At 47.4% G+C, this 70,568-nt stretch overlaps 5 protein-coding genes across 5 annotated transcripts in view; 1 reads left to right on the top strand and 4 right to left on the bottom strand.

Moving 5' to 3' along the window:
• Positions 1 to 4,031, bottom strand: part of LOC144163409 (uncharacterized) — an 8,641-nt gene extending 4,610 nt beyond the window's left edge. Inside the window, exon 1 of the mRNA XM_077694388.1 lies at positions 3,284 to 4,031. Coding sequence (XP_077550514.1) covers positions 3,284 to 3,751 — 468 coding nt within the window. The 5' untranslated portion in view covers positions 3,752 to 4,031. The remainder of the gene's footprint in view (positions 1 to 3,283) is intronic.
• Positions 4,032 to 14,232: 10,201 nt separating this feature from the next.
• On the bottom strand, positions 14,233 to 42,790 carry Bap55 (Brahma associated protein 55kD). Its single transcript, XM_077694387.1, has 13 exons — positions 42,644 to 42,790; positions 40,103 to 40,179; positions 34,558 to 34,738; positions 32,588 to 32,688; positions 31,506 to 31,698; positions 29,601 to 29,707; positions 27,045 to 27,134; positions 23,413 to 23,474; positions 22,883 to 22,997; positions 21,817 to 21,897; positions 18,835 to 18,930; positions 16,988 to 17,074; positions 14,233 to 14,436 (listed from the first exon to the last, which is right to left on the bottom strand). The coding sequence occupies exons 1-13, from the start codon at positions 42,666 to 42,668 to the stop codon at positions 14,356 to 14,358; spliced, it is 1,296 nt and encodes a 431-aa protein (XP_077550513.1). The 5' UTR covers positions 42,669 to 42,790; the 3' UTR covers positions 14,233 to 14,355.
• Positions 42,791 to 43,005: 215 nt separating this feature from the next.
• On the top strand, positions 43,006 to 44,241 carry LOC144163406 (uncharacterized). The gene has a single exon (XM_077694386.1). It carries the CDS (start codon positions 43,126 to 43,128, stop codon positions 43,960 to 43,962), a length of 837 nt encoding a protein of 278 aa, XP_077550512.1. The 5' UTR covers positions 43,006 to 43,125; the 3' UTR covers positions 43,963 to 44,241.
• Positions 44,242 to 48,371: 4,130 nt separating this feature from the next.
• Positions 48,372 to 67,883, bottom strand: LOC144161822 (acetylcholinesterase-like). The gene is made up of 7 exons (XM_077692417.1): positions 67,662 to 67,883; positions 66,675 to 66,920; positions 57,661 to 57,986; positions 56,439 to 56,658; positions 51,938 to 52,177; positions 50,779 to 51,023; positions 48,372 to 48,882 (listed from the first exon to the last, which is right to left on the bottom strand). The coding sequence occupies exons 1-7, from the start codon at positions 67,881 to 67,883 to the stop codon at positions 48,732 to 48,734; spliced, it is 1,650 nt and encodes a 549-aa protein (XP_077548543.1). The 3' UTR covers positions 48,372 to 48,731.
• Positions 67,884 to 68,678: 795 nt separating this feature from the next.
• On the bottom strand, positions 68,679 to 69,461 carry LOC144163405 (uncharacterized). Its single transcript, XM_077694385.1, has 2 exons — positions 69,373 to 69,461; positions 68,679 to 68,979 (listed from the first exon to the last, which is right to left on the bottom strand). The coding sequence occupies exons 1-2, from the start codon at positions 69,423 to 69,425 to the stop codon at positions 68,685 to 68,687; spliced, it is 348 nt and encodes a 115-aa protein (XP_077550511.1). The 5' UTR covers positions 69,426 to 69,461; the 3' UTR covers positions 68,679 to 68,684.
• Positions 69,462 to 70,568: the final 1,107 nt, after the last annotated feature.

The raw sequence follows: 70,568 nt of genomic DNA, 5'->3' as shown, positions 1-70,568 counted from the left end.
TAACGTCAAGTGGACGGCAAAAATACTATTCCTTGGACTCCCCCCACTTGGCTAAATCGTCGCTTCACTGTACATTTCAAAATCATCACGCGACTTCAACTTTGTACGCAACAGCTGTCATCTGTTAAACGAAGTGCATGGCTTGTGTTAAACATCGTATTCCAATTCCCCTTTCTGCGTATTTCGTGCCCCACATTCGCTTCTCAAGCTCTGAAGTGTTGTTAAAATTTTGAATCATAACTACAAACATTAAAGTTTTCCTAATGGGCAATATTTTTATACAGACGGACTAAAAAGAAAATAAAAGGACTCGCGAAAGAGTGCACATGAAACGGAATTCGTCGATCTCGCTTTACCCAGAGTTGATAAAGAGGCCTTAGCCAGATTTCATCTAAAGATGAGGGACTTAACCCACAATCGGGGGCCTTAAAACTGTTGCGACTTGAATGTAATGTCCGCAAGCTTGAACGAATGTTCAAGGTGTGCAAGTGCTTACAATGGTCAGTCACGGTGCATATATTTAGCGCTTGATTTCTTTCTTGATGTTGTGGCGCAAATTAATAGAGCTACCGCTGTATTCTACAATGCCGAGCTGATTAAAAAGTTTCATGCTATTTGAAAGACACAGCGCGTGACGCTGCCGACGTTCGGGGCGTTCGCGCTGGTGCGGCGGGTTTAGGAAGATCATGGCGGACAGCGCTAGCAGACGACGCGAGGTGAGCGGGGTGGAGAAGAGGAACCTGTCACTACGTGGCTAAGTCAGGGGGATGAAACAACTCCGCTGTTTTTCTGTCCCGTGACTGCAGCGATCCTAACGTTTGGGGGCTGTACTACATACGAGCACAAATGAACGTTGTTGTTGAATTTTATACTAATTACCAGGTTACTTATTAATTGCGATGTTTTCAATATGCAAGTGAACTTAAAAAAAAGTTGCAGTTAGAGATAGCGAAAATACGAGCGCCACCCCGAGTGGAAAACGGGAACCGCGCCTTTCTACTTCGCACCGCTGAAAAGGGGCGTTTCTTGTCGCGCCCACAGGTATGCTACGATCCACGGTGTTCCGAGGGCCGTTTCTACTACCCTAACGTTCGTTTCATTGAAACAGACGCATGAATGGATTCGCGCCGTCATCACAGATCGTGCTGTACTGAATGGTGTCAAAATTCTTTACGCCAGGCCGCATAACATTCTTTTGGATTCCGGCGGACGAAAGGTACGATCTGCATGCTGCTCGTTTTGCTTGTCTACGCTTACACGAGATAGCAGGATGCGCTTGCAGCAGTACCTTTATAATTTAAGTGAGCATACACGTGCACTATTTGTTTATTACATTCTGATTTTCTTCTTTGACTTTTAATTACACATGAAATGCGCGGCAGAGCATCTGGTAATTAATCCAATGCCTACATTAGCTACACACGGTTGTTTGTACGTGCGTTATTGATTTAATGCGTTTCGATCGTGCGTTTTGCATTTTAGCGCAAGTGAATGCACAGTATGCAGGAAAATGTGTATGAGGCAACATATAAAATAAGTAATGGAACAGTGTGAGCCTATCCGTACTCTTTTTATTAGATTTTGATTGCCTGCGTTGTTGTTGTTATTATAATATTATATTATTGTGAATATTATAATTATTGTCAGTATTGTTGTTATCGTTATTATTATCAGCCTATTTATGTCTACAGCTGCATGAAGGCATCTCCCTAAACTTAACGCTCAAAGGGTGGGTCCGTAGGTTCATATCGTGTTGTTATTACTATTTTAACTAAGTAGTGACTACATAAATGATTTTATTGCGTTTCAATTGTGCAGTCTGCAATTTCTCTTCATGTGAATCAACGGAATATAGCAGAATGAATTTGTAGCAATAAATATACAAACTAAGCAAGTACTGTATATGTTTATAATAAAATCATAACTATAATTCCGCCACTTATAATTTATATCTTTACGCTTCAGTTCCGTGGTTCGAGTTTCAGCTTTAAGTAGAAGAACGATATATTCACAAAAACGCAGTTACAGCTATAAGCCGATAAATAATTAGACAATGCAGGCTTAACATTTGCTGGTAATTTATTAGAGGCTCTTAAATAAGGTTTTGATAACCGGTTTACTGCAGGGCCCGAGAAATACCTGAGGAATACATAGTACGCGAAAGTATATATGCACGAATAATTGCTTAGCGATTGTGGTGTGGGATGGCTGCTTTTGTCTGCAGAAATGTATTTTGGATTAGGAGGAAAGGTGGGTCGTTCTCACCGAACATTATGGTCGCACAAATAGAAAAACGTATTTGCGTCTCTTAATATTAAGGCTCATTTTAATTTAAAATTTGTCTTTACGATTGGTGTTGTCACAAGTCGTCTTTGTAGCCAAAATCAATTTAAGAAAGAAAGATTCCGAATATATCATATCACGTTTATTTCAAATACACATGCCAGTTTTCACTCAAAACTATGTGCGCTTGAAAGCAGCATTAAACTAGTATTCATTCTAACCCAAATATACAAACGTGCTTGCTGATGTTCCAGATCTCGCGTTTGGCTCCAGTGTGCGAGAAGGCAGGTCCTGGCTCATTCAGTACCTGGACAGATCTACAGCAGCTACCGGCTGTGTCCTGCCCATTTCACCAGCAGAGATTACGCGGACCTTGGACAGACAAGACACTGGGGACATAATGCACTGGCTGGATACCTAGTTATTAGCATGCGGCCATGTGCCATACACTTTTGTTTGCGACTAAAAGCGGAAAATATCCAACTGTTGTTTTTACTGTATGAATGGTACATGTAGGCAATAAAAATTAAAATAACTGTACTCTTTATTCTTGTCTAGATTTTGTGTACTAATAAACCAATAAGTGGTGCAAAAAGAAGTGGATGCGCAAAACTTCATCATTCAGGACAAAACAATTGCTCTTTTGATAATGTGCCGGGTTGCGCAACAGGAACAAGGTCGTGCGCTGGCCATCTGAATATATTCCACTCGCTCAATTTACCTTGCATGTGCGTCCCAAATGAATTTTGCGCTAAATTTCCACCCCCTCCCCCCCCCCCCCCCCCCGCTCGGCTTTTCAGTCCTCATTAAGATGGCGTCTCCCAGTGCATGTCTGCAACGCGCCGCCATGTTTTTAGTACCGCCCCCAAACACGAGGGGTTTGTCCGGCGCTGCGAGCGAATATCGCGTCCCATGCAAGGTATAGGAAGTTTCACTCCCCTGGCTAAGTGTCGATGAAGGGATTTTAGTTCATACCACTATCGCACCGGGCCTCACTTACCTCGACAGAAAGCACCGTCGGCGTCGTCCCACCCGGGGTAGCACCTTGAACCACGCGGCGAGCCACTCGAAACCTCTCGAAACGCCTGGGCGACACCGGGCGGTGCAGCGGCTCGTCTTGCGACGTCGTCGAACCGGTGGCCTCAGGTGAGTGGCGCTCGCCATCGCGCGAACTGGCTGTTCGCTTGTCACAGCCGTGGCAGCAGCACGTGGTCTGCTGCCGGACATCATCAGCACGGCGTCTGCGTCGTCTGTGGTGGTGGTGATCGTGGCTGCAACGCGTCGGTTTGGCACACGCCACCAGCAGGGCAGCTAGGAGGATTATCACCAGGATGAGCACGGCCCCGAGCCACACGAGAGAGACAGTGCCCAGGGAACAGAGCGACGGGTCTTCGAGGGACGGGCCGAGGCTGGCAGGAGACGCAGCCGCTGTCGTCGTTGTGGTTGTGGACGGGTCCGAAGTTGTCATGACATGCGACGGATATGCGTAGTTCACTCGCCGGACCAGCGGCACGCGTCGGATGTGCAGGCCATGCTTAGCGAAAGTGTAGCGCACTCGCTCGACGTCGGAGCGGGGTGCTAGTGCGCATGCGCAGACAGCTGCTTTCGACAAATCATCCTGCTGCGACGCTGGAATATGCGCCTGTTCTACGGGTGTTACGATACTGGCACTACACCGAGTGATATCTGAGTGATGGCGTAGACCGAGACGAGACGTATCTCGCCCGATCAGTGACCGCGGTTTGACATCGACTTCCAGAAGAGGACGTGGTTTCTTCGTTGTTTGTTCAATCTTGTTTTTTTTTTTTTTTTTTTTTTACTGCTGAGCTGGAAGCTTATCTTGTGTGGTTGTCAACGGTTGATTGCCTTTATTTGCGCTCCCTTTTTTGATGGCAGTGCTCATATGGAACAAGACGAATTTCCGTTATTTCATTTGGCGAACGCAGTGACCCTTCTCGAACCTCAGGAGCAAACACACCTTTACTGGCATCTCAGAAATCAGGGATCTCTGATTTCTGTTTAGATTTAAAATGACCAGCATTGAAGTATTTTGCCCTTTTCCAGAACTCACTGTTCTACTTATTTCTTTCTCTATGGTTCTGCCCCCCTACGCTACTAAGGCCGAACTTGACGTATTGCCACTAGCGCGTGTCCAGGAAACAATGACCATTTATAGAGGCACCGGCGCCGCGCACAATTACCACTGATTCCAGTAACCCACACCAGAGATTAAATTTCTATGTTTTCGTGCTGTTTTTGGTAGCAGTTAAGACTGCTGTTACATGAACAAATGATAACGCGTGCACATGATAATAAGCTGCACGAGCAAGCGTAACTCACGAATCGGCGGGAAACGCGAAAAGAACCTCGTTTTCGGAGTTAGATTAGAGACACTACGTCAACAAGCTGAATGACATTTCACATGGGTTATATACTACTTTTAGAAGCGCACAGTGGAATTAAAATGCACTAAAACGAGTTACGGATAAATTTCGAAACCACGCCGCCTTCCATCAAATACTCTGATACATTCATGCTTGTAAATTGTGAAACTGGCTTCGAAACTGCGATGCTAATGGACAGGTCAAGCGAATATATGACATAAATGTGCATCCATGCGTAAGGGCCAGAATTATGGACAGTCTTTGCGAGAACCAAGCTTTCCCACTGCGTTTCTGTCTTGTTCAATCAGCCTTGTCGTTCCCATGCAATACAAAATGTATTCAAGCTATGCGTATTCCTGACTGACATCCATTAATTAATCAATCATCTTCTACCACATTTCAGCAAACGCTTCGATATTTGAAATGAAGCAAAGTGCGTGCTACAGCGCCTCAAAGTCGGCTTTGTGCACAGTACGGAAGCCGCGCGGAGAAGCCAGACACTAAAAGGCAAGTATGGATACGCGTGTGGGTGAAGTCCAACATGTGTTCCATATGGAGCGAAGCCACGTTTTTTAAAAGACGATAGCCGTCCTTGGGCTACTTAAACCCGGAAATTTTGGTCGATGGGTCCGTCCGTCCGTCCGCCCTTTGATTCAGCGCCCGGCCAAAACTTAACAGAATCCCGAAAAGAAAAGTTTATTAAGTCAATCCTTTTCCGAGCTACTATAATCGATAAACACATTTAAATTTGTTGAGCAAGAAAATATATCGTCCATTCTCGACGCAAAACGTAATGCAGTCAAACCCGGTTATAGCGAACTGCAATATGCGCCACGATATCCAATAGTTCGGAATAGCCGAACCCGCCTGTAACGAATTTTTTGTTACGAGTTCGCAATGCGCGGGACCCCCTCCTCCCCACCCCCCTCCTCCTGCCATCCCCGCATGCAGAAACGAACACAATAAAGTATGCCATTACCGTACACAAAACTCTCTATTCATTTACTTTCCGCTGTAACTACCTATTTTCCCGAAAGCGGTGATTCTTGTTTTCACTTTCGTTTTGGCGGCGTCAACTAGCACAGCATTCTCTACATGAGACATCATTTGCATCAGTTGCAGTCCGTGTCCTTCAATATCGAAGCAATATTGGTAGAGCACATTGACTGCCGAAAGCGCTTCATTAAGCATCGGACGGCTTTCACTCGCGATATCCCCCGCCTCTTCGGTGCCTCCAGCAGCGCCAGCACCCATGACATCGGTGACGGTGTTGGCTGGTTGGTTGGTTGGTTGGTTGCCTCCCACCATGGCACATACCCACGCGGGGGATTGGCCAAGAAGTTCTGTGCCTATTGAGGATGTGAGCTATATTATTTTAGATCCCAAAATTTAGAAAAGGAAATACCCAACAGAATTTTTTAAATATGTATAATATGAAAGTAGATTCAGGAAGAAAAATGAGCTATGTGTGAATGTTTAGCGTCCGAGGGGCTCACAGGGAAGGCAACGTCGTCGTCGACACTCAGGCAATCCTCGAAGGGCACTCCCTTCAGCACATCGGGAACGTTGGCGAGCTGTTCTCATAGCTCATCGATGCTTCCATCTTGGTCCGGACTGCCGGGAGTCCCAATCTTGGTCCGAAGTGCCGGGAGTCACGTCGCTCCATGGGAGTCTCAACATCTCCATCGCAGCCAATCAACATCTCAATCGCCACTCCGAGACCATGCATTTTGGCGGCAATGCTAGGCGCGCCGAGTTCGATATATCAGATGTGAACTTCGTTATAAAGAATATGTTTCGCGTGTATTTTCGTAACTGATATTTCTTTGTTCGATATATAGCATAATTCGCTCTATCCGGGTTCGTTATAATCGGGTTCGACTGTACATGCGGTACTTGCAATGCTCTTTTAATTAAAAATACATGGCTGCCTGATTTCAAATAACAAAATTATCTGACGATTAGATACTTTCCATATGCGAAATTTGAACCCGGCGCGAACTGCAGTCTTCTCGGTAACGGCGCATAGCTGCTGCACCTCAGAAAGTGATCGCGCTGTCACCAGATGCACGTCGGCGCGCGCTATCTGGCAGTAGAGTTTCCCGGTTCTCCACTCTGGTATAACTCTCTGGTTTTAGCATACCGCGCGTTCCGTCTGTACCGTGCGTGCCGGGACCCGATCGGGCATGTGGGCACTCGTTCCGGTAAGGTGGCTCCGGGCCGCCCCTCCTCTCCACGTGCGCGCTTTCGTTCCGGTGAGGTGCGGCACTCCTCGCCGTGCCCGCGCGCGCATGCGTACCGGGACCCGACGGTACCCGGTACGCGACCGGTAGGCGTGCGCAGGGGGCAGAAATTTCTGGTTTTGCGCATGCGCAGGCGTACCGGGTGGCGTATTTCCAAACGCTTCACTGCACAGAGCACCCACGTGACATATCTGTTCGCGCGATGGAGAACAGCAATTCAACGTTGTCATTGGCTGCGCCCCAAACCTAAGGCGACCTAGAACATACCAGATCACCATTATTAACAAAAACAACACGTAGATTTGAGTTTAGAAAAGAACATTAAATTTAGGAAAAAAAAAAGCAATGAGTAAAAAAAAGAAAAAAAGAAACTGAGACAGCGATCGAAGTGTTTGGAAACACGCCGCCAGACTGGTCCTCCGCTCTGCTATGTATCTCTGTCGCTGCCGCCGAGCATGTTGTTGTAAATCGTGTTTGAACCTCCCGCGGAAACATCACGTGGTTCGGATGAGCCACGCAACGAAGAGGACGTTGAATGACCGATGTACGTGCAGCACGCAGCGCGTGTTGGGCTTTCTGTGAACTTGCAAGAACAAGGCGATTGCTTTCATGGGTGCCCTGTTTTGCGTCTCCAGCTGGCACCACTAGACGCCAGGGCGTCCAAGGTGCGGTTTTCCCACGCGTCCTGTGCAGCCACAGCTAAAGTCCCTTGAGCGGCGTAGATGAAGGGACTTCAGCCACAGCATGCCGCCCTCCCCCTCACACTTACGCCGTCCTTTTTCCCCTCGCTCCTACTCGCTCTATCTCGTCTACATTTGATGTCTTCTTCGTTCACCCGATTACATCGCGGGGCGCCGCCGCCGCGACACCACAGGAGCGGGCGCTAGCTTGTGCTCTAAAACATATGCGTTGAAAACAATGTTTTAGATGCGAAGGCATCTCATTCACTCGCCTTGTCCCTGCATCCGGCGTCGTCGTCGGCATAGAGTTTGTCGTCGGCGTCCATCCCTCCCCCATTCTCCTCGCCGCGCCAGCTGCGCTCTCCGCCACTCACCCCTCTCCTTTCCGATAGCGAACACTCTCTCGCGAGGGGCATTGGATTGGATTCGATTGGATTGGCTTGGATTGGAATTGGACTGGATTGGATTAAAGTGGATTGTGTTGCGTCATAGCCGCGGCAGACGCACTGGCGCCGGCGTGTCCCCTCACCGATCGTTGTGCGCGCTATCAAACGCGGTGCCCGCTCCGCTCCATCGTTCCAGCGCCGTTCCTCCGCTGTCCGACGCTGCAACGTGAACCCCCTATGCGTCGCATCTACACAGGGGTTCCCGCGAGGGGAGGTGGGAGTTTTTTGACAAGAAAAGAGAAAAAGCGCTTGCACCTGAGTTTGCCCCCTCGTGGCAGTATTCCAAGGAGTCCAGCAGCAACATGCCACCCAACAGACGGCGCGTGGGTAGTGGAGCGCGGGAAAATTGAATTGAGCATAGGTCCACGGTGTTGTTCATCGGGGGAGGAGACGGGAGGGGAAGAGCGTGAAAGGGAGAGCAAAGATGCATTTACATGGCAGAAGCAGCCGGAGACCATCGTCTTTCGCCTACATTTGCAACGAAGCGAGCGAACATGCGGCATATTGTTTATTATTGCAGTCAAAAGTTGGCAAAAAGTAGAAAGTTGGCAAGAGCTTCGCGGAGGGTTTTGCAGACCCTTTGAGATCCAGGGATCTGCATTTGAGGACAACTGCTTCAGATTTCTGCACGCCTGGCTCCACCTGCCCTGAGTACCAATAAGAGAAGTATTGTTTTCCTCACTACCTCCCTTATTTTGCACATTCAAGAGGTGTTCACCGAAAGGGCGCGTTAACACACGCACGCGTCTACACGGCAGGTTGCTGGAAAAGTGCTTGAAACGTGTTTCTCCTAATCCTTGGCTTGCATTGCAACCATGAAGCGTTATTTTTGTATTTTGAAACACTTGACTTTGACCGCTGAATAAAATGATGTGTCTGTATTTAATTATCCCTCTCACTAACCCAACTGCCATTCTGCATGTCAATACCCACAGTTGATAACATACACACACATCATTTTATTTGCCACGTATGGATATTATCGGTTAATGCTTGTCCTATCCCTCTCAGCTAGGTGCCGACATTTGCACAGTTCCTCCTCTGTTTTCTTGTTAAGTTGCATGTGACATTCACCTAACAGTATTCCCTACCCCAGCGCAGGGAGCGTGACATTTTATTCCCAGATAGGTAAAATCCTCGTACTTCCTGTATACACCAAGTGCCCTCCCCAGGTTCACTTGGAACACTCTCGTATTTTTTTAACTGCCAAAAGAACTACCCGTGATTTTTTTTAAACCGTAAAATGTTCTGTTGGCTCAATCGTACTTATTCTTCTCTTAAAAAGGGGTGGTTTGTAATCTTTTCGGTTGGTTCAGGGGCGGGGGCGCAATATCAATGCATTTAATTAACATTCTGCATTGCACCAAGAGTGGCGGGCTTGTGCTTATCTTGTTAACTCTATGCCTATCTCAGAATGAAATGCCATGTAGACAACAGGAGGCAGCGACGGCGGCATTACCTCTATAGTTCTTCTTGCCATGGAACCCTTGTGGTAGACCTCCAGTATCTAGCTCACCTTTTACGTCACGAGACTAAATTGAATAAAAGCTTCTATTTCACTGGTGACTAGGTGCAACGGTGCAACAGACCTAAATGTTCGTTCTCTAGTCGGTAGCCAAGCCGAGCATGGGCTTGCACAGCCTCCTAGCCGATCAGCGTCATAGATTGAGGTTAGGTTTTTAACGAAACGTTCTTAGGGTACTAGCTCACTATGTCTTGGCTGTGGTGGCTTGGTGGTCCTCATACCGATGAAACACGCGTCAGCTGGAGTGCGAAACGGTGTGGGCTGGGTGAGAGGTGAGGAGGTTGGAAAGTTAAGAGGAGGTCAACCTCGCTTTAGGCGACGTCAGACATGTCACCGAGGTCAGTCACACCCGACGCTAGGTTTGCTTTCGTTAGAGCATGCAAATCTGCATTTAAGCAGGCGAGGCTCATTATGCAAGGCGGAAGGTCAAGACGTGATAAGTACTTTGATGGCGACAGTTGCTTGATGAACTGAATGAGTGTGGATCTCGCCAATCCAAAAATAGTTTGCCAATTGCTAAGAAATTGTGTCGGAGATGTGCAACGTCTTCGAGCTGTGCACGGCTGCTCAACAAGATGAAAGTGAAATGCACAATGGCAAGCAGCAACATGCAGCAGTACACAGCCCAAGGAAGTTCCACATCTAAGTCACAATGTTGTGCAATTTAACCTCGAAGCAATTTCTGTCAACCCAAACTCAAACTTTTGCTTTTAAATCTATGAGCAAGTGGTCGGACATTCGGATTGTATTCCGATATGAGTGAGTACGCCACACGCAGTTGCTGGAAGGCAACAGTGCCATTTTTATGCTGGCACGCTGTTTCACTGCCTAGCTAAGTGTGCTTGTCAAGCTCCTACAACGCAGCAATAATATAATCTTTTATTCTTCGCCACATATAATGATGCCATGCAGACAAGAGTCCACTAAAAGTTTGCCTGGTCAAACATTATTTGAATGTACAGTGAAACATGTTTTGGAAAGTGCATGGGTTCCTTATTCACAATTGTGAACACAAGGACCTGTGCACAATAATTGTGATCAAGAAATCCCTACAGGATTTAAAGGGGTCCTGAAATGCCTTCCGCCGATGCATGGATGTACATGTAACCAAATAAAGCAATGTATTAGCAATCTCCTCCTGCAAGAATTTTGTTAAAGCGATGAGTATTAGCTGAGAAATCGTAAATCAAAAACCGCGAATTACCGTCGCGCCGTATTTCCTCCTCCTTTCAACTGTTTCTTCGCTGTTGGCCGCCCCTCCCATGATGCTCCGCTCCTCAGCGGTGACGTACTTCCGCTATTGCGCTCCCACAGACTGCCGTCTGCTACGGGCCAGCTCTTTCGGCTTTTTCATCTCTGTAGACACCATGGAGACAGGCTGGAAAAGCGAACGAATGACCTGGCCGCATGTGTGCGGCCTGGCCTTGCCCTTTCGCGGTGTACGTAGCTGCAGGGCTGCAGTTGGTATCGGCGGCGAACTCGCAGCCGCGTGGGGAGAATCGTGCGCTCGTTCCCTTTGGTGCACCGCGCACTGTTTATCCAAAAAGCGCGGTCTCAGATGTGGCCCCGCTGGTGCCGGGTGTTATTTTGCGGTGGTTGTAATTCCTACTACCGGCGGCATGTGAAAAAAGACATTTTCAACCGACACAGAAACCGTGCACAAAACGCGCCGGATCGGATCGCTTTATCAGCGGCGATGAACGTGAAGGCGAAGAGCAAACCAACGCTGCACTCGATCAGCGAGAACCCGTGTTCTGACAAGCTGCACCCATGTGTTGCATTCAACACTGACGGGAAAGCGTTTGTTTGCACTTGTTTGGATAGTCGTAAAATGTCCAAACACTCCGGCACTCCGCTAGCAGATCAGCCGGCGAGACATTTCGGAAAACATTTGACAGATGGCGCCGTATGCATTAGTGTGTCGCTACGCAAAACTGATGAGACGCTCTACTAAAACTCCCATCGCGGTGTCACGTAGCGGGACGCAAAAATTTAGCGTTTAGCGTATGCAAAGGCCACAAACGCTGTACTAAAACTCTATTAGCAGCAAAATAGCGTGCGAATGTGAAACCGCTTGCGTTTACAAAGCTGCACGCCGAGCGCGTACGTTTGAAACCTAGTGACATCGTTTAAATACACTGGCAAGCACAGTGTAACGTAGTCAGATATCAACCGTATGCTCAGGCGACAAGCAAGAGCTTGTTTTATGTGGGGCGGAGATTGCGCATAAAGGCCCGTTCGCACTTGCGACGAAAGCGAGTGAGAGCGGCAGGAATACCGTCGCTTTGTCGCGCGACGATCGTTTTTGTCGAATGGTCGGGACAAATTTTGGTTGCGCGACAGAATTCCCGTCGCTTTCGCTCGCTTTCGTCGCAAGCGGGAATGGAAAGTTCTGCCGCTGCCGTCTGCTACGCAGCTCGGAGGTAACCGCGCGATCTGCTCGGGCCGGATGAACGCGCACACTCCCGCACGGCAGCGCCCCAAGCGGCAGACGGCCGCGTACATCGCTCCCGGCGCCCGCCTGGAGCCCGGCCTCGGCACACTAGCCAGTATATTTCAGGCACTATAATGGAGGAAAGATTTTTTGCTTCCGATGAACCTAGTTCTTTGCCCCTGTGTTTTTAAATACGTGAAGTGGTTAGCACGTCGTCCTCACGCAGCTCTGTATCGTCGTAGCATCGCTGATTGTCCGAACAAGCTTGCAGCCAACGTTCTTGCAGCTAAGCCAATGCAGCGACCGAAGCTGTGTGTGTGTGTGTGCATCGCCTCCTGTGTGTTGTGGACGCGTTCGTTTCGCGATGAAATGCGACATTGTACTTCTGCGGGTGGATAGTGCTTCCCATGGTCTGGATTATCTTTCTCGAACGACGTACCACTCAACCTCGCATGGGGTATGTGTAGTGTGCCTGGCTAAAAGCCTTCTCGCTTGCGCGCCAGAGTTGTGACTTGCTGCTCGTCCCCGCAAACCGGGTGTGAGGTGAGTGCCGTATTTACGACGGGCAGGAGGAGGCAACTCATCGTCTGTCAATCGCGGTTCAGACTTGCAACGCATGTTGTGACGTTGCGTTCGTTCGAAACGCATCTCTGGATTGTTTTGAAGTTGAATAAAATGTACGCGTCAAACCCGGGCATTCGGCTCAGGGCGTTCTCTGCGATTGCACCAAAGAAGTGCCACGGTACTCACGTAAGATAAAATCCACGTCGTGTTATGGCCGTGTTGCATTCAATACAAACGGTTAAGCGTTTGTTTACACTTGTTTCGTTTGTCGTAAAATGTCAAAGCACTCCGGCACTCCGCTGGCAGATCAGCCGGCGAGCCGACGCTGAGCAGACGACTCATCTCTTTGCCGGAAGTGCGTGAAAAAGCCGCCCAATGGCAGGATGTCTAGCTCATGACGAACATCTGGGAATCGATGATGTAGACATGTGAAGATGGCGGCGTCCAAAAACACGAAGGAAAGGGTGAGAAAAAAGCGACAAACTTTGCAACAAAAGTGTGAGCTTTCCGCTGCGCGTAAAAGAGTAATACTTGGCACAGGTGACGTTGGCGACCCAATCTAGCGATTGCGCTAGTTCATTTAGTGTGCTCAAAATGCCTTTCAGGGCCCCTTTAAAATATTATTTACTTTGTGTTCATTGGCTGTTTTACAGTTTCTTTGATGAGGCTATGGAGTGTTTTGAACAGCTTTGTAAACACTGCCAAAAAATTTGGTGCGCAGTGTAAGAATGGTATTACAGTCTGCCTGCGATGCCAACGCACCATTCATCTCCATCAGATTGTGCTGTAGGTTAGGATGCGTTTTTGATCGACTGCCTTATCTCATGGCCAGATAACAAGGTACAGCTAATGTTGGCTGGAAGAAATAATGGCAATGTGTCTCTTTATTGATATTCTTGTAAACATCAGAAACACTTATGCGATCACCTTCCAATATTCGACTACATTTCTTTCTGTAGCATGTACCACTTGGTTCTGGCCTAGCTCAAAGCTGGGAGCTTACTCATCGCTTGATTCAGTTCTCTTTCCTCGTTACCTAACCTAAATAAATGCAGTTGGCTTTGAACTTGCCATATTTGTTATTCTGTTGTAGAGCTGGTTTGCTGGAAGCAAAGCAGTACATATCAATATGGTTTTTTTAAAGACATTGAAGACAAAATACACGTTATCTGGTTTAAAAGCCTTCATTAACTCACTTAACCTATTTCCAACCATGAAAGATGTTTTTTTTTAACCAAGACGAAAAAGAAAAGAAATAAAGAAAATTTTCCAAGAATCAGCTACCCAACGTCACCCATGATGTTGGGTAGCCATCTAACAAAACTAGAGGTAGCATCACCAACATAAAGCCTTGTTTTTGGTGGCTGCGGTTCGTGCGAACGAGATTTTGTGACGTCATATGAACCTGGCGAGAAAGTGGATGGTGGGTAGCCCTTAATATCTAGATATTTTTTGCGATTAAATTTACATCTTTGTTATGGGACAAAGCAGAGTCTTTTTAATGAAACAAAACTTGTACTTGGCCTTCATGGCCCTTTTAAAATGCGAGGGTGCATCACCGACTGCGGCAGTGATGTGTCGATCACAAAAAAGAAAAGGAGGAATGCTCGTCCCCGTACGGTTTCTACCCTTTCCAATAAACATCAAGCAGTGCGAAAGAGCCCAGAAAGCACTCAGGTTTACTTCTTTTATTGTGGCGACTTCAGGCCAGATCTGCTTTATGTACATGCGGAACACATCACTCGAGCGCAAGAAAACGAGCTCTCGTTCACTTTCTTCGGAAACCCAAACTGCTTTCATGGGCACTTCCTCTCCACCTGCGACTTTCCGCCTTCGTCGTACTCCTGTTTTGAAATCCACATCTGTTGGAACGTGCCCTGCAACCAAAAAAAAAAAAAAAAAAACCAAGCAGGTAGGATCAATTCTGTGGAATAGATTTTCTTTGAGCAGCAACCACTTCCACACTGCTGGATTCTTACATTCCAGTAGTGAAAAACAAATCTGGGAATTGCTCCAAAATTTATATACCGTATTTACTCGCATAATGAACCCTCCCCCCACTTTTCTTCTAGAGAATTTACTTTCTTGTCACAGTGAATAAAAAATGCAGCGAGGATATGTTTTTATTTCAGCATGGTTGCTGATGCCGTACACGATTGCAGTAACTTGATATCACGCTACAGTACGGGCAGAAACGCTAAAAATGCAATCCAACAAAAAAATCTCAACAGTAGCCGGAGACGTGAGCGCGAATATTGTGGCTCACAATTTAAAAATTGCGCGCTTGCTGAGCACCACCTGCTGAATGCAAAACAAACCTTCTTGCGCCATAGAAATGTTGCGGCGTGTGAACAAAGCACAAAACGTACTCCACACTCTTTCCCTGCTCTTTGCTGTTCCGGATGGTTTTGGCGGTGTGCGAACAAAGCACTAAATGTACTCCGCACTCCCCTGCTTTTGCTGTTTCGCGGTCGCCATTACGCTTAGTGGTTTTGCTGTTCAGCTGTGTTGCGAACTTTTTTTGTGCTCCTGATGCGCTCCGTACGATGGGACAGTGTATGAGCTACACAGCCGGTTTTAAGCTGAAGGTGGTGGAGCATGCATTGATGCACATGGAAACCTCGCGGCTGGGCGGCACTTCAGTGTTGACCCAGTGCGTGTACGCTACGGGTGAAAGCGAGAGGTTTTTGGGCGGTGAACAAGGATCGTCCTGTGTTTCATGGGCCCAAAGAGGAGCAGTTTCCCAGAGTAGAAAAGATATTTTGGAGTGCCTTGACGGCACAGAAGATGGTGCGCTGTGGGCCAACAACAAATGGGAAACCACAAGCGACTTCAGTGAGGAGGACAGCTGCATATTACTAGCATGTTGGGAATAAAAAAGAAATTTGATTACATAATTACCTACATGTTTTTCTCTTCTCTTCTCTTCTTTCAATTTATACTTTTAAAAATCTCATGCAATTTTTTTCCGCATAATGTACCCTCCCCCCAAATTCCTCGCAAATTTTCTAGAAAAAAAGTGGGTTCATTACGCACTCGAGTAAATACGGTATTCACGCACCACACATGCAAACCACGAACACAAAATTTAGTCAAGGCAAAACTTACACACTAATGTGTAGTTTCTGAGCTGTAGTCATAAAATTTGCATAGTTGTGACTTCACCCCAGACTGAACCAGGTTTGTCAAAGCTAAGCTTATCCGGCCCCACACAAACGGCACAATCACAAGAGTTGTTCGGCATCTGAAAGGCTCATCACACAGCTCCCTTTTCGAGGCTCTTGGGATATTACTCTGGACGACAAATAGAGCCCCGCAATAGTGTCCACCAAAACATGTCAATAGTGACTGTCACTGTCATCATAGAGTTTCATACAATAACAACTAGACAGGAATCTGGCGCTGCGATCGTCCACCACAATAGGCACGGTAGTTCTGGATTCAGATTGGTGCTCGATGGCTTGCGGAAGTTATTATAAAGTGAATCGTGCAGGCAGCTCAGTTTTCGTTTTGGACTTGCATAAACGCATTTGCTTGCCTATGCTGGGTGTTGGAAGAAGCGTTCAAAAATACATTTCTCCTTGAACTGCATGCTACGCGCGCACTGACGCCGCCCTGAGTAAAATGTTTTACAACCAGAGTTGCAAATTTGGTGGGTTATCAATTTCGTTGCCGGCACAGCGAGCATGAAAACAGAAATAACGGCGCTGTGTGTGGCGAGGTTGTCTGTGAATTAGGAGTTGCGGCACTGCTCATTCGGCAGAGAAATGTATTTTCAAAGCTGATGACGGTTACGAATTGCTTGGAACAGCCACACCTCATGCGAACGCTGGCTCCTATGGCGTAGACCTGCAGTACCGGCGGATGATAGGAACGCTGCTGCATGAATTCCACTAATTCAGGCTAGAATAACTTCTCCAAAAAGTAATCGGTTTCTTTTTTTAGGAGCAGCAAGCTTTTCTTAATATTAAAAACTACAAGCGTCGTAACTTTTACTAACAGTTGTTGGAGAAGTCTGCGTCCCGCTGTAACTGGTGGCAAACAACAAACGTACTCTGCGAGCCTTCTTGACTCCGCGTTTGCTTTCCATTTAAATGCCGTTTTATTTTGCACAAAACCTGTTTTTGGTCACTAACTTTTTTGTTTGCCATGTAATTTGTAAACAGCGAACCGCGCAATAAGAGTTTCGTTGAAAAAAAAAAAAAAAAAACGCAATTTGCGCAACCTTAAGCTCGTTTCGATCCTACACAATCCGGTTTCAGAACTACCCATCATTCCCATTGCTTCTAAGTGCCGTCTCAGGGTTTGCGTTGACATTAGCGCCAGTTTCGCCTCTAGTTATTATTGTATGAAACTCCATGACTGTGCTAACAGAACAAGAGGAAGAGAAGTTACGAAAGGGAGCAGTAGCGAAAACACTAGGCTTACCAGGGAAGCCAGAATTGATCCGCCAATCCAAGCACCAAACCTCCGCTCGGCCGTTCCATTGGTGCTGATGATTTTCAGCCGCATGCTCTGAAATTGTGTCAGCACATGGCTCTGTTAGGCTAATAGAATGCAATAACAGTGTGCAGCAATGTAAGGACAATCGCGTAGCATGAATGTCTGCCCTTTATCGCGTCAGAGAGAGAGCGTCCTCCGGTTTTACGACGACCTGCTTCTTACGATGGATCACCGTGGTCCCGGCAACCTCCCCGTAGAAACAATACATTAAATGCCCCAATTATACAGTTGATCAGGTGCAAGCGGTCCACTTCCTATGACAGACGATGCTGGGGATAAATCGGTGTTTTTCCCATCTTTTACGCTGCTCGCCGCCTTGTCCCGAACTTTCTTCATTCCTATAGCCCCAGTTTGACGCTGCTTGAGGTGCAAAGGTCCGCAGGCGGGCCAGACCACTTGATGAACAGAGGCAAGCAAGCTGGTGGGTACTGGCGGGCGAAAGCTAACCTTTGCTGGCCTTCTCTGCCGCAGCAGAACGTGAATGCACCAAGCACTAGAAGTCAAAGTCCAGGTGGCCGGTGGACCGTGAATTTGAAGCTCCCATCACGCCGACCAATGTGAAAACATACGATGCAACTACATGATGATGACTGAACATCCACTATCCCCGTCCGCTCGATCCAACTTTCTTCCTTTCTGTAAGACGCTTTCTCTCCTCCTCTCTCTGATTTCTGCTTATCAGTGTCTTTCAAAACCGTGTTGTCGCTCCGTTCCTTTCTTTCCGAGCTTTTTTCCATTGCCACCTGCAATGTCATTTGTTTCGCTTGGCCTTGGCAGTTTCACACTCTCGCCATTTCCCCTCTCAATCTGCTCAGCCGTGACAGCCTTCACAACTTATCTCACGCGTGCAAGGCGCAGTGCTGGCGGGCTAGCGCAGATGCCGTACATTGGAGGGGGGCACAAAATCGCCGTGCCCTTTTCTTTGTTCGTTTAACTTTTCATCAACGGAGGGGATGAGGGGTAAGGTTTCAGGGGCACGCCCACATAGTGTGGCAGATGGTGTCAACGTCTCCGCAGAGGGGGTGTAGGGGTGACGATCAGGGTATATGCGATGAAGGTGTGAGCGACACAGAAGCGTATTAGATTGAAGGAGCCGCAACAAATGTCCTTCCATTGGCTGGGGGGCATTTCTGGCTGAGGAGGCGGTAGTGCGCGGTGATAGCCGTGTACATAATGCGGCTATCTCGAGTGGATTGCACTCCGTGGATAGGGGTAACAGAAGGGCTTGCTCAGGCAGTGCGATCTCAAGCTATCGTGTGGGCAGCCTCATTACCCCCTAAGCCGGTCTGGGCACATGTCCACATGAGCTCCACGGGTGTTTTGGGGGATTGTGCTGAAGAATTTTGAAAGCTTTGGCTGATATGTGCCCTCGGGCAAAGTTACGTATAGCAGCTTGAGAATTGGACAAGATGACTTGGGGTAGGGCTCTGAGAGAGGGATAAGTTCATAGCCCTCCTGTTGCGCGAGACCACCCACTAGGCCGGCGTTTACCTGTACCCCAATCGTACAACAGCCCGGTCATACAACGCTTTCGCGCAGTCCCTTGAAAGGCGTATTATAAAGGTTCCACTGCAATTTATTTGGATGAATCCTTGCTGTGCGTTGCGCAATCCATAGTCACCAGTACCAGTGCCGCTCATTTAGCACATGCTTGAAAGCACCAGCGGGACACCGTTTCTGCTTGTTGTTTGCTTAGGCCTGCTGGGAAAACAATGCTAAAGGTAAAATTCTTCCCATAGATAAAACTGTTCTTGGGACTGTCCCACACTCACCGGAGGTGTTTTTGCAGACAGGTCACGGTTGAGCCTCTCGGTGAAGCCCTGGAGGAGAGTGTTGCCTCCGGTGATGGTGACACTGCCGTACAAGCTCTGTTCAATGGGAGATTTAAAAAAAGAAAAAGAAAACGCGCGAGTGGAGGGTAAACGTTTGTCCTCGCAAAGCCAAGCTTTTCTCATTTTGGCGAGACAACCACGGGTGGCTTTCTGTTGCTCCTGCTTACGGTGGCGCTGCCTGCCTCACAACTTCCAGTGCGAAGTGCCAGAAACTCAGTGCTCCCTTTAACACTATGAATTTGTTTTACATCCCCTCAGGCACCATAGCAAGCTTTCGAGAAAAGCTAACAAGCCCCCTACTCGTGCCCATCCACTAAAAAACCCACACAGCCGGCAACAAAGAGGAAAAAAAGAGATTATCAGGCTTTCAGTAGAAAATTATAAGCAAGGCACGCAGTTTTAATCACCACTTGTTGCAGTACTGAGGTATGAATGAGGTTTAGCATACACAATTTGATTTCCACAAAGTATTGTTTGTGTTTTTTCTCGCGTTGATTTTGCACAAATTATTTGTATGTAGCTGCACGTGCTTCAAACACGCCTCTTTCCAAACATACCGCATGTGTGGAGCCATGAGGCAACCAAATAGCCCAGCGGCAAGTATTACTTAATTAAGCCATGATGGAAACTGGCTCGTGCAAAACAGAGGGAAGCGACAAAAGCAGGTGGCCATATGAGTTTTCTGAAACTTTCTACGGCTTGCTTTTCTCATGCTTCCATCCTTCTTTTTGTTAGAAACGCCTTGAAACCTGGTTCTCCAATGGTATACAGTCAAACCCCACTACGACGAACTCTGCTTCAATGAAATTTCCACTTCAACAGAATAGTTCCACCTCCCTGTCACCTGGCCATAGAAGTCAATTCAACCAAGTCCCCGCCACAACGAGCCACTTGTGGGGCAATGAAATAAGCATAATGCCTGGCATCTGTAACTTTTTATACATCCAGGGCACTTAGTTTCACCAAAAACGAGCACCCCAAAAAGCAAACAAATAGATGGACGCCATTGTTTGGTGGTAATAACGACGTGGCTGGCGGCCGTCTTTACACGAGCGCAGGCCTGATTTGTCAAGCCAGAGCTGCAGGAGGTACAAACTATCCGTACCCAGTTCACACAAATGTGCGCAGCTGTCATTGCAGTTTTCCTTTTACGGTTCTTCAAAGTCAAAGGCAAAAGTAATGTTTTAGTGATGAACGTGCGCACATCCTATCGTTATCACAAGCATCCACTCGCGTTCGTGATAAAGGCAAGCCCATGCTTGCCTTTTAAGGTCAGATGCCACAGTGCACAGTCAAGAGGGGTACGATAATGGGCCCCCCAAAAAGGTAAAAAACGGTTTAAAGGACACCTGCAACGCTTTTCTTACAGGGTTTTCTCCGGGCTTTAAGTCGGTTCTTCATGTTATGCAGGGATAGACGCAAAAAGGATCACCAAGATTCGTGCAGAAATTGAAGAGTTACTCAATTTTGAAATGTGAGAATACGAAAAAATTGAGCGGTGTGCTCTCTCTCTCGAAAATCGGGGGACTGCTGCTTGCTTCCCCTTCTCCCCGATGATGTCGCATCGTGGGATCAATGAAGGCAGTGAAAAATTCCGCTATCCGGAAGTTTTAAGCCCTTGGTTGTCCGACCTGAGAAGCTCCTTTCCGCACTGCTTGACGGCGTTGTTCAGCAGCACCGTGTTAACCGTGACCTGACGTTCAGCACCGACAAGTAGAAGAAGGCGGAGACCGCCACAGTCACCTGCTCATCACTGCGTTGATGTGTGCTGCTAGGCTTATTTTTCTGAACTCTACCATATTACTGGTCAACAATGTGGCTGTTCATAACAAGATCTACACTGAAGCTTAGTTAAGTTCAAAGTGTGAAGTCCATGCGCTGCCTTGCTCCTTGACGTGAACAGCACTTGTGAGTTCACCGAAAGGCGAGAAATAGTCGCATATCCTCGTTTTAAAGAAAAGAACTTAAAAAAAAATGTAATCCTCTGCAGGCAGCGTCGCAGCGACACCACCAGGGGGGTGACACATGGCAACTCACGGCATAGCTTTGCCTCGGACCACGCTAGCCGGCTACTGCTGAATAGCGCGCGTGCATTTGTTGTGTGTGCGGCAGTCAGCACGTCTGCTCTCAATAAGATGCCTTTGTCAGCCCAAAAGTGGAGGTTTTTATCACTACAAGATAGAGCAGCCATCATTGCCCAAATCAGTGGCCCAAGTGGAGGGTGAGAGGATAGCGCTGACGAGTTTGGAACGGCCTGCAGCTCACTCTACCTATTTGAAAAGCAAGGCCGCCACTCCTTAGTGGCGCACGTGTGCAAAACAAAACAGTGACGGCTGTGGCCTTTCCAGATGTCGATGAAGTGGTCGTCAGTTGGCTCTGCGAACAGCATTGGAACAACGACGTGCCACTGTTTGGTAAAGTTTGTCAACAGAAGAAGCTAGACTTCATGTGCTTGCTCGGCCATGCTCAGTGTCGAGGATCAAGCAGAAAAACGAACAGAAGGCAAGCCCGCGGAATGTTTTCGCTGCGTTTGACAAGATTTGGTTGTTCTTCGGCATGCACGACGACTAGCAATGAACCCGTTTTTGTAGTGTGAGAGAGGAGCTGTGAAGTTGCTGCAAGGTAAGGCTTGTGAAGTACTATAACCGACTTTCGGAAGCAACTTTTCGGTTTGTGGGAGATTTTCCTGTTGTTTATGTTTCATTCTCGCGGCAACAAAATTTCCGCAAAAGTGAATTTTCCGGCTTTCCCCGGTGGTTTCGTTATTGCGGGGTTCGACTGTGTCGCCACACTAAAACATCAAAAGCGCCTGAAATACTAGAAAATGTAAAGCCTGCCTTGTTGTCAACACCGGCATGGACTAAGCACAAGGTGAAAAGAGGAAGACATGAGAACTTATGAGAACACACTGACTGCACTTACGGGTCGTATGTCGATGTCGCACATCCCAACACTGGTCGTGACCACTTGTGCCACACCCATCATGGTCTGGCCAGGGGCGCTCTGTAAAAGCATGCTAAAGTTAAGCCACGCTGGAATGCCGACAGATTCTAGCTAAGTATAATCTCACTACAGCAGATCTGCTCACAACAGGTAATCGGATACTGTATGCCGATTCATGACGTTTGGTTTTTATTTCTACCCATCCACTGATTTAACTTCGTTTACTGCGCATTCTGTTACGGCATACTTAGGCACAAAGTAAGCTAGTTTAGAAGATCAACAAGTCCGCTTTCATAGATTTACAAACCACATTCATGATTCCTAAAAGGCTGTAGTTACAGCATTCAGATCGTTCACACTTAGGCGCGGTTATTATTAGTGGGCGTATGCATGGTTGCAATTTGGTGGCACGCTTACATTGTCAGACTTTCCATGTTACCGTAATAAATGCTTTTAAGTTTGCGGAATTTGTGCAGAAACTTCAGTATTCAGCATAGTTCTGTGAGTTCTTCAGAATCCTGTGGCTGTGCTGACTTGCTGCAAGCTGAATTATTTTATTTTAATCAATTCATCAATTAGGTTGTCTTTACTACACAGTGTACGTTTAACCAAAGTATAAAATAGTGTGAGATGATTCATGCAACGCACTGAATGACTGCTAATTACCCTGGTGCTGCAAAGTTCCACATTTCTAATTATGATCATTGTTTAAAGTGACCAAAAAAAGGCACCTTGTCTGCAAGGCATGCCAATACTACCTTTGCTCAGAAAAAAAAAAAAAAAAAAGCTTTATGAATGCAGCCTCTGTTCGACCGAAAAATAAACAAACAAGGACCAGCTTTTCGTTTATTGTGCTATACCAAAAAGCATTCCAAAATTGCAAACAGCAAAAAGACCATTGCCGGAAATGGAAGACTCAATCAAAACCTCTCAAAGAAGGCAGCTAGAGTGTATTAATAGCTAACTGTCTCCCTCGTTGCCACACCGCTACCAATGGCATTTGCAGTATGGCATTGCCGAAAAATAGCATCCGCACGCAACTTGCCTTTATGGTGGACGGGTCAAAGAGTGACTCTGGGATGAGGAACCGCTCCGAGCCAAAGTCCTGGTTGTAGCCATTGGGGAATTCGTAGTGCACCGTTGGCATGTTGTCGACCGTCCTGGCCAAGACAAGGGAGGGAGACACACACTCGTTCAAACCGCGAGACAACTCATAAACACGGACCATCACTTTCCGAGAGAAAAGGGATGTGACGCAGTGATGTGGTTGGTCCAAGCCATTTCGGAGCAGTTTTTGGAGCAGCAAGAAGCCTGCTCTGGAGCGGCAAAAGTGGATTTTGTAGCAGTCGAAACAGAGTGATGCACTTTCCTTAGAAGTGCTTTCAACGAATTCAGTGTAATTTAAGGTGGACACTTTCTTTTGCGAGACACACCATTCAGACTAAACATTTGATGACGAATATCACTATTCTGCAAATCTACTGAAGATTGATCTCTCCCGTAGACAAACATTACCCTGCCATGTGCTCGAAGGCTCAGCATACCTAGCTTCCGAAAAAGAACAAAATTACGTACTCTTTGTCGTATGGAGAGTCCAGCACTTGAAGAACAGAACTCTGGAAGTCCTGAATGACCTCCTGAAAATAGAAGTTGTTGCACATATTACACACTGCCTTTAGTATTCCTGGCTCTACCTCAGCTTGGTGCGACATTAGATGCAATTACTCTTAATTGCCCCCACTTCTCCACTTGTCACCAGATAGGCAAGAAGCTCTTTGCAATTTTTAAATGAAACAATTCTACAACGCACTCACTTGCATCCACTAACAGCGACATTTCTGTGGCTGATTTTTAAACATTTCAGTCCAAAGAGCAGGGCTTCTCAACAGAGTGGCTAAGAGCCCATGTTGCACTTTTTAACTCGAGGCTCTCCAGCATAACAGTCACACTAGCACCTGACAATGTCAAAGCAAAGGAACAAAAATAATTGCAGGAACTCCCAACTGGTAATTGTCGGATTAACGCACAAGCTGGTATGCTCTACATCGAGCCCCTTTAAAGCCGCCTTCTCTACTAGGCACAAATGCATTGCTGGGGGAGATAGATATCTTCAGAGCCTGAAATCAAAGTACGAAGGCCCTAGAGCCTATTAGTACTAAATACCTCTGTTGGACTTCATGTATTACTAAAGAGCACTTCACACCAACTCTCTTTAAGGGGGGGTTCACTGCTCTTAATTTTTTTTTAAATTTTCAAGTAAACTCTGTGAAACTTGTCAGTCTTGCTGGTTTTACTCAACTGATTTCAAATATGGCATTACTTTTTTAGTTGGTAAATAAGTTCCCGAGATAATTAGAGGTAATTAGCCATTTTTGGAGGAAGAATAGACAAAACAGTGTTGGTCATAAGACATAATCTTTACATTTTCTAACACTATGAACCCTCGTGGGTGCAATAAGACAATCAGTTTTTTGATGCATCGCTTGGAACTAATTTTACAGCTCGTTAAGCCTCGGTGGCACCAGTGGCAAGGAACCGTTTCGAAGGTCCATTTAAAACACTGAAGTTTGATGAGCTGTAAAATTAGTTCCAAGCGATGCATAAAAAAACTGATTTTCTTATTGCACTCACCAGGGTTCATAGTGTTGGAAAAAGTAAAGATTACTGTTTTGTATAGTGTTCCTCCAAAAATGGTTAATACCTCTAATTTTCTCGGAAACTAATTGACCAACTGAAAAAATAATGCCATATTTGATATCCGTGGGGTAAAACCAGCCAGACTGACAAGGTTCACAGAGTTTAAAAAATAGTTTTAAGAGCCATGTCCCCCGTTAAAGGCAACCTCACTGCTGTTCACAAGTGTGTTGCTAGAAAGACATATTTTTGGAAATGGTACACCCTTTGTCAAAATTTTCTAGGCCAATTTTAAAGGGACACTGAAGTGATATGTAAACATTGCGGGATTACTTGCGCAAATTGTAGTCCCGAGTCCCCAGGCCATGTTTCGACCACCCTAGGTGCGTTTACGCGATTTTATTTAGTAGAAAAATTAATTCGAAAATGCTGTCCTCCTCTCTTTACGCTCGCCCATTTTCTGCGGCGTTTCCGTGTGACGTCGCGAGGAGCCAAGCTCGCAATTGGCTGCGCTACTGCACGGCTCCCCGACCTTCAGACAGAGTCAGTCGGCCCAGCGTTTCGTCCGCCGGCCGCCGACGGGTCGTCGCAATTCGTTCGCTCAGTTGAAACGAAGCCAGGACACGTTTGTGAATGGAAGAATCTGCCTTTCTTTACTTGGTTAGTTTGTACACTGTATCTAGCTCCAAGTCAAGGTCGCTTCACACAAGCGCTGCACAAGCGCACATGCGACGCTTCGCTGACTGGTACGCCAGTAGGAAAATATAAGGCCTCTTGAAGGCGGCAGAAGAGTCAGCGAAGTCAATATAGGTACTAAGGAAATAAAATCAACTGATACTTTTACCGTACAGCGTAAAACTAGGGTGCGGGGAGCACTTTTTTGCGCTGGGCGAACAAGCACAGCAGTCAGCAGCACAACTACGCATCTGCGGACGCCTTTCCGTCTACGAAATGCAATTGCTATTGCTAAACGTGAGCTATTGTGGAAACTCGGGTGACGCTTACTGCACGAGCGCAATACAACAAATAGTCACCTAAGCTGCTTGAAATGCCAAAACTAAATAAAAGTGTAAATTGGTTGTACAATATATACCCTATACCCAAAGCCAGCGATCCCGCCCCGAGGCCGAGCGGTCTGGGGCGCTAGGTATGTCACCGCAAGTATTTTGCAAGTCACGAGTTCGAATCCCCGCGGGTACGTGCTTTTTTTTTTTTTTTTGTAAGTTAACTTTTTCGTTTTCCGCCAATGTTTTCTATATTGAGCTCACCTTTTTTTTGGGCCGCAACGTTCATGGCTCCACGAACTAGTTCACAAAACGCGCGCAGGCTGGCACTGGCGCGCTAGCGAGTTCTCGTTGGCGTGCTGTTGCCATAAGCACCGACTGCTTGCAGGCAGTGGGCACAGGCCAGAATGAACAGACCTTTGGCCTGGTGCGAACACGTTTTTTACAATACAGGCATGAGGGAGGCAAGCTCCGAATATGGGGGAAAAGCGCATGACATTTGGGCGTCTGTGGGTACGCGGAGGGCGTTCATGCACTGCGTAGGTCTCGGCTAGTGAATGCTACGATTCCAAGCCGTCCTGGGAGGCTTATCTTTATGCATTTTTACAGCTGACAACATGGCAGAAGCGCGGTACGATGATTACTGAGTTATTGAGAATGCCCATCCAACAACACCACCGGTTGTGTTTTACAGAACCGAAAACGAAACCGAAACCTGTTTGGTTGCTCACCTGGGTATCGTCCAATCACGGTGCCCACTCCTCTCAACGTCACAGCTTTAGTTGGTGTGGCCGCCGCAAACCGCGCATGGTAGTTCTTCTTCTTTCGCGCTTTGTAAAATAATTACCGATTTGTCAACCAGATAAACGATGAAAAGTGTGCTAATTTGAGCCAGTCTACGCAGTGCAAGCAAAAACGGGAGCCTGACAAATTCACTTCAGTGTCCCTTTAAGCTTTCTCGACCACAAAGAATGCAAAGAATGAGCTTAACATTTAAATGTGACAAGAACATTTCATGACAGTAAGAAAGAAAGGTGTTTTCTCGACCTTTCTGGCATAAAACATTTCAGCCATGCTTGGGATGTAAGCTTGTAATACACTTAATTTTTTGTGGCCCGTGCGTTCTCGGCTTGGCCTAGAAAATTTTGACAGGCTGTACTTTTTGAAAATGCGAAGGCATTAGGGCCATTAAGAGGCATTAAGAGACATCAAGAGACACTCAAGAGACCTGGAAAACATCTCTTGCAACCAAGGTCTCTTGAAAGCAAGATTGCTAACATGGACAACAGAGGAAAACCAACCTAACGGTTTTCATTTAAGTGTCTCTTATAAACCCGTACTTTTTAATAACAGTGTTGCCTTGAAACGAGGTTTTACTGTAATGCAGGTTCTCTTGCTCAGTCCACACAAAAATGCTTACATACTTGAAAAAGAACATCGGCTACAGGTTGTCGTTTCTTGTTAGCTAATCAGGGCTGGCAAATGCGCCACCAAAGATGTCCCCAACTTCGGCATACCGCAGTGGAGCGAAGCATTTCTGATCGCTTTTCCACAAGGAATCGGGTCTACCTTTGCCATGTAGTTGTGCCACGACTTGGTCACTTCGGGTAGGTTGTTCTTCCTCGTCCATTTGGGCATCTCCCCTTCTTTGACAGCCTCCTGCAAAATGGCAGCCGAATGCAGTCGTGCGCAGCCTTTCTTATTAAAGGGCACACTGGGAACCCCGAGAAACTCACAACAGCTAACGGCCCTTTCAAACAGTTTTCTCGTGGAAAAATGTATGATTTGGCACATACCGTATGAGTCGAAATACAGGCCGAGATTTTTTACAAAAAAAAAAAAAAAAAAAGTCCCTCCTTGACCGATATACCGGTCATATTAGTTGTCATCTGGAAACCGGGCAGCCCATCAGGCCCATCTAAACCGCAAAGGGACCATCGCCACCGACATCAATAAGATGCGCTGCCCTTTTTTTGCTGCTTTGCTCGCTGTCAGTGAGTGTGTACATGCTATTTTATTCTTGCTTAAGATAAGTTCAGGCACTTGGCACCAGTTCACCGCAGCACTTAAAAGAAACGTTATATAGGATGCCCAAGCCAACGGCAACATGTCCGACTAGCACCGGTTTGGTGTCACCGAAAGAGTGCATGCCACTGGCGTAAGCTGCTGGGGCAGCTCTCAGTATGCAACGCTCGGAAGACTTCGTTTCATAGCTACCGTGCTGAGCACCTGGAACCAAAGGACAAGGAGGCAACTTTTGTCCGGTCTCTACGAATGGATGGCCAGCAACAACCCCAAGACGCCTGCTGGCAGCCTGCACAGACCGTCTCTCACGATAGTCTGCGCGTGCGCGTGCCATGCTTGGCACTCGCTTCCTGATGACATGGTCTTAAGAGTGTTTAAAGGGGCCACACACACAAAATACAAGTTTGTTTTATTCGAAAGATTTCATTTTTTTATAGTGCCCCCAGCGCTTGTCCAGCAGCAAACGATGCTGTATTCATTGAGAAATTAATATTTTAGGTTAAAATTTTCATTCTCCTGCCAAATCGTGTGTCTTCGGTGCGTCTGCCATGAAGTCACAAGGGCGGGTATTCAACCGAACTTACAGTGCGTCATTAGGCTTGCTTATCATCGGTCCTCCCAGATGGCGCTACCATACTCAGCTGCAAACACCGTTGCTTTGTTCCTGACCATATCTGCACCTGGCTTGTTTTTGTTACGGTAGGTAGTAATCGTTTTGTAAAACATGGGGTATGCTCGACAAACAGGGTAACCAAAGACGACGTCCCTTATGCTATCGGCCAGTGTCGCGTAAGACAACTTGAAAGCGGCGGAGTACTGTGCAGCTAAAACAACATAGTGCACCCACTACCAACAGCAGTGCGCACCGGTACTTCTATGCTTACGTGTATTTTCCTAACTTCCATTCTTAACCCCACCATTCTTACTGCTGTAAAATGAATGTGCATTACATTTAGGCGCACATTGCTCGTTTGGCAAACTTACAAGTCCTGCCTGATTTGCGCTTGCTTTTGGCGACCTCAGCACAGCTCGGCACACACGACACCATAGGTTCTGTTGCGGGAAATGAGCGAGAAGTGAGTCACGTGGCCATTCTTTTTTTTTCCCCAATTGTATAGCTTATTTGAGCAAAGTGTGCCTTAAAAGTGGTGTCAGTATGATTCTAACGAGGCAATCTTTTGAATGAACCAAACGTGTTTTGCCTGCATGGCCCCTTTAAGGAGAGCTCCATAAACAATTCCAGACAGCCAAGCAGAAGCAGTCGTCTGATGAAATTTCAGACAGCTCTAAGAAGTGCTTATAAGTAGTTTTTTCTTTCCAGTTCTCAGCCGCAAAGTAAGGGGGTCGACCTATATTCTGGCTCTCACTATATCCTGACTTATACGGTAAGTTGGTCTATATATCGTAGTACCTGACCTGATGAAGTGATTAGGCGGTGTTTACAACTCACTTTAGCAGCCCCTTTAGGACAGCAGCCCTAATACTTTGAAAAGCTTGCAACTGCGATTAGGGTCCAATGACTTTGCTGAACACTGCAGCCAGCAAACACGACAAATGCTAAAAAAATACTATTGCCGAGTAAAATAATCCACACTCATAAGACACTCTTGTGGCTGCTCGTAATGCGTGATACTCAATGCTCCAATACAGTGTTTAAGAAAGCACATTGATTATCCTGACACAGACTACATACGCCTAACAGAAACAGACGCCTTAACTTTGCGGAAAAAAATGATGACAGCAAAACTGCTCCAGTTGCAAAGACGCACACAAGCTTCGCAGCAAACGAGCTCAAATAAAGAACAGTAGCCACTCCCTGACGTTAAGACAAATCATTACATCGCTGGTACATCTGTTTGTGTGCATCTAATTCGTGGTTCGAAAAAAAAAAAAAAAAAGTGATCGTTTACAGGGGAAGTCATAGCACACGTAGCCTTATTTCACAGTACTGCACTAAATTATAGCCAGTACTCCAATGATATGTTTGCTGCACAGGTGTCCCCACCCACTACAAACATTTCAACCCACTTGGGTCCAGCAAGGTGCTAGAACCCTCTAACATTGTGCTATGCCTGCCAAATGTAGAAAAAGAAGACGTACTTTTCCGGCCAACAAATATGTTGGGATGATGTCGACGCCTTGTTCTTCGAGGTACTGCTTGCACTGCATGCTCACAAAGTCACCGGCCAGTGGGGACTTGACGACAGCTGGGATAACGAGAGGGTGCAGTTAACACAAGAGCCTTGAAAACAAACTTTTTTGGACACAGATGATGGACAGATGCAAGATGTCCTAGCTAAACAAAAAGCATGCCCTAGTGTCCAGCTTCAGGTCAATATCAACCTCCTGGAGGTTCTTGCAGAGAACAGGGAAATGCATTTGTCACTTATTAAAATAGCAACAAAAAAGGCAGCAAAAGATGCAGTACAGTAAAACCCCGCCATATCAAACTTGCAAAAACACACCTGTCAGTTCGATATAGGCCATAATTCGATATAAGCACGGCAAGGAACTGGACATCAGAAAAGCACTTACCAGTTATAAAAACACTTTATAGATGAAACTGGATTATTTATGCATGAAATAGTCCTGTATCTTTTTCGGCACGAACAACCTCACTGCCCGACACAGTGCGCACCTCTCCACATTGTCTAAAGAGTCGGACCATAGCCCACACTCACAAACTCGCCGATTGTTGATCAAGCAAGGCGGTCGGAAATTCCAACAGCTCGCTCCACACTCCAGCAACACCAGCGGTGATTGATTGATTGTAGGGTTTAATGCGCCGACGCAACGCAGGCGATGAGGCGCGCCGTAGTGGAGGGCTCCGGATTAATTTTGACCACCTGGGGATCTTTAACGTGCGCCGAAATCTCGCACACACGGGCGTTTTTGCTTTTCGCCTCCATCAGAAAAGCGTCCACCGCGGCCGGGAATCGAACCCGCGACCTCGTGCTCAGCAGCGCAACGCCTTAGCCACTGAGCCACCACGGCGGGTAACACCAGCGGTGGCTTTGTTGCACTGCTGTGGATTGTCAGTCGTCTTCAGCATGCACAAGCCAGCAGATTAGAAGCAATTTTGGGCGGTTTCTTTCAGTAATGTCTGCCCAGAACCTACTTGGAAGAAGATTAATCTAAGCTCCCTGCCGATAGTGCTGATGGTGCCCTTGAGAATCTCATGTGTTGAGGGGGATGTTCGACTCGATTAACGATTTCCAGCTTTACGGTGAAAGGCAAATTCGGCCGCTTCGTGCTAGCTAGAGCCACCAAGTCAGCCTTTATTTAGCAACACTAGTGCTAGCCATCACAGCTACACTTTGGAAGAAAGCTCAGAAAGCGCAAACAATGCAAACACAAGGGGGAAAAAAAAAAGAAAAAAAAAGGAAAAGAAAGCATGGCAGGCAAGCCAGGATCATTTTTCGCATGAGGGGTGTCCGTGGCTCACCCAACATGGCACGGTGGCGCAGCCACAATAGAAAGAAGAATGAGGGAAAGAGCCCCCCTTGGCCATGAGCGACCAGGCTAAATCACTGTTAGGGGTGTGCCAGTGGAAGTTCTCCTCTGATCCGAGGGAAAGCCAACTTGGGGGGGGGGGCACTTCCGTGGCATTTGTCATTCGATATATTGGGGAGTCGCTGGTATTTTTGTTTGATATAAGAGTAATTATTGCTCTATATTCTCATTGTAAATGTACCATGCCAAGAAATTAATCCATATAAAGGATAATTTGATGTAAACGGGTTCGATGTAGTCGGGTTCGACTGTACACACCTGGTCACTCATTTCCTTATTTTTGATAATTTGAGTTCAAAGAGCACAATAAAATGCAGCGGCAAGAACTGCTGTAGTTCACAGCTGCTATCCAGTGAAAGCAAACACTGGCCTGGGGCAGCAACATGCTATGTGTGCGTACACTGCGACATACTGAACTGCGATGTATGCCCCACATGCACAAACCCCAGCCTTTTTAGCCACTCCGAAACACAAGCAAAGAAGCGCACTCGCCTTGAGTGAGGACATAGCCGTCGTGCACAGGAATGGCAGACGTCTGGCTGGCCCCGCTGTCGACCACAATGCCAGTCGAGCGGCCGTTAGCAAATGCGGCCAGCACGGCATTTTTGACGAGGAAGAACGCCGGCACGCCGTACTTCTCGAACATGATCTCCGTCAACTTCTCTCGTTTTGTACGGGCGTTCCACTGTGAGTAAGAAGAAACACTGGGTATTAGCCGTTTTTCTTTCCCACACTTCGTTGTCAAGTAAGGACACAGAAAGCCACGTAGTAATAAAATTGACTCGGTGTTTTTCCCCACTCTTCTTCAAAACCTTGTTTTTATATGCGGGTGCTTGCAAAGAAGCACTACAGTTTCACCCAACAGTTTCTACGAACAGTGGTGGAGCACTAGTATGTATCTGGTTCAGGTGTTTTCGTTCTGTTTTTATTATTATTATTTTTTTTTTTTGGGGGGGGGGGGTACTATCAAGAAAGTGAAAGCTTGGTCCTGCTGAAACTTCTGTAGATTAGTACCTGTTGAAGTATTATGCCTCCCCTATTGGTTAGTATGTTTCTATTTGCATTGCAGTGTCCCAAAAATACACCAAGTTATCTCTCCACTCCCTTGAACAGTTGCTTTGCGACTAGGCTCACTACCAATAACCTAAGCCAGAAACAAACGTGCGTTTCATCCGAAGCCTTAAAGAATTTTTTTCTTTTCTTTTCCACTGTTCTCCTTTTCTCCTATGTGCCATGCATTGGGGAAGTCGCGTCTGAAATTTGTGGGCAGTGCAAAGATGAGCACCAACTGACTTCGATACCGGAGAGATGAAGAAGAATAAAAGCAAACAGAGACGGCAAAATTAAGGGAAAGTTTACAGTTGCACCAGCTGGTGACTGCTTGGAGGCACAATGGCTGGCGCAACGAACTGATACAGAGCAGGAGATGAGACAGCGTCATGTGGACAGTACTACTAGTGTGCGGAAAGACACTGCACAGACAGTCAGGATGTGTGAGAGCATCACACGGAGCATGCATCTCTTAGTACACAGTTTGCACAAGTCTGGCAAACAAGGAACTGAGTCAGCCGTACCGATGCTTCTGACATTAGAACAGGATGCAACTGGGGCTCCGATTTGACGTGCCGGCTGTAGGTGTAGTCGAGCACCTTTTCAAAGATGTCCCAGTCTTCCACTGGAAAAAACAGAAGAAAAGGAAAAGAAAAAAAATATGGGAAAGAACAGTCATCTTCGTAAGCAATACAAAAGGGAAGGCCCTTCAAATCCTATCATAGTTTCAGTCGTTGGCTTCAGTTACTAATTATGGCTCAGCACCGGGATAATTGGAGGTCCATGGGAAGGCCTTTGCCCTGCAGTGGGCGTAGATAGGCTGGGGATGATGATGATGATGACCAATTATGGCAACACCCGCACCTTCTATTTCACAAAAGATCCCTGTGAGAGCAACCCAACAGGTGCAAAGCATATGCTGACTCAGCCTCGTGGACTTGCAGTGGCTGTGAAGGATTGCTGCCTAATTTGCCTCATTGCTTATCAAGTCCACCTGCTTGGTGTAACCTGCAATAGTTTCCCTGACCCTTCAGAGTGCCAGCACTCTGTGCAAGCATGCTCAGAAAACAAGAGCATCATTGTACTACTGAGCCAAAGGACACGGCTTCAATCCTGGCAGCAGCAGCCGTTTTTCCACTGGGAGTGATAAATGCCAGTGCGCTGAGATTACCGAGCACATAAACAGGCCGAGGTGGAGCTCTCCACTATGGCACACCTCATGACCAAAGTGTAGCTTTGGCATGTGTTGTGTAAGTAAGCGCGAAAGGAACAAGGACGAACGAAGTGAACGGGATACGGCGCTACTATCAACTCGTTTTATTTTCACTGTGATGTCCGATTTTATAGGGGAAAATACACAGCTAATGAAGGAAAGGAGGAAAGGGGGAGGAGAATAATCAAATACAAAAAACAAAAAGTGAAGCATGACATTTCAAACGATCGCGTTACAAAGGCACTTTTGCACGGCAAAATCTAATGATTGGATAAGAATTGCAGTTCTTTCTTTGTCAATGCTAAAGAAGCTATGCTAATGCAGTTGTCTTTCAAGGAAACTATCTGGTAGGCCTCAATGATTTTTTCTGTCAACTGATCCTCGTGGCGGGCTACAATCCTAGTCTTATCAAAATGAGGCCTACACTCACAATCTCTGCAGTCGCTGCAGTGCATGCCCAGATGTCCTTTAATCGTCTTATCTACATTATTCCTATGTTCTCTAAGCCGATCGTTTAAGCACCGACCTGACTGTCCAATGTACTGCCTGCCACACGGTAAAGGAATGGAATGAACTGTGCCTTTTGAACAATTCACGAACCGGTCGCGATGCTGCATTGCGCACTTGCTTTTCTTTTTTTCCTTTCCATTGACTCTGTTCATTAGTTTCGACAATTTGTTGGGAGCAGAGAAGACAACATTAATGTTGACGCGATTTCCTATTTTCTTAATGCGCATGTGAACCTCCCCAAATTGGAAAATAACAGCATTAATGTACGTATACGCTTCCCAAGAGCATTCCACATGCCGAATTTGCACCTGGGCTATACGGAGGGCCACAGTTAAATAAGCTTGCCATCTGAAAGAAGAAAATGGGGAGGGGGGGGGGGTTTAGGTTCACCCTTGACCCCAAGCCTTTAACTTGCAAAAATGGTGACTCCATTTTTCTTTTCTGCAAAGTTTTTCAAAAGCAGGAAAGGTAACTGCAATGGCCACGAGCAATCTCAATGCGCATGTTTCAACACCAAAGGGGAAATGGGAGCCCCTTTCATTGTCCTCAACTTAGGGAACAAGTAGGATTAAACGCCACACTGCTCTTCACCAAGGGACATCACTCTGGTCCCACAGAAGCCCCATGCAATGTTTCCAGTAGCCATGCTGTTTCAACCAGTGCACCCATTTTTTCTGATTAGCTCAGGAGTGCTCTTTCACTGCTACGGTCCTGGCAAGGCATCTTGCTTCTACGCCCCTCGTGAAACCGTGCCACCAAAGCAGCCCTCACCCATGCCGTCCTTGAGAAAGGAGACCATGTCCATGTTGGCCCGGGGCACGTGGATGCTTGTGGTGTCGATGAAGTACTTTTTCTGTGGTGCCGGAGCAGTGGCACCCAGGTCTTTCGTTTCCGCATCGGGTCCGTCGGCCAGCAACTCCTCGATCACTCCGACGGAGCTGGGAATCTCCGCCTGCAAAGAGGGCAAACCCAACATTGCTGGTGCTTCACAGAGTCTCGCACACTTTCTACGGAGGTTCCTAGCGTTCTGCTGATGTGCTCTTTTCCCTCACCGCAGAAAACAGTGCTCTAGAAGTGAAACTCAATGAAAGAGAGCATGTAGTATACTTGCAGTAACCTCCGTCTGGAAATACATTGACCTAAACATTGCCAGATCACTCGATCTTCACGGAATCCCACACATTCTTTACTGAAGTTTCCAGTGTTTTACTGCAGTACTCTTTCCTTCACTTAAAAAAAAAAAAGAATAACACTTTAGTAATGAAACTGTATGAAAACAAGCATGTATTCTTACTTGCAGTGCTAGGTTCCCAAGTGCTACACACTCAAGATAATGCGTCAGGCCTGCTCGGAGCAACACTGCCACAGCAAAGAATGTAGAGAGACATAGCAAATTGCATTTGTGACGACTACATTAACACACCTCTCCAGTCTCCCTGATGTGGCGATGCACCAGACTGATCGCTGTGTAAGCAGAGACCCCTCAGATGACAAAGTGTCTCAGTAAAGTGCTTGCAATGCTGGAAATTGCTCTGGATTAGAGCATCTGTTATGAATTTTTGCATACGTGTTGGATTGCAACCTATTTCTGATGCCAGGAAAAAAGAAATTGGCGCAGCTTGCACTATTGGTGCAAGGCTGGAGAAACAGCAGAGCTGGCCGCCCGTCCCCCTTCATCAGAGACTTGGCTGTTCAAAGCCAATGCTACAAAAAAACCCAAAGGAAATAATGCTGTGCGCGCGGAATGCGAGCAATGATAGCTCCATCGGATAGGCGTCGGTTTCATAGCGTGAGGGATCCAGGTTCGATTCCAACCACGGGAAGCGTTTTTTCTTTCCAATTGAAGATTTTCTGTTCACGTTGGAGAACTTAACGGCCGGGTTAAACAGCTCCACATTAAAGAAGTGTTTTGTGCTGATATTATTAGTTTTATCATTTAGTGAACTCGGCCCCCGGTTCAGTAAAGCCAGCTTTTTTTTCTTGTTGCCTTTCACTGAAATCAACACAATAAGCTGACATGATACAATTGTGCCATGCAATTTAAGTAAATGATTCTGGGGTTTTGCAAGGACTTTGCCAGCACCCCAGTAAACTCAAAGCATACGGCAGCTATTAAAGCGAAGCATTAGTGTTCTCACTGATGGCATCTGTAATAAAAATTGCCAAAGCAAAGAAAAAAAAAAAAAAAGGGGGGAGCTTCTTGCGGCTGGAATCGAATCTTGGATCCTCACAATGTGAAGCCGCCTTCTATATAACTGCTCCATTTCGACATGGTCAAAGTGGTTTGGAAAACTTAGATGACAATTTAAGGATCCGTCATGAGAAAGCTTCGCGTTCAACCATCGTCGTCGTTCGATCTTTAGAGGTGTGCATGACTTTTTTTTTTTTCAGATTCGTCAGGCAGCAAAGAGGTGCCTGCACCGTTTGACAAGATGAGTGCTCATGTTTATATCCATTATCTCAACTGCGGCAATTTGGATGAATAATTTGAGGCTTGCAAGACAGGGCGTAATATGTCTAAAATGATAGTCATGGGCATAGTTCTCCACAGACAAAATAGAAAGTCATTTCCCCACATTTGCTCCCAAAAATTAGACGCTCAAGCACCGCAAGATGCAAACCTCATTTACGTAGCCTTTCCCTTTTCATTTCAGTACCTTTTTTCCGTCTTTTACGACAAATTAACTTGTGTTTTCGTCCCTACCAGCGGGGGATGATGAGGCTTGACATTTTGAGTAGCAGGCCCTCACTATACTCGTTTCATCATTCACACCAATGTGAAATGATTCCCATTCCACATTTAAAGGGACACTGAAAAGATTTGCAAACATTGTGGGATTATTTGCACAAACTTGCCTGGAGCCCCTAGGCCATGTTTCGACCACTGTCGGTGCGTTTGCACGGTTTTATTTAGTAGAAAAATCAATCCCAAAGTTCTCTCCTCCTCTCTACATTCTCCTTGTCGATTTTCTATGACGTTTCGCGTGATGCTCAATCGAGATGGTTTGGCTTGACTGCACTATTGCATGGCCTGCTGCCTCTCCGACAGGGTCAGTCGGCCGGCTGCCGGCAGATCTTCACAATTCGCTCGATCAGTTGGAACTAAGCCACAACACAATTTGTGCCTGGAAGAATGTGCCTTTAGTTTGTTAGTTTGTGGACTGCACAAAGCTTCGTAAAGTCTTTGAAGTCCAAGTAGGTCTACACAAGTGCACAAGTGATGCTTTGCTGGCTGGTACGCTAGTAGAAAAATATAAGGCCAATAAAAAGCGAGTGAAGAGTCAGCAAACTTAATATGACTACCAAGAAATTAAAATCAACCAACAAAATTTATTGTAAAGTGTGAACCCACGGTGCGGATAGCACTTTTTTGTTGGGTAAACTAGCACAGTAGTCATCAGCACAACCGCACATTTGCAATCGCTTTCCTGCCTGAAAAATGCAGTCGCTAGAGCTGAGATATTTGTGGGAATTTGGGGGACGCTAACTGCACAAGTGTTATTCAAGAAATACTTCTCTAAGTCGCCAGAAATGCTCAAACTAAAGAAAAAACAAACAGCTTATACAATATATACTTTATATTTCCACCTCCTGAAGCAATGTGGTTTGGTCAAGAGGTCTAAACCCCTCACTGCATTGTTTTGCAATTTGCAAGTTCAAATTTCTGACGTGTTTTTTTTAAGTTGATTTTCTTGTTTTTGGGCAATGTTTTCTATACAGAATTCACCATTTTTGTGCTGTAACGTTCACTGCTCCACGAATGAGTTCACGGAGCACGTGCAGACTGACACTGATGCACTGGTGAGTTCTCAATGGCGTGTGTTCCTCCCACAAGCACCGACTACTTGCGGGCTCAGTCCCGAATCAGCCGACCCTTGGCCTGGTGCGAACACGCCTCTTACGATACAGGTACGAGCCAGGCAAGCTCCAAAGATGGGAGAAAAGCGTATCACAACTGAGCATCTGCGGTGACTCAGGGGGTGTTCATCCACTGCAGGCGCCTCGGCTAGCGATTGTTACAATTCCAAGCCACGCTGGTAGGCTTATCTGATACTTTTTACTGTCAACAACATGGCAGAAGCGCGGTATGCCAATTACTGAGATATCGAGAATGCCCAGCCAACGATATCCTCGGACGCAAAGCACGTTGTTTCACAGAATTGAAACCGACACTGGTTTGAATTCTAGCTTAATCACAGTGCGAAGGACGGGACAGACAGAAAGATCAACTACTGAACAGGCGCTGACTTCGTTTTCTTTGTATGCTACTTTGACACGTGCGGCGTTGTTTGCCTTCAGTATAAATGTTTGTTGCGGGTTTTCAATAAATTTAGTTGAGAATCAGCGCCTGTCCAGTGGTTGATCTTTCTGTCTGTCCCATCCTTCGCGCTGTGATTAAGTATGAACACGTACTAACTCGGCCAACTTTTGCAACTGTCCTACATTTGAATTCTAACTTTGGACATCGTCCAATCACATCGCATCTTGTATGGACATCACTGCTTTAGTTGGTGCGGTAGCTGCAAATGTCGCATCCCATATTTTCTTCTCTCAGGCCTTAAAGATTAAATACTGCTTTATCGGCCGGATAAACAACGAAAAGGGTGTTTACTTGAGCGAGTCTATGCAATGGAAAAACAAAAACAGAAGCTTGACAAGTTCGCTTCAGTGTCCCTTTAAGAAACTACCAGGTGTTTTAAAGAGGCATTGCTAGCAATGCACACAAGAAAGGAGTCTCAAGGCACGTTGTTCACTTTCTACCATCAATAACAGATCAGCCAGGTGCAGACGCCATGGAGAAAGACTAGAACACCTTGATTTATAATTTTGGACTGCCCAGAATAACTCCATAGCCACTTGATATTTTTTTTCAGCCACAGAATTTCTATTTGAATTTGAATTGAATTTATTGACCAAGCGTGAACATAAAAAGGGAATGGGTACAGAGGCACCAGTAGGTCCCAAGGTAAGAACCGCAGGCGGGACCTCCCATGGTGATTGTAAAAAAAAAGAATAACAGGGGGGTTCGTACGGGCTTCAAAAGCAAAAATTCAAGGGTTTTTAAGGACTTTTAAGGACCAGAAAACACATTTCAAGGTCCCCATCTTATGTTTTATCTGGGATTATTTATAACTTTTTCAACAAAATGCAAAATTTTGATATTACCTAGTACCTAAGAACATTATTGCACATTTATAGGAGCTATGGGTTTATGAATGCTCCCCCAGCCTTATTTTTTTTATATAGTTTATATTTAGAGGTTTTTCCTTTTTCTGGGTGTTTTGCTGCGGCTGTTTGATTTCAAAACTTAGTTAATGTTACCTACATCTCCTGCTTTGTCAGCAAGAGTATCAGCTGAAATTAACTCAGCAAGTGTTGCTGCAAGGCAGGATGAACTGTGTACACGTCCACCATTTGCACGTAAAAGCAAACACAGATGGAGCGTATGAGGCACAGCAAACATGCAATGAAAGGCCGTCCACAGACTAGATGGAACATGCAAGATAGAGAACAGAAGCCGGCTTTCACGAGATTGTATCGTGACATGAATTTTATTGAGGAGTGCTGCTCCCAATGTTGCCTCGTAATAATGAGAATCCACAACTCGTAATTTCACGCAATACACTGAAACTTGATTGTTACAATGTTTCTGTACATTTTTAAAACCTAACATTCACGACAAACACTTTAAATTCTTGTGAAAAGATAGGGCCATTGGTTATCTCCAGAAAAATCAAGGGTTTTTAAGGACCTTGTGAAAAGACAGGGCCATTGGTTCTCTCCAGAAAAATCAAGGATTTTTAAGGACCCTTTAAAAATTCCAGGACTTTCCAGGCCTTGAAATTTACACTTCTAAATTCAAGGGTTTTCAAGGTTTTCAAGGACCTGTGCGATCCTTGGAATGAACATCAAGTAACACTAGAATACAATGTCAGCAAATAAACACTCAGCATAAAACAGAGAGCGATGAATACAAAAACCAAAGAGAAGAAAAAAATATAACAATAAGAAGCAGGAACACTAAAGAACAATAATGACAACTCCAATCTATTCGAAAATGGGGATATGAATGCCACATCAACAAAAATACATGATACTACAGTTGCAATTCCATCAAAAAGAAGGGCCTAACAAGAAGGTTTTTAGTTTAGATTGACCGTCTTGGCTTGAGCAAAAGCAGTCACGGAAGCAGAAAAAATAAAAGGCTTTGGTCAATGCTTTTGCCCTTCGTAATGCTGCTCATTCGGCGCACCTCTGTCAGTGCTGCCCGAGATTTGTGCAACAAAGTACGGTGAGTGGACGCTAGTGCACCCACCTTTGGAGAGTCCTCACCAGCATAACCGGCCCGGACGGAATAGTGGCCAAAGTCGAAAACCAGCGCACCGACCTCGTCTGAAAAGTAGAATTAGCGATATGATGAATTTGCTCGAACCACTAGAGAAACCAACACTGAAAGGGGCCTTGAAGACAGCTTTGTCCCGGCAGCAATAGTGTCAACTTTATTGTAAACTTTAAACAAATATTCGAGATATCGCAGAAAATATGTGAAGCAGTGACGATTCTCCAGCAACTTTTCAGGATTTTCTCGAAGATGTCCCAGAATTTTTTCCGTGTGATTGACAGCTGTTAACCTAAGCCACCGCCAAGAAATGTCACTGGGTGATTGTAGTAAAGCCTCCAACTCAAAATTTGACTGTATCATCTCAATGTTAATGCGCAATCAACACACTGGCAACTATATATCTAGTGTAGGCCCATATTTTGTCACTCCTGTCGACATTATGACACTGTTGTGCAGAATTTGAAAGTTATTCGATATTTCTCCCACGTTTTAAAGTGACAAAAGCTTCTTTCGTGGATGGAATGGAGCTGAGTGAGTTACCAAAGGCTCCTTGTTTCAAAGTGAACAAAGCAGCATTTTGTCTTCATGGCCTCTAGAAGAGAATTTGTCGAAATCTAATTTGTGGGTGCATTTTTGCAGCTTAACCTGCCCAATTCATTATCAGACTCTTTATAGGGGAAGTTTAGAGCTTTCCCTCATCTGCAATAGATGGGAGAAGAAAGAAAACGATACACACTGTTTGCAGCTGCCACAAAAACTACTGCAATCACATCACGCTAGTCCTCGATGGGCTCTGACGCCTCCTCAGCCTACGCAATTTTGACTTTCACAGATCTCGTCGTTTTTTTTTGTTTATTCACGCAAACAAATTTGAAGTTAAACATGACAACAATCTGCTAAATTCAGCCACGCCAGCTAGCCAGTGCGTAAAATCCTAGCCAATGTTAGCAAATTGGCTATGGGAAGGCTGGTGCTAGCGTAATTTAGTGACACTAGCTGGTGCAGCAGAAGCTGCACCTTCAAACACTTTTTTGTAACTATAAAAAGGCCCGTATATTAGCTGCAAATGGTCTGAGCAAGATCCACAGATTTCGGGCTTTAATCGGGTAATGTAATTAGACGGTGTCTGCAAATCTTTGCAGCGTCTCCTTAAAAGAACTATGAAGACGACATACGTTGCTTCGTTCAAAATGCTGGACCTTTTGTATCACAGTACATCCTTGCAACTGGATATATGTGCTGTCATCGCTGAACAATTAGCGTCAAAACTGGTTGTGTCGTAACTGAGAGCTAGAAGCCAAGCAGCTTGTCAATTAAACTTAGTAAAATCCTAGCCATCCGTGTAGAGGTAAGAAGATTAAAAATCTTGCTGAGGATATTTTTCAGCTATAATTCAGCAGCTTCAGAGGAGAGGAAAGAAAAGAAAAACTCTACCAGGTGACCAGAGCAGCGGCATGATACGCCAGTCGGCAATACGACGAGACCTCGCTCTCTCTCTGCTGCAGATCTACTCCAAGAGCAAACCAGAGATATCACCCGTAACAAGTTGCTACAGCTGTTTTGTAAATGCGCCACTGATGGAAACTCCAATTTTAAACTCCAACTGCAGCTACTTTGTTTCTGCAAACACACAGAGAACTCCCGTTTCAAATTTTAACCGCAGCTAGTTCATTCGTGAAAACCCCCAATCGTCTTTCATACACAGTCGCTCGTGCCAGTGTGTGCCAACCGGAAGGTCCGTCTCTGCACCTGTGGTGATTGCGCGGTAATGTGCCTGGGTGTTGCCACTTCTTGCCATTTTGGGAATCAACTTGTACAATTAGGGGCAGATTCGCTTATAATTGGCGTGCACGTTGTTGGGGACAAGGTGATATATTGATGCCGAAAGTGTTTTAAAGCGAAGCTTCATGGCTAGGCGAAAGGAAAACGCGGCGGTCCTGTGTACGCAAAAAACTCCTCCCTCACAACCCATACGCATGCGCGAAAACCACGAGGATGGAGAGGAGGTTGAAGGGGACAGATTGGCTGGATTTATCGCAGCGGAGCGCGCGCACCGAGAGCTACTGCGTGATTCCCAGCCCAAGTGGGTGAGTGACGAGATAACGGCAGACGGAGCAGCGCCATTTTTTGAATTCATCGTGCCTTGAGCGGCCTGGTTTTCGCCAGGTGCATTTTATACGCATCGGTTTCCAAGCCTTCAACCCGTCTACTTCGCAAACGCACGTTAAAACAAGCGCACGCGGATAGGTATGATTCGAGAACGCTATAAGCATGTCAGTACGTTGCTAGGTCTTCGAACGTCCCTGCGGTTACATAGGCTGTCTGCTACAGTAAGTCAATAAACAGGACGTGCGGGAAGTAGTAGAAAATTACACCTGCAACAACGTTGTGGATGTAAGTGGTGAACGATCAAAGGGCCGATCGCCGAGCGCGCACGCCGGCATCACACATATAACACGGTTTAACTAAGCAGCTCCCATCAGCTGAAGTGATGAGATAGCCTTGAGGACTTACCGCCGCCGTAGACACCGCCACTCATCGTACTTTACGCTTCGAATGTTCCGTAAATGCCGAACAACGGGACGAACGGTGGATGATTGTTGTCACAGTTGCACTGCAACAGAGCGCGAAGATTAAACAGCGTCACACTAGATGGCGCAATCAGTGGTTTCGCCATTACCGTACAAGTCAATCCAATCCACTTGTACTTTGAAAGTGCAGTGCAAATATTTACAGTTTTGACATTAAAATTTTAAATATAAGGTTAAAAATGTTTTGTTGTCAGGTATTGCTCACTTTGAAATTTGTTTAGGCATAAAATTTTGACTTAGGTCTTGACTTTGATGATAGGTGCCGCCACCATTTAACAAGAAATCACGTGATTCGCTGAAAAGTTGTAAACAAATATGGCGCATCCCTTGTTTGCTGCCGCCCGTAACTAGTGAAACAACGTAACAACATCGTTTTCGTCACAACTCAGCGCAGCTTGCCTGACGATGACCAGTCTAAACAGAAACAACGACCCTGCCGCTGCTACGCGCTTCGAACTTCAGACTGCCGGTGCCAGCGGCGTCGCAAGCCGGATCAGTTCGGTCTTCGATTCGCTGAACGGTTTGGAGGCAAAGCACCAGGCCTGGGAACGGTCCCGCACAGAGTCCTTTCTCAAGGATGACCCCGACGTCGCGGACGACTTGGCGGCCAAGTCATCGAAGTCCGTGGACGGGGTCTTCAAAAGACCGTGGACATCACCGGAGGGGTCGTGCAAGCGGCCAAGGCCGGGCGCGAAAAACGTCACACCGGATTTCAAGCTGCACCCAGAACGGTGGACGAGGTACAGCTTGGAAAGCGTATCGGAAGATGACATGTCCGAAGCTAGCAACAAGGCAGCCGCACTGGACTACCTCCGTGAAAGGCGCCTTTTGAAAGAGCAGTCGCGGCAAGACGGCGGAGAAATGAGTGGAGGTGCTGGTACCAAGCACATATTCCACAAGCGGTCCTTGGAAGGCGACACAGAAATGGAAGACGATTCTGCGGAGCCACAGTTGTCTCATGGACAAGGGCCAGGCAAGTTGATAATGCCGGAATGCGTAGTGGGTGCAAAACCCTTCGGCGCGAAGAAGGTCCTTAAAGACAGTCGACCAAGGAGCTCGTCTCTACCGGCGGTCAGTTCCAGCTCTCTGATAAGCTTTGACTGCGCCGATTACGACGACCATGATGAGCTTGAGGTGGATGAAGTGGAGGAAGAAAAAAGCGGCCCGAGCGCTGCGTGCGACTCTGTGAAGAAAGCGAAAAATCGGACACTGCGAACAAGAGCAGAGGACGAGGATGACTAAAAAAGAGTGGGCTGGGGGACGGGTGCGCGGTTACGGGGCTGATCAGTTGTGCGAGGCTGAGCGAAGAGCGAATTTGACATTGCCAGTTTCGGTCCTGAAATAAGAGAAATCTTGCAGAAAAACGTACCTTGCAACCGCGCTGTGGTAGACTAGAAACAGTACCGCCAGGCAAATGGGTTGAAGTCCGAAAATCTGAGGAAATGTGTCTTGGGAACTGGTCTCTAATATAACCCGTGCATGTATGTTTGTCGTGGCATATAATTTCATCATTTCACCACATCAGGTCTTGTCAGCCTCGTTTCTTGTATTTAGGTACATTCCAGCTCCGCACATGTTCGCTATGCACTATCTGCCAAAGCCATGCCATTGCACAACATGTTGCAGCAAAGCACTGGCATCGGTTTCAGCAAAACGGTGTCTTAATGTCCCATTATCTGTGACATGCAGCACATACCTGCAGATGTGTATTAGCCAATGCATTCCTGATATATCGCTGATGTTAAGCTTCGAGCTCTGATGACTTCAAGGGGCCATGCAGACAGAACACAAGTTTGGTTCATTCGAAAGATTGCCTCGTTAGAATCATACATGCACTACTTTTAACGCAAACTTTGCTGATATAAGCGATATAATTGGGGAAGTGGGAATGGCCATGCGTACCACTAGCTCATTTGCCTCAACAGAACCCATGATGTCATATTCCCTACTGTGCGATAGGCTGAGGCCGGCAAAAGGAAATGCAAGTTAGGCAGGGCTTATAAGATTGCCGAACGAGCTGTTTGCACTTAAATTTAGGGAGCATTCTTTTTATAGCAGTAAGAAATGTGGGGTAAACAATTAAAGTTACGAACATGTAAGCACCGAAGCAGTTAGTGCGGCACTTTGCCGGCCAATGCTGCCTAACACAGCTGCCGGATGCGCGAGACTTGTCTGACGCAGCACTGATCGACTGACATTAGCGACACGATCACTTACATGACCATGTTTGTCGGGTCATAGCTTACGTTTTAGAAAACCATTAGCAGGGGCGGAATAGCTGTGCCATTTAGCGCCAAACTTGATTACCTGCGCCAAGCCGACCCTGTTGTGCCAACGCGTTTATCAGCGCTGTCCTGAGCCGCAGAATACGACCGCCATGATGCCCCGTGCCCGAAAACTTTGCTGGAGCATTTTCGTTTCAGTTTCAAGGCGGTTATAATTTTGGTTTCATGAAGGCCATGAGCGGCTATGCAAGTTGGCTTTTGCCGAGTGGTAAGGCTGCAGGCACTATGCGTCTTCACTTTGTACTTACTTGTGTCGCATTTGCATGGTTTTGTTTGCTGGTGCTGGCCGCTGTGCCACAATCAATGGAAAATGACCAAAAGTTGGTGAATTCAATTTGTTTCACATCGCAGACAGACAGAAAACAGAATATTCGCATGAGGGTTATTCGAGGTGAACTTCTAGCCTCAGCAATTCAAATATTGTGTGCCAAGATATTTGATTTCTTTTTTACTGCAAAATGTTCTCTCAGGACAGTTTTACGCATTTTGTTAAAAATAAATAAGGATGGTTTGGTCACTTCTAGGCTTGGTTAGATGCAGAGTGCAGCGTACCAACACAGTCAATTAGTTCTGCGATCCTTCTAGCATGACACAAGAGAAAGGCAGACGTGAGGTACAGGTGCCGTCAAAAGTAATTGAAACAGTCTCGCAAATTTACAGGAGTTTCTTCTTCCGTAAACTACCTGGCTGTATTGGAGTGCGTTTAAAGGAGACCTTGATAGAAAAAGCTCCCTTTAGTCCGGTAGTGGCTGTCATAAAGCCAGGAAGACAAATATTTTGTGGTATTCACGAATCCTTGTTCCATTTACATACCATGGCACCTGTATGTCCAAGCGTACACATTTGTCCAACATGCATCCAGTACGTACCATGCTACTGTGGTGCCTGAAGCACACACATCATCAGTGGCCACCGCGTCAGCTGTAGAGGAATTTGGTCGTCTATGGTAGTAGTAGTAGTAGTAGTAGTAGTACAGTCGATCCGGGATATATCGAACTCCAAGGGGATTGCCAATAAGTTCGATATATCGATAATTCGATGTATGAAATATTTTCTTTTGCATAGGATTTTCAAAGGGGTTTTAGACTGTTCAATATATGCAATAGTTCGATATATCCGGGATTGACTGTACTCCTGTATTGGGAAGGGTAGGCCGGCCGGCCAGAGGGGGGAAATGCGAATAGCAGGGACGGAGGAATAAAACTTCTTGTATCTTCAAGGGTTGTGTAGGCAGCTTCCACATGAGGATTTAATTGTCCAGTTTGAGGGACCGAGTGGGTTGTAGGCCCCGGCTCACTCTCCTCGAGCCGGACCGCTCTCAAGGGAAAAAGTGCCTAGTGTTGGCGAGGAATTGCTAGTACACTGCACATCCCTATACCCGGTTACAACTCAAGAACGGCACCACCTCATGTAGTGTATCACTCCGCCAAAGCGCCGGACCCGTGACGTCAGTGCGCGCGCGTTTTGAAAGGGGTTTGCTATGAATGCGTGATATCGTCTGCCTTGTCTCACGCAGTTTTTTTGTCGTCACTGGAGTCGTTTATAAGCATATTAAGTCCAAAAAATCACGGGAACGGCTCGCGCCATGTTCAAAATATTCCCAGTAACGCCCTACTTGCACCGCGCGGAGAAACATCCGGCTACGGTGATAAGGCACAGCGGCAACTTCCGGTGCCGTTCTTAAGTTGTCACCGACTATAGCAGCAAAACCCTAAATGTTGTTTGCAGTGTGAAAATCGAAGAAACACTCGGCGTCTTTCACACGGACGTAAATGCTTTTGCATTCACAACTCTTAAAAACCACCTAAATGTTCTTTGGGTTGTTTGCTACTTTGATCAGCCTAGTTAAGGCACATAATGTAATTGTGGCACCTGCATTGTAAGGTGCACCTCCTTCAAGGGCGTTAGTGTACACGGTTTAAGTACGCACTTTTTTTTGCCTGCCCTGCTGCTACGCTGCTCATTCTAACAGACGTTTACCAGTCTGTGGCATCAGAATTTGTAGTGTAAAGCCAAAACTCATTGGTTGGCTTGAAAACAAATGAGCATTTCCATGTGTTTGAGGTGCATCAGCAGTGCTGTAGCCTTTGTGTCTTTTCCATTGCATGCCTGTCCAATTACATGCTGCCAACGCATATCATCATTGCTCACTTTGCCTGTTCTGCGCACGTGCATTCGCACACCCCCATTGATGTCACTGGAAGCTTGCGCAGTTTCTTCCCATCCTTTATCATTTTTGCACCTTTTCTTTTTAAATGGGGAGTACTGCCAAAGGGGGGTTGATTGGGTCTTGGTAGAAGCAACTAGTGGCCTAAAACTCTGCTTGACTAACGAACCGAGCAAAGCCAAGCTAGGACCAGCCCGTGGCCATACATGAAGTTATTGCAGTGGCTATGGAACCGCAGGCTTGTTGGCACCACATGGGATCACTGCTAGCTTTACCTGTACAGCGAACGTGCATTCACGAGCCCTTGGTCTGTGCTGCATCCTTTACCCGCCCAGACCGAGGTTTCCTGTAAGGCACCACTCCAGGTGTTGAGAGGCAAGTGTAAACTCCAAACGAAGGTGGCATGAGCAGCCCCAGTTCAAATTGGCCTTCTCTGGGGTAGTCGAAATGGGAGCAAGAAGAATAAACTGGTCTGACAGTAGGGTGAGCCAGTCCGGTCCAAGACGGTGCAGTGCTTGGTGTGGGGCTATCCTAGGGCAGTCCCAGAGCTACAAGGGCCGTTTGTCTGCAATACATGCGGAAACCCTTCCAAATTATTTCACGCAACATGGGCCTCCCCTATCATCTGGCTTTCAGTACACACCAACAGTTGCGCTAGGATTCAGCAGGATTTGATTCTTCGAGCCCGTAGAGGAGCAGAAGAGTCTAGGGCCCTGAGAGGAGGGCACCACCCTTAGGACAATCGTAACAGGTCTTTTTTTTTTAAATAACCGTTTCTCTATGACCCTCATGTTGAACGTAGAGGGCGGGTGGTGGTTGCAGAAAGGAATTATTGTCCATGTTGGTGTTAGCAGTGTTCCGGTTAAGGCCTGCCGTAATAGTGATGCTTGTTGCATAGTTTGCCATGTGGAGGGACTGCGGAGATGGCGGGAAAGCTCCTGAACGAGTTGCTGTGCTGTCGTATGGGCTGCATTCATGGGTGTACGTAGCATATAGGACTGTCTAACAAAAGCCAATTTAGTGCAGGGTGCGACACGTACACTCATTTCTTTTCATTCGCGGTTGCTACCTTGGTTATCGCTTCTTTGCCACATCATCACCACGGAGAACGCCCGCCTGACCCCAGTGCAGCAAAGAACTCTTCAGAGCATTCCTTGCATTTTGAAGCGTTGGCTGGTAATGTTCGAGCCCGAGTGGAAGAATGCTTTGCTCAGGAAATTTTTACACAGGTGCTCATTTATTGTATGCTGTAAGTTCTAATCAGGTGATTTGAGGCAATACAGATCTCATCCCCAATGACCCATCGGAAGCAAATTAAGCCTCACTGATTGAACTGAACGATGAAATTGACTGCTCGAGCAGTGACGATGTCACGTGGGACAATTCTTTCGAACACCTGCGTGACTGGTGCGCGATGCTTATCACACCGTCACTCAGACACATTTGAATAGATATAATAATGTTACATTTAATATACCATGCGAGCAGTCCACCTGATGCCTATTTCAATGAGAGTCGACACTCGACAGGAAGAGGCGCTTCAATGAGCACTGCGCCCGTCAAGGCGTCACTCGATTTGTGCGAAGGTAGACGCAGCGATGCAGCTTCTCTGCCTTCTTCATGGTCACGTGTTGAGGTCCCAACTTCATGCTGAATGGCTCTATTGTGTCGTACTTGGGCCACGGCGTATTGCGAAGGGTAGGTGCCTTGCTGCAAGAGAACGAACCGGGGTGACAGCTGTAGTGAAGTGCGCAAATTGCGTGTGCACTATAACACCATTTGCGAAGAAGTGCCGTCTGTAGGGATGACGACTTCTGCTTAGCTGTAAGACCCAGAATTTGAAATCCTAGGCTTAGACGCAGTGCTCCGCATAACGAATAACTCACAAGGCAGAGTCATTTTCTTGCAGCAGTCTGACATCCCACTACTGACCTCTGCACACCTATGTAGCCAAGAAGGCAGCACAATCTCAACAGCGTGGTTTTCTTGGTCTTGAGTGCAGGAAAAAACATGGCAAAGTTGGCTAAAGAAGGCGAATTGCGAGGAAAGGCGAGGTTTCTTGGCAGTATGCCGAACTTGAGGGTCATAGCAAACATAACCAAAGGGGCAAGGGGCCAACTGCAGACATAACGGTTTGTTCTGATCGCTTGGCAGTTGTAGGGACATTTGGGATCAGCAAAAGTACTGAATGCCCTCCAATTTGCCTAGTGGGGCCCTCTAATTTGCGTACTGGGTACCCTCCAATTCGCATAGAAATATAGCCCGCCTAATATAAGCTACACCAGTGAGCCGGGTTTTTACCCGTTTAGTGCACAAGGCCTATGTATTCTGGCAGCTACACAAATGCAGGTCAATACAGAAGCCTTCCATCAGCCTCGAAAGTAATCGACTTTCAGGGAAAACACGTATATGTAAATAGCATGTGCACCGGCACTTTAGGTATAATTGTCAAACGTGAAGGCCAGCTTGAACTTTCGAAGCATAATTAGTGCCTGCAATAAGCCCTTTGTGACTGCCCATATACACTGCAGAGGACTCGCACTCCACTAAATAAGCCAAGAAGTCTGGATGCAGCGGATGCCTCCTCCGCACCTTTAGGACCTCCTATGCCTCAGCAGAGTCTCATGGGCCACACAAGACTTTGGCAGGAATTTTGTTGCCGAAGTCCTCGTTTAACACCGTCAGTAAACACTTTTATACCATTTCTGTGACGCACCCCTTATTTTGGGTATTGGTCAGTTCTATACAACATACAGTACCTTTTATCATGCGAAAAGCCAGAAATCTTGAGAATAGTTAGATACCCTACCTGATAAAGATAGGCGCTATTCGCCCTTGAGCGAATGTAACCGCGCACCTTTCATGAAATGTATGTGATAGTTTGCTGCGTGCGCCCTGATTTAAATAAATTTTTCGAAGGTGGCGCTGGTCCAGCTACGTGCTACTGCCCTTTGCTTTGCTTTTAAATCAACGGGTGGCGGGAGCTTCCGAAGAATCCTGAGTGCAGGATTCTTCGAAAGTTCCACTCAGGATCCTTGGTTGCGCCCAGGATTCTGCACTTAGCGTATACTCTAAATGAAGCCGGACCGCGCCCAGTATTAAAGGAGCACTGACACCAAATTTCGGCGTTAATATTATTGCACAGTTCGCTTCCTTCACTCAACAGAATACCCTGGCTGAAATATGAGAGGCCTGCGATGCGAAGAACATAGTGTGACGCGACAGCGCTCGTCAAAAACTCGTGACGTCACTTCACGCGCGCGGCCCCACGAGCGGCGAGCGGGCGCCGGTGACGTCCGCACAAAGCGGTGAGGTCAAACCGGGAGGCTGTCATATGCGCCGTTCGGGATGAAAGCGCGGGAATTTGAAACAAACGATTTTCAGGCCGTTCAGTATAATTAACTTTCGCTTGCTGAAGTATTTGAAGTGCTGTTTCAGGTTCGCCAGACCATTAAGCATCGATAAAAGCAATAAAAGTGTAACATAAAATTTTCGTGTCTAAGTAACAAGAAACCAATTGTGTGAAGCGACGCTCCACGGAGGACGCATCTGCAAGAGGCACACTACAGCCGAAGCGCGAGGTCTTCCTTTCCGAGCATAGCTCACCCAGTGTGCGCAAAGGTGGCCCAGACGGATATCATGACTCTGGCCCACTCCTTGTCCGCCTCACTGGCGTGCACGTTTGAGCCTAGCGGCAGGCCGAACACCAGCTCCATGTCCTCGAAGTGGACGGCCTCGTCAGCCTCGCGCCTCCAGTCCGAGTACGAGGGCTGGTAGGCCAGCTGGTAGGCGTACACCTGGCTCCGCCACGCCTGCAGGCTCTCGATGAACTCGATCATCGGGCACACCTCCTGCGTCTCAGGGAGGCACCGCAAAGCCCGGTACGAGTCATCGGCCGAGAAACCGGACGAGGTACGCATGCCTGGTCCAGTAAACAAATACCATCTCCGGATCCCAGTGAGTCTATAGATAGGTGCAACCATGCTAGGGAGGCTTTGTGGGCCGCAAATAACCAATGGTACCCTCCCCCAGAACAGTATCTCTATCTGCGTACGGACAGGTCGCCACTGGAACTTGAACTTGATAGCACTTATTACCGTCGGGCTAGAGCGAAGGCAAGTATTAGGAGAGCTTTAAGGCGTTGAATGCTAGGATTATGAGCAGTTTACAGGCATAATAGTGCAGGTTTAATAGGCAGTGCACAAACCCGTGAGACAGAATTTTTCTTGGTTCGGGGAATATGCCTTACTAATAAACAGCACGTTTACATTGAAGCAAGAAAAAGCGAAATAAAAATCAGCCCCTTCCCGATGAATTGTGAACGTCATTAGGGGCAAGCAAGCTGCCTTTGACACTGCTGCCGGGCTCCTTAACAACCAATGCCCGTTCCCCTAGCCTCGATTACACTTCACCATAGATAACGAGGCGCCTTTGCAGCCTTCTCTGTGTAAATGGTCGTACCATCCTCCGCAGCACAACCAGCAACTCGCGCGGACGTTTTTTCCTCTTCCCTTTCACTTTAGAATCAAGATCTGCTTGACACACTGGCTGCAGCAACACCATGGCTGAGAATCAGCGTTGCCATGGCATCGCCCCTCCTCCAAGAAAGTGATCGATCGAATTTTATGTCACAACAACCACTTGCGCTCTCGTTTCAGCATCATCGCCTGCAGGTTGCTAATTTACAGCAAGCACCGGGAAGGCGCAATTCAAAACGTGGGGTCGTTCTCGGGAGCTCATCAGCCGAAAGGCGAGCGGCACTCACCGTGAAGTCACCCACAGCCTCCTGGTACGGCCGCAAGTCGCTGCAAACCGGGTTCAGCACGATGCCCGTGGCGGTCTGCCAGTTTTTGTGCCAGGAAGCGTCGTAAGGATGAAGCAACCGCGAAGCCAGCTCGTCGGGGCCGTTGGACAAGCCCCCACGGTGCCTCTCCACGAACCACCGGTAGACGCCCTCGCGTTCGACGCGGCCTACCAGAAACTGCTTGTTCGACAGACCCGTCACCTGCGCGAGGATTACCAGGCGTCAGAGAAACCGTCCCGGCTTCCCGTTTAGCCGACAATGGGCATGAATATATGCCACTACTCTTTTGCACGGACCGCCTTCCAATCCGAAGACTCGGCGCTACAAAAGTCGAAGTGTTTGTTCGCTTGCTCCTTCCTTGCCCTGCTTGGCCGCAAGCACAATCGCGAGCCTCATTTGCGTTTGCGGGCGCCCGAGGACATTGTCCAGGAAAGGTCAACTGCCTTTTTTACGTGTCGCCACGCGTGCTGGTTTATACCAATGATGGCGGAACTAGCTTCGACGCAGAGCCGACGTGAGGTCTGGCGGGTGTGTCTTCCAGCCAGCAGTCTTGACCAAATGAATGTTTGCGCTTCGGGGAAGCGCAAACATTTTAACTTGTGGCGACAAGTTAAAATGCGCGGTGGCTTCAACGCAAACCCACCCACACAGAAAAAGGGAGGACCTAAAAAAGGTGTCTTTCGATTGAAGTAGGAACCAGTGGTAAGACGCTACACAAGGGGAGAAGGCAGACGCGGACGGCACCGGACTTACAACTGATTTATTGTGTAGCGTCTTACCACTTGCCTTGCGTCTCACCTTGTCTTGTATGTCTTACCTTGTGTAGCGTCTTACCACTGGTTCCTACTTCAATCGACTGTGAACCAACTGGCCCAGCTTTCTACCTTATAGTCAACGATTATTCTTCTACTTGGCCTCCTTTCTAGGTGTCTTTGTTGGCGTGGAATGCCGTTAATTTTTTATTACCTTCATAACCATGTGCACTGAACCTTAATCGCACTGACAACACAGATATTATGTTACACTAAATGAAATCTGGTTTGCTATGATCTGATTGTAATGGGATCATTAAAAGGCATTGAGAAATTCGTCACTGGAAGGAATTCCCAAATTGGAAAAAATCCCGAATAAGCAAGAATATATAGTATACACTAAACTTTTCTACACCCTTTTTGGTCGGAAAGGGTGTAAAAATCTTGTCCCATATCGCCCACCTTTAAAAGGTGTTTCGGAAAAAAGGGTGCACGGCTGAATAAAGGATGTTCTCGTGAACACCCTAAAAATTGGTATAGGGTTGCTTAACATCCTAAAATAAGGGCGTGGGCAGCGCAGCTTCGCGTTACAATGTGAATCGGCTGAGCGTGCAGTATGACACGCACAAGACACACTTCGACGACAAATGAATTGAGCAAGAAAACCAACGGGATGCATGGGGAGAGCGAGTTCTTACTTGTTTAATATACAACTACATCTTCTCTTCTTGCTTTTATAGCAGCAGAGGAAAGCCATCCGATAGAGCCGGTGAGGTCGTCGCAAAAATGAGATATTTTAGCGCCAATATCGGAATTGTGCATTTTAATGTGAGCCTATGCTAGTCTGCAGGCGGATTCGCAAAAACTTGTTAATCGAGAGGTAGTTATTATGTCGCATAGGCCAGAGGTTTTTAAGTACCAAACACTTATTCCGCACCATTTGAACACCAACCCTTTCAACACCCTTTCAACACTCTTTTTTCACAAGGGTGTAACGCTACAAAACACGGTGTTGGAAACCAAGAAAAAGGGTGTGAGAGATCGCCAAATAATAAAAAGGATGTAAAAGACCTCCAAATTTGGCATTTACATGGGTAGACTGAACATTTTCTGCAAGCGGAGGGATGTTTTGTACGTCACGAATGTTCAAACAATATGAATTGGCATAATTTGTTACCAGCGGATCTGTTTAAGCTATAGCTAGATTCTATGGCATTCGCAAAAAAAAAAAAAAAAAAAAAAAGCCACCGATATACAAGAACTGCACCGCCTGTAAAGGGTGCACCACCGCAGATGGGGTATTATAACTGTAAAGCCGGCTTTAGAGCCGCTTCGAGCAAAAGGGGCGCATGCGTATGCGCACATAAACCATTTTAAAGTACAGTAAAAGCGCGTTAATTCGAATTCGAAGGGGCCCATACAATTTTTCGAATTAAGCGGAGTTTGAATTAGCGGGGGGGAGGGGGGGGGGCGCTAAAATGAATGGACATCACGCCACACTGCGCGGGCAGAACACAAAGAAGCCACCTCTAGACTCGTTATCGCGAATTAGGCGCTACTACACGTTTGTTGCGCCCGCCACCTGATCGCAGGCCCAGACCAGCGACCGCGGCACAAAGAAAACCTGCAACAGCATGCGCCGGAACGCAGGCGTTCGCTGCGGAGTAGACAAAAGCTGTCGCAGCAGCGTAGCGCGTGGGTTACGCTGTTGTTTTCTGTTTCGTTGTTTTTCATTTCTGGAAAATTTGGTTTGTTTTGGATTTGAAACACAATGTAGTCACTCTGGGCCGACTTCTTCTGCGAGGAGGGATGATCCCACTGCGGATAGTCATGCGTTGGAATTGTCGGGAGTTTCCCCAATTAAAATACAGTAGCCGGACAATTTTTCGGACTTGGAGGGGACCGAAAAACATTCCGAATAAAAGATTAGTCCGGAAAATCCGCGAGTAGCAAAAACGAACTTTCATTTAAATAGGACTGAAGAAGTTGCGAATGGTTCAGGACAAACCTGATGATGATGTTGCTTATAAGACAGCGTCACCTGGTGCATTAAAAAAAAACTGGCTAAGTATGGCCCGTTTCCGGCTTTCGAGATTGCTTCCACCGCGGACTACATGAAAAACTATGACTTCCAAGATTCAAAGTTTGTTACCCCGGTGAGGTAGAGCCAATCCCCCATGCAACTGGAAGCCAGACAAAAATGGCGACGTCCTGGAGTCGCACGGTGGCTCTGTCGCAGAAAATTGTGTCCGGAAAGTCGCACTTTTGGCTTTATTTTGCCCGAAATATCCGTTGTTCATATACACTACTCCTATGGGACAAACGGCGGTTCCTCGGGAAAGTCCGGAATATTCAGCGAGTCTGGATTTTTGGAGTACGAAAAAATTGTCGGCTATTATATACAGGGCTGTGCCGGGATTAGGGCGTGAGTTCGAATTAACCGAGTTCGAATGAACGAGCTTTTAATGTACTAGTATTTTTGGAACACTAAAACGCAAAAAAGAAGTTTGCACAGCTTGCACTAGTGGTGCAAGGCGAGAGAAACAGCGGAGCGGGGGGGTCGACCTAGCCTGCCTCCCCCTTGAATCCGCTGTCAGTGTGGGGAACTCACTGGAACAAACTTGTAAAATGCGGCTAACCTTGGCCTCACTCCTCAGCACTTAGCCTAGCCTAGCAAGAATATTGCAAAGCCTAACAAAGCTTAGCAAAGCCTACAGCAAAAGCTAGCAAAACTTAGCAACATCGAAAGAAGCTAGGTCGACCTAGCTTCTTCCGATGTCGCTAAGTTTCGTTAGGCTTTGCGATCTCCAGATCCGCTTTTTTGCAACTGAACACCCATTTCACACCTTTTCAACACCCTGTGGGAAACCTAGGGTGATTGCAGTCGGTCAACACCATTTTCGTTACAGAAGAACGTTTCAACTCCTTTATTCTACTTATACTACACCTTTTTAGGTAATAAGGGCGTAAAAAGGTTTGGTGTTTATAGTCTTCTCAATTTGAAAAGTTCAAATTGACGTTTCACGTGCCAAAGCTAAACTTGGGCCATGAGGCGTATACGCCTCATGGCTGATCTTGGGCCATGAGACGCATACGAAAACGAGCGATCATTGCAGACGAACAATTTTTTTTCTTCTGAACATTATTTACGAGGTGAGGAAGAAGGCATGAGGGGATGTCTTGTACTTCGCAGGTACAATTACACCTGCATACATAGCCTCCTTTTCCACACCTTTTCTACACCCTACCAAAAACCAAAGGTGTTGAAGTTGGTGAACACCCTTTTTTCCACACGAAAAGGGTGTAGAGCTCCTAATAAGGGTGTTAAGATTAAAGAAAAAGGTGTAACTGCCTCCGAACACTCTTTTTCCACTTATGCTACACCCTTTTTGTGCATGTGCACGTGCGATACGTACATGCAAACACTCACTCGCACACGCGTACACTCATTAATCTGCCCGCCATTACAATCACTCGCGCACTCTCTCACTCCCCCTCATCATCAACCCGCTCGTCATCCCACTCTGTCCTTGTTGAAGCGGGATCGTCGCCCCTTTCATTGTCACGCTTCTGGCGTTCGGAAAGCGATGAGAATGACAAATGCACACAGCACGTGCATGCGGATGAACTTCTTGCTTCTGGAACACGTTTGCGCAGCCGCAGTTAAAACCCAAGCGCGCTTCCTATGGCTTATTCAAGCGCATTCGCACCTGGGCCGATCTTCCGCGCAGCGCATCCGGGCTTGGCTGGGGACCGGTCAGCGGCGTCCTGTGGAAGACGGGCACGAAGGTGGCATCGGGCAAGGCGCGAGCCACGCTGCGAGCGGCCGCATTCTGCAGGCACGCGAGCGCTTTGTTGGACGACAGGTCCGTGGAGCAATGCAGCCGCTTCGCCAGCTCGGTTTGTTCCGTCAAGTTGTTGCCGCCGTATCTGCAAATGGTGCCGCACACAGTTAGATGGGGAAGTCCGCGCCCAGAAAGCTGGTCCGTACCGTCTGTATGGCACCGCGTAGTTGTGCAGTTAGCATGCATGACACGTCATGCGATTGAAAAGCTTGGGTCACACGAGTCAGCATACCGAGCTGTAAGGCAAAGATGTCTGTGCCGAAGTCGTAGATTAAGGTATAATACAAGGAATGGTGGAGACCAGAAAAAGATTCGGCATATACGCGGAAGGAAGAATCGGAAGTCGTTCGTTGAAGGCGGCCGTTGTAATGGATTTCCAGAAGCCCTGATACTTAGTGCGTTATCACTACTGAAGTGAAATTTTCCCATAGGCTACGATCACCGCCTTTGTGGCCGCCTTGTCGTCCCAGCCGCAACTCCTGAAAAGTTGTGGAGAGCGTGGTAACAACGGGTTGAATGGTTTGAAATGCCGTGAAGACTAGGTGGTGCCACGCAGAAGGGGGACGCCATAAAATTAACAAAAAATAGGATTTCTTCCCCAAGAAAGTATAGAGAAGCGCTGAAGCCACGCCCAATCCTAGCTAAGTGCGTCCAATCGATCTTCAAAACTTGAAAACCCCAACTGGCAAACGAGGAACGAGCCCATGCGACGATTTTTCGCTCACTAAGCAAACGCATCTACGAATGATATACATGTATACCGATACGTGGTTTATGGGATGAAGGTATACCATTACAATCCTTCTTCGGGGTCCATGCGTGTACTGTCTGATCTATAACCGTTTCTTTTTCGCGATTTTCAAGTAACCGTTCTGGCACAATAGAAGCCCGGTTTCATGCACCCGCCGTGTGTACAGTGATCTTGTCAGACCTTTTCGATCATCGAACCGGTGTATGGGGACATGCAGTTGTTTTTTGACAGGACGCCATCGGTCCAAAGCTTGCGCTTTATTAACTGCCATGGTGCATTGAGGCGAGGTTCGCATTTATATAAAACGATGGCTGTCATGGCGGCACTGCCCCCCACCTGTGGTAGGGGCCCCCGCTCTGCAGTATGAAGCGCGTCACGTGACGAGTCCAGAAGTCGGCGTCGCCGCTCAGCAGGTGGTAGCCGATGGACGAGGCTCCGGCGTCGTGTCCCGCGAGCACGATGCGCGACGCGTTCCCGCCGAAGTGGGGGATGTAGTGCAGCGTCCAGGCGAACGCCAGCCGCTGGTCGTGCAGGCCCGCGTTGCCAGGCAGCGGCTCGCTGCCCGACGGACCCCCGCTCAGAAAGCCCAGCGCCCCGACGCGGTAATTCGGCACCACCACCACCAAGTCGCCCAGGGCGGACAGGTAGCGGCCGTCGTACAGCTGCAAACAACGCGTGCATAGCAGAGAGAATGACTACACGTGAGCGCGTGGTGAGGCAAGAATAGTGGATGTGCTATGGGCTACACCTCAGTAATGTTGTTATGACAGGCCATATCGGGTGACCCAGTATTTGAGGTACCATCTATAGCCTAAGAGCAGAGTCACAAAGGCGTTAAAGGAGTACTGACACAAAATTTTGAAGGCGAGCTAACTTGGGAGATAGATTGGTGTGAACACGCATACATAATCTGCAAAATATCAGCGGCATACAGCCTAGATCATTTTAAAGTGTGCGTAACGCAACCAAGCAGCCAGCGGAGGTCCTCGCGAGGTCAACATGTACTTGGACGTAGAGTAATAATCAACATACAAACACGTCTTGAGTTCGTATTGGCCGCTTCCGCAATGCCGCCGTTTCTCGCTGGCTCGCCGCTCCGATCGGAGGTTGGTGCTTTTGCTCTCGAGCTTCAAACGACCCGCATGTTGGCGGCGGAGGCGCCGGGATTTCGTTGGCTCATCGGGCAGCTGGCCGCGACAAGTTCTAGAGCGAATCCAGGCACTGTATTTTTATTGCTTTTTTATTACACTGGACGTGAAAACGCGCCGGGCACACGACAGGCCACTGAGGGAACCGCGTATACCACCAGCCACCGCCTCCTGTATTTTTTCAAATACAGGGGGCGACGATGCACCAGCACGGTCGCTGTGCGGGCGGCGGCCGCGAAGTGGCGCAGGCAGGCGCAGGTGGATCGAGTGTTAGCCTGTTACCACTCCACTAAATGACACTCGTGGCGCTAACGAAGGTGGGCATACGAGGAAGGACGTAATGATGTCATGACAAATTGCATTTAAAATCGTCATCTGCACCGCTTACCAGAGCGGCAATCGAATAAACGCCGCAGAATTAAGCCTACGGACCTGTAGGCAGACCGGCCGTCCGCTTGAAGCGCGCGTCTCCCCACCCACTTAAGGTCCCTAAAATTACTAAGGTAGCGCCATCTTTAGATCTCGCCGCCTTTCGCCCTCGCCCGCGCTCCTCTCTTACTTCGTTTTTTGCCATTTTCTTTTTCGCCGGCGAACGCCGCGCGCCATTGGCCAAGGGAAAAGTCACGTGGTTTTGTTTTTTTTGCGCCGCCGCCGGGTCGCCTCGCCGATGCCTCGCCGGCTGGGACATTGCGCAACGCCGCCGCTGCGACGCCATTGCTGGCTTCCGAGCCACCGTCGCCACCGTGCTTCAGTACTTCGAAAAAATGTCGCACCGGTGTCGTTTTAGGTTGCTTCTCGGTGTCGATGTGTTGTGCCTTAGGCAGCGCGAATATCGTCAGGCAGGGCACAAGACTTCGTTATTCCGTCCGGGAAACGCGACGCAGAAAGGAGAAAAGTTTGGTTGCATAGATTTGAACGGGCATACTTCAGGCCGACGCTACCATCACTCTTTTGCCAGGTAAGTTTCTGAATGCTTGTTCTTGCTCTGTTAAATTCTGCGCGAGCTTGAGCGGTCACTTACGAAGAAATGCGTATCCCCTTCGCGACCGTCGTCCACGCTTTGTTCTGAGTAGGCATTGCGCGCAGCGCCGAGTTCGTCCCGTCGTAAGCTTTGGTTTGGATAAGAGGCCGTGTATTTGTCATGTGCGCGCTTAACTTCCAGCATCAATATCAGCGGCGTAGCATGTTCAGTCAGTTGTCGTAAGGGTTTCGTGACGCGAGAATTGTTCACCTGAATTCATGCTTGTTTTGGCCGACGGCAGCTTGCGTCTGACCATGTATCGTGTGCGTTCCGAGTGCGTGTACGCTCTTTTTGGCGTGAAGTCATGTTTTGTGTGTTAGCTACCCGGGTGGTATTATAATCCCGTTGTTATGAGATCGGAGTGATTTGCTGCGTAATATGGGCTTGGTCGGTGCGGCGCAAATTGAGGCTGTTGCGAGAAAAAAAAAATTGCGGCTAGGTAAAACAATTTAAGGTCAGTGACCGCGCCGTTGACGTACGTTTGATGCGCAATTTCTGTTATCACTTTATTAAATTCGCGCACGTTTGAATGAGCACTTCAAATGCATATTCGCACCGTAACGGCTGTACGCCCTTTCTTCCGTGTATGCACAGAGGAACGTTAATTACGACTTACGTTTGCATTACACGTGATGCCGTACATTTGCAGTGTGCGCGCTTACTTCATCTTAGTAGTCAATGGCGCAGCGTATCCAGTCATTGCGATTTGAACCAAAACACACTGGGCGACTATATTATTTTCAGCAGACGTATTTTTGTCCAGCAAAGCGCTTGCTAAACGGGTTTAGTGTAGCGAGTTGAGCGGACGCGGCACTGAGCAGATGCGCGAACACGAATTTGACCATGCTACGGTAGAACAGTCACTAACTCCCTTCTGCAATGCATTATTGCCTATATTTGCGGAGTGTTTGTGGCGCATCTCAAACTCGGTGGCGACATTTCTTTTCCCTTCTCAATAGGATTATTTCACGGATGAATTTGAGCAACGGATATTGGAAAAGCTTGGCGTTAAAAAAACTAAACCCAAATGCCACTCCCAACATTTTTTCTCACGGGAAGCCACGTCAGCAGCACAAGCCACCTGCACGACGTCATTACGGACGTTTGTTCCAATAAAATATCTATTTGCTGGCACCAATTCATTTTTGTGATTTATTGTTTTCTCTTGATAATCATCGTGACATTGGTCCTCTTTCGATTTTCTTTCGGGTGTATCCCTGTGTTAGTGCAATGTACAAATCTGCCAGAATATATCCCAGCACAAAACAATTCTGTCCAGGCGCCTCCATTAATAACGGCTGTAAACGACCGCGCCCGGTGAAAAAACGTATTGCATGATTAATTAACTGCAGTAACTAGTTACATAATTTGTACCTAGAGGGACTGTAATTTCAGTTTACCCGATCGATTGATCGCAGTCTTCTCTGGCGCGTATTCCCAGAATTACAAGTCTGCGTTTTTCACTAGGTTCGCACATGAACGTACGGCCGCGAGTGTAGTTTAGTGTATCCGGCTGCGAAGTCGGGGAAGCAGGGGCTTTTCACGTCGCTGTACGTGCACACACGCACAACAGCATGTGTATGTTTTTAGTCTACTCACAGCAGCCTATAACGACATGAAGGTGAAGGAAACATTTCTACAAAAACGGCAAAGCACTCTAAACTGCGCGTAATTAAGGTAGGCTGTAGGTCGTTAGCAAAAGCGGGCGCAGAGTGAACGCCGCTGAGGATACACAATTATCGCAAGAAAGGCGAGTGCAAGGACACCAGCGCAGCGCTCGAACTACGGCATTTGCGAATGAAGCGCACTGTATACTGCCGCGAACCGTGCGCAAGACCTCTGTGCAGTGATTGCACGACCACAGTCACGCGAATGCAAGAACGGAACTACCGTAACAGAGCAGTTTGAAATGTCCACGCTCGATCCTTTCGCATTCACGAGCTATCCTGAGGTGTTACAGAATGCCGCACACGTAAACAAAAACCGCGCTGTGCGTATGCGGCAGCGGCATCCGCCCCGCAAATATCCCCTTGTAGACAAAAATATAAAACAAAACACTATCACTCAGTGCCTGTTGGTAAAACGGGGCTCTAGAAATCCTATAAATGCTACCAAAGAGCGATTTCGGCGCGAAAACAAGAGCAAACTGCAGCGAGCGCCCTGAAGCGTAGCGAGGGCGTCTGCTCTCAAGTGGCCAACAAATATGGCGGCACCGGCACGGAGTTAAAGGGACCGCGGCGTCGCGGGTGAGGGGAAAGAAAAAAGAGGAGGGCAGCGGAGAAGGAGGGAGCAGTTGGCGCTACCTTAGTTCTTTCAGGGACCTTACACCCACTGCCTCAAGCGTTGCGCGTCGCGTGTCGTTCTCTAGCCGTAGCAGCAATTTGCACTCGCAGCGCCTGCATCATATCCACGGTCGCTTTTCCGAACACGTTTTCGAACACGCCAGCGCCTCCCCGAATCGGCCTCTTTGGATCCACGCCTCAGTCACTCGAACGGATCATTACTACTCTCCAGGAAGCCAAATATCTCTCTAAAGAATATATTGACTATGATGAAAACTCCCCGGCTATGGACGCCACATGGTAAATCTATGGAAGGGAGCTCGAACTCTAACCACCCGGTACATTTCTCGCGGAAAACGTCACGTGATCTCGTCAAGATAAGAAAAAAATACAAGGTGATTAGGGAATATTAACGCTCGCTTGCCAACGAACAATGGCACAGCCTCTGCGCAATGCTCGGTAAAGAACGCGGCCTCTCCAAGTTATGGCGGGTGCTTCATGGGATGTCCGGCAAGCGCAAGCATAATTCGACGCTGTTTTCCACACACACTCTGAAGGACACCCCTGAAGCGGTGGAACAGCAGCTCATAAGTACGTTTTTCCCCACGCTTCACTCAACCTTATCCATCTTTATCCAGCACACCAGTATCGCAGCCTGTTGAGAAGTTAGATCTCCCCTTCACCTTTGCAGACCTCCAGGATTCCCTCCAGCAAGGCCATGCTCGGCTCCGGGCCATGATTGGCTCACTTGGCAGCGCCTTTGCAACCTGGACGACGCTACTCACCTAGTGCTTCTGGACGTTATCAATGACCTTTGGGCTACAGGGACTGTTCCGGACAACCTCAAGCTTACGCTAGTCCACCCCTTCCCAAAGCTTAACAAAAATTCCTCCAACATGCTTAACCTTCGGCCTATTTTCTTGATTTCAACAATGTGAAAACTCATCGAGCGTCTCATAACCGCACGAAACACTATACCCATGACAAACTGGCTTCCGACCACTCCAACTGCAACCCTTACAGAATTGGCGCAAGCATTTTCAAGCCAGTGAGCCCTAAACTGGATCCGGTCCTTTCTAGACAACCGCCCCGTACGCCTAAGCTCCACGCACCCGGCATGGAGCCCCAAGACCTGCTAGCTCGACAGGGGCGTGCCTCAAGGCTCCATCCTTGGACCTGCACTTCTCAATTTCGCAATGACCCGCGTTGCACGGCAATTAGAAAAAGGATTCTGTTGCACGATTCTTGATATATGCAGATAATCTTATTGTATGGACCGAAGCTGCAGGCTACACATCAACTGAAGACATGATAACTGAGTTGCAGGCCGCAGCCCGCAGCTTCACATCGAACCTTCCGACGTTAGGACTAGACCTGGCTCCTGACATAACAGAGTTCTTGGTGGTGCACGGATGGCACAGCATACCTCCTGATATTCGGCACACCATCTATCTCTTTGATACACCAATTATGTCTATGTGCGGCAAAATTAGACTGCTAGGTATCCCTTTGGCCAGTCATAACGGCGCATAGTGCTGGATAAAGCAACTTCGAGGTGCCTGGAAACCAAGGCTTCATATAATCTCTAGGATGTCAAATAATAAGGAGGGGCCCAACAAGCGGATTGCATTACCCAAGCACGAGCTGTGGCCCTAGGCCGCCTTCTTTACGGCGGCCTGTATATAGCTTCTCAAACAGTCACAAGAAGCAGTTTGCAGTACTGCACAGGGCCACGCTCCGAACGATATCTGGATTGCCGCGACATAGCCGTGTCGACGCCCTCGAAAAGGCGGCTCCTCTGCCTGCTACGGAAGCCCTGCTTTCCGAAGCTTCCCTCCAACACGAACAACACTGATGTCTAACGTGTCAGGGAGCGGCGCTCACTGCGTACGATGCTCGAACTATGTTACCACAACCATTGAATCGGGCTCCGCCTGCTTCCTAGGGAAGGCCACTTCTGATACGCCACTTCAGCGACCTGACATTCCCAAATCAAGGATGTGTCCGCACCATAAAGGCCTTCGTCGCATCCTGAACACGAGGCTCCCAGATGAAATTGAAATCCTTACCGATGTCAGCCTGCAACAGTACGGAATGGACCTCGCGTGGCGTTGTCCAGCACGACCCGAAATTGACGGTTCCGTTACAAAACATATACTCTATCCGTCTCCCTCTGAAGCAGGACTGTGTGGATTTCTCCTTTCACTGAACCATCTTGCCTACAGCGTATCTGCTCCACAACCTGCCCGAATTCCTATCCTCACCTCGTCCAAAACTGCTATTGAAGAGTTGACAAAGCTTTCCCTGACCACAATAGGGTCCACCAGATTGAAGCTATGCCAACATACTCGCTCAGAACGGCACTAAAACTCGCCTGGCGTGGATGCCGGGACACATGGTGCAGAGGCATGGCAACCAGACCGCACACTCCACGGCTAGGGAGAGCCTTCTCGTAACCCCTCCGCTGCACGACCAATCCCCTGCTGCTGTCTCGCCCACCTCCTTTCGCTGGCCACGCGCGCCGATGCCACCTATCATCATGCACCCCGCTTGGCTACCTCAACGACGTACCTTCTCAACCACGCCCAGCCGGAATTTTCATCTAGAAGACTCTTGCCAAGGCTGCTCTCACTCATTCCATCATATTGTCACGGTATAAACAAAACTACTAGCAGAATTGTTTATTTACACAAGCGAATTTGTGCCCACAAGCGAGCTGCGAACGTCTAGCCTTGGCCGAACTCTCGAGCTCCTCTTACTTCGATCTCTCATTCTCCGGCCCCCTTTCTTCATCGTCTTCGTCTCCACATGTTATCAGTTGCTATCCCCCAAGTTGGGTATGTGAATAAACAAGTGTGGTTGGTTAATGCGTGCCCAGGGCATGGCGTTAAAGTTCAAACTCATTACCAGCCGTGGCATTGCCCCCCCCCCCTCCCCCCTTCCTGAATGGCATCGACCCGATGCCACTCGTTGAAAAACAAGAGGATAATCATAACCACTTGGCTACAACGTCAGCATGTGGCGGTGATGTAATATCAAAATGAATTGACTCTGAAGTCGCCACCCCCACGTTGTCCGCACAGTTCAGAGACCTCAATCGCGTACCTAAACAATTAATTGTGGCACTGGGCTGCATTCTCAGCCCATGGCTATATTCTCGAAAGGGCACTCCCCAATAGTTCTTCCCCGGATAATCGCCCATACCGTGACTCCACATTCCTCCCCGCGCTAGGCACTTTTTCCCTTGAGAGCTAGTCTTTGCTGTTCCCGTTTCCACCCTATGGCCAACGGGCCTTCCTTTCCCAATAAAGGGCTTTACTACTACACTAGAATCTCTATAAATGGAAAGCGCTTAAACGGAATTGCCGCTTAAACGGAACAGTAGCCTGTAAGTTGGTTGGTTTTGTATTCAGATAACGTGAAAAAACTTTCGGTAATCGGAACTAAAATTTTCGCGTCACCATGTAAACGGAACCGGAAATGGAACTTCCTGTCAGACCCGTTGCCATGAGCATCAGCTGCTGAATATCCTGATCCTGAATATGCAGTCGCATTGGCTAAAACAAACAAACAAACAAAAAAAGATGCATTTCTTAGTTGAAAGTAATTAATTGTTGCTTAATGCTGTGCCTAAATATCTTGTAATTTTCTTGCTTTCTGAAAAACTATCTTCTACATTCACCTTCTAGTGCTTAGAGTTTCATGAAATGGCATTAAGAGAGTGTTGGCACATAAATTTGCACTATTGCGCATCTCTCGCAGTAAACGGAACTCATGTGAAATGGAACTAATTTTTTCGGTCCCTTAACTTCCGTTTATCGAGAGTCTACTGTTCTACTTCCTAATTAAGCGGCTGACGAGGTCAGTACGTAGGGGCATTAGCAGAAACTGCCGCCAACGCAGATTCGACAGTGCTACGGGAGCTCTGCTCTGTGATATCCGTCCGAAAGTCACGTAGACAGCTGTGTTTATTATACAAAATCCAACCATTCGCGGCACCTGCTGAAACCGAAACTGCGACGACTGGCCGCATTAAAAACGACTGTTAATAAACAACCGTCGTGCGCTGAAACACACGAGGTTTCCGCACGTGATAAATATGTCATTAGCTAATGATCGTAACAACAACAAAGCATCTCCACTCCGTATGATTATGAGGGTGCGTGCTACATGGACTCGAAATGACATCCGATTTACGCCCCCACTGTCATTCGATTTGAGCCGTGAGCTGCACCTTGATTATTCCCTAAATGAAACTGCAAATCACGGCTCAAATCGAATTTCGCTTGGTTTTCGCTTGGTGGTGGTGTGCGCACGGATGGACGCGAACGTACAATCGGAGGTCCTAAGGTACTCCGCACCGTTACAGGCAAGAGAGTGAGCCGTTTGACTCTCGGGTACTAACTTAGAGTCGAAAACGACTGACACTAACTCTCTCTGGTCTTGTAGACACAGGCTCGAATCCTGCCGGTGCTTGTGCGATTTTTTGCGATTGTAGAAAGTATGCGCACGGACGCGGACGGACATTGTGCTGTCCTAAGGTACTCCGCACCTAAAAAATACAAAACAAACAAGATGCACATTTTTTTTTTTGTCAGTACCCCTTTAAAATCAAGAGCAGAGTTATCAATGGCCCGACTCTGTGTAAGCTCTCGACCTCTGGATGAAGCCGATGTGCCACTAAAACGTCCGAAGAATTTTCACTCGCAGGTCGTACTGTGGCTCAGCAACCGGATATCATACGCACTACTTTTTGTGACGTCACAAGGGCCAGTTCGGGAAAGTGGCCGGTGCTTTGCCACCGCTCCATCTGTTTTCTTTATTATCGGGCCAATTTGTTTGACGCTTGTCTTCAGGGAGCCTTTCAACAAGCCTTTGCCCGCTTTGGGGAGTGCGTACCTCCAAGTTGTTTCCCCCGTTCTGGAAGGCCGCTCCGTACAAGAAGAAGAGCACGGTGTGTACCCCGCAGGTTTCCCGGTTCTCGGTGTCGTTAGAGCAGTCGAAAGGCGGTGCCCAGATGTTGAGGTGCAGGCAGTCCTCGGAGGCGTTCTGCGTGCTCACGCTCTGCCGGCCGAGGTAGAAATCCCGCTGCGGGCACGGTGGACGTTTGGAGCGGCTTTCCAAGGCTTCAATTACGGGACGCTCCTGGAGGCAATGGAGATCACGGCACTTTAATTATCGAACATATTGTACGTCTGGCTTTAAGCAAAGATTTGTTCGTTACAACTACATACGTAAAGGAAGCCAGGACGTGATATCTGACGCCATCGCTCCTACCGCGAGGAAGCGGCTTGAGAATTCTTTATCTAAGGTTTAACTTCACGCCTCGATACCTCCTAACACGAGTGTTTTGAGGCTTCTGAAGTTTGACTTTGAACGATATTAGGGTTAAAAATTAGCTAGTGAGGCATAACCAATTATTTTACTGCACAGCGTAGTATAAGAGAGAGTTGTGAAAGAAGAGGGTAAAGATGTAGTGCCCGTTCGCGGTTCGGATCGTTTGAAGTTTCGAATATTCGGAAAGTGTAATGACAACGCCAGTAGAAACTGCCTTTTCCGCAAGCCACGTGTGCAGTGTACGGGATACGCCACGCGTCACGCGCTTAATTAAGCGGCGCTAACAATGCCCCATAAAACTGGCGTAAACAAGCTTTATGTTTCACCCTCCAAAGTTGCAAATCGTCTTCTACTGTTGGTACGCGCGAATTATACCTACTGCCGTTGTGACCGCCGCCACCTTAGTGGCGGCTGCGAATAGGTGGGTATTCCCGCAACGGCACTGCCGTCGAAACAACTAGCGATAAGCATTCCAATAGTGAATGGCTGCAGCCCAACAGCACGTGTCTTATTCATCTTAGGAAGTTTGAAGTACGTTTGTGTGGTTACCGGCTCGTCCAGCGGCTTCGGTGGCTTGAAACGCAGCGGTCCGGTGGGAGGCTGGGCGAACGGTATGCCCAGGTAGGCGAAAACGGTGTAGTCGTGGCCTCGGTCGCTGACAGATAGGCTAATTCCGCGAATGGTCCCGAAGACGCTATGTACGTCGGGTGCCTCACCCACACTCAAATGTTTGTGCAGGACAAGGGCGATTATCGCCAGGGCCAACACCATGGCCACAAACAGACACACCACCACGATCAGCCTGCATTAGGCATAATAAAGAATATAGAGATGTGCGCTATCTTCCAGTTTGTATTTGCGTTACGTAGAGCCACCCGCATTACGTTATGAACATTCACTTCAAGAAAGAAGAAGACACATACCACATCATGTCCGCACGTAACGAGATTGAATTAAACGACGACAAAACCACAAGGAAACGTACATCTCCCTCCCGTACTTCGCAAATGGATGCGAACCTTCGTCAGTTGACCTGAAATTTTCCGCGTGCGGGGCGGAAGTGATGACATCTTCTAATCGACGCGTTAGCCCTTTTCGATAATTACTTCACCTGAAAAGACTTAATAAAGTGGTCTGCGTGTGGGACGGACATGTAAAGTGATCCAACCCAAGAGCACAACCAGTTTTTTTTTTTTTTCATTTCTCTTTCACAACATAAGGCGTTCAATGTCTTCTGCCTGAACTTCATTCATTCATTCATTCATTGCTCATTAAAAACGTCGCAGGTAAGGCTGTGGTGAAACCCATTTACGCATTTCAAAAACTCCAGACCTGTTCATGCCCCTTGAAGGCGTGGAAACAAGATGGCAGCATCACAAGAATAAACTATATTCGGCTGGTGAAATTGTAGCGTCGTAGCGACTTGTACTCCGTAGGCCGAATTCAAGTGCAAGAGGCGAAGAGGGAGCAAGGAAACTGAGGAGGGAAACACTCAAAGGCGAGTGTTAGCAAAAAGATCATTCATACAAGGAAGGATGTTAGCAAACACAATTCAAATGCTGACCTGATCACTTATGGGTTCAGAGAAGGTTTGAGAACTTGCCATTTATATCTAGAGGGGCCGGCAGCGCTGGTGTTTCCTCCTGCGTCTGCTTTTGGCTGTGCCAGTGAAGGAGCAGCTGATGAAGCAGACTTGACCTTCTCCTCCTCCTGCTCGGGCTTCTTTTTGCCCTCGGATGTGGTGTCCTCTGTCTTAGCGTCTTTGTCCGCAGGCTTCTTCCCAGAAGCCTTGCTTTCCGCCACGGAAGGCGCCTTGGAATCGTCGGCTGGGGGTTTGCCCGAGCCCTCTTTCGCCTGGGCTGCCTCACTGAAAATCAAAATCACGTTTTTATGGTCACGTGAAGTGGCTGAAATTTGCGGGAAATTTTAACCTCCGGACCACGGTTTCAGTGAATTTTTTGTTCATGGATCGCAGTAGCGACCTGGCGCGCTTGGTTTCGAAGCGTTTCACTTATTTTAAGACACGGTTAACGTGAAAATTTCTGCTTGCCTGCCGTATGCCCTACCCTACCCTGCCATACGCTATGCTACCCGGCCGCATCCCGGCCCTACGTTGCTCTACCCTGCCCTACCCTGTGCTACCCTGCCCTGCTTGCTTTCATTGCTGGCGTTCGTTTTTACAATGGTTTTACTTCTTGCCGGAAGTGAACCCGAAGGCCCAGAGTAATAAGCGCTCGCAGCAAAACAAATGAGCGCTCACCTCTCAGGCGCGGTGTCTTTCTTGGAACGGATAGGGTTCATCCAAAAGAACATTCCTTTGATGGTTCCCCAAGTAGACTCGATGGGTTGTGCGCCTGCGAGGTTCCTAGCTTTTAGTTAAAGAATCACAGTAGAATATCGATAAACGCAAATCGCTTAAACGGAATTGCCGCCTAAACAGAACAGTAGCCTGTAAGTTGGTTGGTTTTGTATTCAGACAACGTGAAAAAACTCTCGTTAATCGGGACTAAAATTTCGCGTCACCGTGTAAACGGAACCAGAAAGTGAACTTATTGTAAACCCCATTGGCATGAGAATCAGCTTCTTACGGTTCCGGCTGTTTCGTTTTTTTCTTCCTCCTCGTTGTTTTTAGTCTCGTTGGCCTTGTAAGCCTCGTCTCATTAGTGGTCAGCCGTGTTATCGCAACGAATGCAACATTGCAGTTCTTATTCCAGTAGTCAGTTCTCAATTCTAGACGCCGAGGTTTCAAGGCTCAGCTCCTGCCGCCTTGTTCGCGCCATCGTGGTGCTATTCGCGTTTAATTACCGCGTTGCCGTCTTCTAAATTCGGTGGCTCGCGAGCACTCGCGAAGTTGAGGCCTCTAGCCTCCATGAAGATGCAGTTGCAAGGACTGAAACAAAAATAATTGATGCAATTTTTTGGTTAACAGCGCCCCATTGTTGCAAGAATCAACTTTGTGAATGCTGTGTCGATACCTCTTGCAGTTTTCTTGCTTTCTGGTAAACTATCAGCTACACTCACACTAGAGTTCCATGAAATGGTATTAATATTGTATACACACATAAATGTGCACTTTCACCCATCTATCTCAGTAAACGGAACTTAGAAAAACTAGTTTTTTGGGTCCCTTCAAGTCACATTTATCAAGATACATCATTGTTTTTCTTAAAGCGACCTCTGTCGCCTACGTACTGCACTCGTATACGAGTAAGACAAGTACGGCTCCCTGTATGACAGGACAACGGATGAGCTCGTAAGCGCAGTAATTGCCATTTAAAGGGGCACTGCAACCCTTTCGATAAGCGCTTTCACTCTTTCCTTCACGTCTGGAACCACTGCGAAAGCTATAGTTATCGCCAGCACGCAGCGGCACTCGTGATTTGCTCGCCGCACCAGATACACCTTCCATGTCTGCTTTGTTTTTGTGGCTTTTTTTTTTACGTTGATATCGAAAAG

Source organism: Haemaphysalis longicornis, unplaced genomic scaffold (genome assembly GCF_048455015.1).
Source record: "Haemaphysalis longicornis isolate Haplotype H1 unplaced genomic scaffold, Haemaphysalis longicornis Haplotype H1 scaffold_12, whole genome shotgun sequence".
NCBI lineage: Eukaryota > Metazoa > Arthropoda > Arachnida > Ixodida > Ixodidae > Haemaphysalis > Haemaphysalis longicornis.
This window is presented reverse-complemented; position numbering and strand designations above follow the sequence as displayed.

Excerpts from the sequence above, each read along its gene's own strand:
- LOC144163405 (XM_077694385.1), bottom strand. The coding sequence starts at position 69,425 with ATGTTCTTTTGGATGAACCCTATCCGTTCCAAGAAAGACACCGCGCCT. Across the intron at positions 68,980-69,372 it reads AAAGACACCGCGCCTGAGAG|TGAGGCAGCCCAGGCGAAAG; the intron begins GTGAGCGCTCAT and ends TTTGATTTTCAG.
- LOC144163406 (XM_077694386.1), top strand. The coding sequence starts at position 43,126 with ATGACCAGTCTAAACAGAAACAACGACCCTGCCGCTGCTACGCGCTTC.
- LOC144161822 (XM_077692417.1), bottom strand. The coding sequence starts at position 67,883 with ATGGTGTTGGCCCTGGCGATAATCGCCCTTGTCCTGCACAAACATTTG. Across the intron at positions 57,987-66,674 it reads ACGGGGGAAACAACTTGGAG|CTGTACGACGGCCGCTACCT; the intron begins GTACGCACTCCC and ends CGTTGTTTGCAG. Across the intron at positions 51,024-51,937 it reads AGGCTGTGGGTGACTTCACG|GAGGTGTGCCCGATGATCGA; the intron begins GTGAGTGCCGCT and ends CCTGAGACGCAG.
- Bap55 (XM_077694387.1), bottom strand. The coding sequence starts at position 42,668 with ATGAGTGGCGGTGTCTACGGCGGCG. Across the intron at positions 23,475-27,044 it reads GGCACAACTACATGGCAAAG|GAGGTCATTCAGGACTTCCA; the intron begins GTAGACCCGATT and ends TTCTATTTTCAG. Across the intron at positions 17,075-18,834 it reads TGTCTGCAAAAACACCTCCG|AGCATGCGGCTGAAAATCAT; the intron begins GTGAGTGTGGGA and ends ACACAATTTCAG.